General features: G+C 41.3%; 4 protein-coding genes across 4 annotated transcripts; 2 read left to right on the top strand and 2 right to left on the bottom strand.

Moving 5' to 3' along the window:
• Positions 1-15174: 15174 nt before the first annotated feature.
• Positions 15175-16119, top strand: LOC123609434 (putative olfactory receptor 2B8). The gene has a single exon (XM_045500500.1). It carries the CDS (start codon positions 15175-15177, stop codon positions 16117-16119), a length of 945 nt encoding a protein of 314 aa, XP_045356456.1.
• Positions 16120-24694: 8575 nt separating this feature from the next.
• On the bottom strand, positions 24695-25633 carry LOC123609442 (putative olfactory receptor 2B8). The gene has a single exon (XM_045500510.1). It carries the CDS (start codon positions 25631-25633, stop codon positions 24695-24697), a length of 939 nt encoding a protein of 312 aa, XP_045356466.1.
• Positions 25634-41210: 15577 nt separating this feature from the next.
• On the bottom strand, positions 41211-42178 carry LOC123609444 (putative olfactory receptor 2B8). The gene has a single exon (XM_045500512.1). It carries the CDS (start codon positions 42147-42149, stop codon positions 41211-41213), a length of 939 nt encoding a protein of 312 aa, XP_045356468.1. The 5' UTR covers positions 42150-42178.
• A 27673-nt stretch (positions 42179-69851) lies between these two features.
• On the top strand, positions 69852-70796 carry LOC123609435 (putative olfactory receptor 2B8). The gene has a single exon (XM_045500501.1). The coding sequence runs from the start codon at positions 69852-69854 to the stop codon at positions 70794-70796; it is 945 nt and encodes a 314-aa protein (XP_045356457.1).
• The last annotated feature ends 1293 nt before the right edge of the window (positions 70797-72089 follow it).

The following is a 72089-nucleotide window of genomic DNA, read 5'->3' as shown; positions in this document are numbered from 1 at the left end:
TGGCAGGAAATATTCAATGCGCTGAATAGGAAAAACATGCAGCCAAGAATCCTTTTACCAGCAAGACAGTCCATCACTCAGAATGGAAGGAGAGGTAAAGGCTTTCCCAGACAAACAAAAACTGAAGGAGTTCATGACCACTAAACAAACCTTGCAAGAGATCCTGAAGGGCATTCTGTGAGCGGAACACTGCAAAGACTACAAAGGACTAGAGACATCACCAGAAGCATGAAACCTGCAGATAACTCAATGACACTAAATCCATAGCTTTCAATAATAACTCTGAATGTACACAGACAAATGCCCCAATCAAAATGCATAGGATATCAGAATGGATAAAAAACGAGACCCATCTATATGTTGTCTACAAGAGGTCAATTTTAGACCTGAGGACACCTTCGGCTTGAAAGTCAGGGGATGGAGAACCACCTATCATGCTACTGGAAGTCAAAAGATTGCTGGAGTAGCCATCCTTACCTGACAAACTAGGTTTTAAACTAAAGACTGAAACAAGAGGTGAAGATGGGCATTATATCATAATTACGGGGTCTATCCAAAAAGAAGAGCTAACATTTGTAAATGTTTATGCCCCCAATGTGAGAGCACCCGAATATATAAACCCATTAATCATAAACATACATGATCTTATTGGTAAGAATATGGTAATTACAAGAAATTTTAACACTCCACTGACAACAATGGAGAGATCATGTAGGCAGAAACTCAATAAAGAAGCAATCAACGAAGAATTTAAAGACCCAATGGGCTGGACAGATATATTCAGAAATTTTCATCAAAGCAGGAAACACATTCTTCTTGAGTGCACATGGAACATTCTCCAAGATTGATCACATGCTGGCTCACAAAACAGCCCTCAATAAATATAAAAGAATTGAGATCATACCATAATCTCAAAGCTAGGAAACTTGAAATCAACCACAAGAAAAAATTTGGAAAGCCTCCAAATGTAGGGAGGTTAAAGAACATCCTACTAAAGAATGAATGGGTCAACCAGGCAACTAAGGAAGAAATTTAAAAAATACATGGGAGCAAATGAAAATGAAAACATGACAGTCGTACCTCTTTGGATGCAGCAAAGCCTGTCCTAGAGGAAAATTCATTGCAATCCAGGCCTATCTCAAGAAACTAGAAAAATCCCAAATATAAAACCTAACTGCACACCTACAGGAAGTAGAAACAGAAGAGCAAAGAAATCCCATTGCATGCAGACGAAGAGAAATAATAAAGATGAGAGCAGAAATAAACAATATGGAATCCAAATAAACACAGTAGAACAGATCAATGAGTCTAAGAGTTGTTTTGGAAGAAATAAACAAAATTGATAAGCCCCTAGCCAGAGTGCTCAAACTGAAAAGAGAGAGAACCCAAAGGGATAAAATCATGATTGAAAAAGGTAAGATCAAATCTAACACCACAGAAACGCAGACAATTATTAGAGAATACTATGAAAAGTATATGCCAAAAAATTGGACAACCTGGAAGAAATGGACAAATTCTTAAGCACCCAGACACTTCCAAAACTCCTACAGGAAGAAATAGAAAATTTGAACAGACCCATAATCAGTGAGGAAATTGATGCAGTTATCAAAAATCTCCCAACAAATAAGAGTCCTGGGCCAGATGGCTTTCCTGGGGAATTCTACCAGACATTTAAAGCATAGTTAATAACTATCCTTCTCAGGTGGTTCCAAAAAATAGAAATAGAAGGAAAGCTCCCAGACTGACTCTATGAAACCAGCATGACCTTGATTCCCAAACCAGACAGAGACCCCACTAAAAAGGAGAATTACAGGGATGCAAAAATTCTCAACAAGATACTAGCAAATCGAGTTCAACAGTATATTAAAAGAATTATTCACCATGATCAAGTGAGATTCATTCCAGGGCTGCAGGGCTGGTTCAATACTTGCAAGTCATTCGGCGTGATACATCAGATCAATAGAAGCAAGGATAAGAAACACATGATCCTGTCAAATGATGCAGAAAAACCATTTGACAAAATACAGCATTCTTTCTTCATAAATACCCTCAAGAAAGTGGGGATAGAAGGAGCATAACTTAACATCATAAAAGCCATAAATGAAAAGCCCACAGCTAATATCATCCTCAGTGGGGGAAAATGAGAGCTTTCCCCGTGAGATCAGGAACAATACAGGGATGTCCACTCTTTCCACTGTTGTTTAACATGGTGTTGTAAGTCCTAGCCTCAGGAATCAGACAACAAAAAGAAATAAAAGGCATCCAAATTAGCAAAGAAGATGTCAACCTGTCACTTTTCGCAGAGGACATGTTACTCTACATGGAAAACCTGAAAGACTCCATCAAAAACCTGCTAGAGCTGACCCATGAATTCAGCAAAATTTGAGGCTATAAAATCAATGTACAGATATCAGGTACATTTCTATGCACCAACAGTGAGGCAGCGGAAGGAGAAATCAAGAAATCAATCCCATTTACAATTGCAACAGGAACCATAAAATACCTTGGAATAAACTTAACCAAAGATGTAAAATACCTGTATGCTGAAAACTATAGAAAACGTATTTAAGAATATGAAGGATACATGAAGGAATGGAACAACATTCCACGCCCATGGATTGGAACAACAAATATTGTTAAAATGTCAGCACAACCCAAACCAATCTACACATTCAATGCAATCCCAATCAAAATTGCACTGGCATTCTTCTCAGGACAGGAACAAACAATCCTAAAATTTGTACGGAAACACGAAACACCCCGAATAGCCAAAGTTATGTTGAAAAAGAAAACCAACGGGGGAGGCATCACGATTCCTGACTTTAGCCTCTACTACAAAGCTGTAATCATCCAGACAGTAGGGTACTGGCACAAAAACAGACACATAGAACAGTGGCACAGAAGAGAGAACCCAGAATTGGACTCACAAATTTATGGCCAACTAATATCCACAAAGCAGGATAGAGCATCGTATGGAAAAAAGACAGCCTCTTTAGCAAATGGTGCTGGCAGAACTGGACAGCAACACGCAGAAGAATGAAACTAGAGCACTTTCTTACACCATCCAAAAAGTAAACTCAAAATGGATGAAAGACCTAACCGTGAGACAGGAAACAGTCAAAACCCTAGAGGAGAAAGTAGGCAACAACCTCTTTGACCTCAGCCACAGCAATTTCTTGCTCGACCTGTCTCCAAAAGCAAGGGAATTAAAAGCAAAAATGAACTACTGGGACCTCATGAAGATAAAAAGCTTCTGCACTGCAAAGAAAACAATCAACAAAACTACAAGACAAGCAACGGAATGGGAGAAGATGTTTGCAAACGACCTATCAGATAAACGGTTAATATCCAAAACCTATAAAGAACTTTCAACACTCAACACCCCAAACACAAATAATCCAGTGAAGACATGGGCAAAACACATGAATAGACACTTTGACAAAGACATCCAGATGCCAACAGACACATAACAAAAATGCTCAACATCACTCATCATCAGGGAAATACAAATCAAAACCACACTGAGATACCACCTCACACCAGTCAGAGTGGCTAAAATTAAGACCTCAGGCAAAAACAGGTGTTGGTGAGGATGTGGACAATGGGAACTCTTGCACTGTTGGTGGGAAAGCAAACTGGTGCAGCCACTCTGGAAAGCAGTGTGGAGATTTCTCAAAAAATAAAAAACAGAACTACCCTACGACCCAACCATAGCACTACCAGGTATTTCTCCAAAGAACACAGGAGTGCTGATGCAAAGGAACACATGCACCCACACGTTTATCTCAGTGCTTTCAACAAGAGCCAAATTATGGAAAGTGCCCAAATGTCCATCAACTGGTGAATGGATAAAGAAGATGTGATTTATATATACGATGGAATATACTTGGCAATGAGAAAGAATGAAATCTTGCCATTTGCAATAACATGGATGGAATTGGAGGGCATTACACTAAGTGAAAGAAGTCAGTCAGAGAAAGACATTAATTTTTTTTTAATTTTTTGGTAAGTTGATTTATTTATTTTCAGAGAGGGAGACCATGAGCATGGAATGGACAGAGAGAGGGAGAGAGAGGATCCCAAGCAGGATCTGTGCTGTCAGTACAGAGCCTGATATGGGGCATGAACCCACGAGCCATGGGATCATGACCGCAGCAGAAGCCAAGAGTCACTGAGCCACCCATGTGCCTCCAGATCTCATTCTTTTGTGAATCACAAGAATAAAAGGTACACTACAGAAATTATACTCACTGATATTGTAACCATGTTGTATGGTCACAGATGGCGGCTACAGTTGTGAGCACAGCACAGCAGACAGGGTAGCTGAATCAATGATGTACGCCTGAAACTAAGCACATTGCATATCAACTATATTTACATTAACAAACTCATTTTTAAGAAAGATGTCATTCCTTTTTACGGCTGAGTAATGTAGAACTAAGATTGTAACACAAGTGTCTGAATGTATCAGGATGGGTGTAAATGTCCTCACTTTTGAAACACAAATTTTATTTAAGGGGTTGTTAAAAGTCACAATAATAAGTAATGTGAAGGCTGTGTGTATGCTGCTATGCATTCATGGATCTTTGTACACGCACAAGCATTGTGGGGGTTGTGCATAGTTACAAGTGATTGTCACTTAGAAGTGAATTCAAAATCGTCTTGAGGTGCCTCAGTGGCTCAGTCTGTTAAACGTTGGAGTCTTGATTTGGGCTCAGGTCAGCATCTCACGGTTTGTGAGATTGAGCCTCGTGTTGGGCTCTGGGCTGACAGTGAGGAGCTTGCTTGGGATTGTCTCTCTCTGTCAACCTCTCTCTCTGCCCCTTCCCCGCTCATGTTCACTCTCTCAAGATAAATAAATAAACTTAAAAAAATTTAAAAGTGTCTTCTCACTATGATTCACCTTAAGAATAAGGGTTATACCCTGGGGAGACATTTAAATGCTACTTTTCCAATTAAAAACTTCAAGCAGACATTGCTAGACATAGCTTTGGAACAACACATAAGATAAAAGTTAACAAAAGCAAAATGAACTATTGAGACTTCATCAACATAAGAAGCTGCTGCACAGTGAAGGACACAATCAACACAACTCAGAGCAGCATATGAAATGGGAGAAGATATTTGCAAATGGCATTCAGATAAAGGGTTAGTATCCCAAACCCATAAAGAACTTATCAAAATCACTAGCGCCCCCCCCCACAAAACCCCGAATCCAGTGAAGAAATGGGCAGAAGACATGAATACTTTTCCAGAGAAGACATCCAGATGGCCAACAGACTCTTCAAAAAATAATCAGTATCATTCATCATCAGGGAAATGCAAATCAAAACCACAATGAGATACGACCTCACACCTGTCACAGTGTCTGAAATGAACAAGTCAGGAAACAACAGATGTTGGCGAGGATGCAGAGAAAGGGGAAGCCTTTTGCACTGCTGGTGGGAATGCAAACTGGTGCAGCCACTCTGGAAAACAGGATGGACTTTTCTCAAAAAATTAAATATAGAACTACCCTATGACCCAGCAATTGCACTACTGGTTATTTATTTAAAGAATACAAAAATGCTGACTCTAAGGGGCACATGAACCCCAATTTTGAAAGCAGTACTATCAATAATAGCCAAATTATGGAAAGAACACAATTGTCCATTGACTGATGAACAGAGAAAGAAGATGTGGTATATACACACACTGTGTCTGATAGCTTTTAAAAAAAAATTCTCAGGGTGCTTGTGTGGCATCAGCAGTTAAGCGTCCATCTCTTAATTTAGGCTCAGGTCATGATCTCACAGCTGAGTCCCATGTTGGGCTCTGTGTTGACAGTATGGAGTCTGCTTTGGATTCTCTCCCTCTCCCTCTTTCTCTCCCCCTCCCCTACTTGTGTTCTCGGTCTCTCTCCAAACAAATAAATAAACTTAAAAAAATATTCCCTTGTTGGAGTGCCTGGGTAGTTTACATGGTTGAGTGTACCACTCTTGATTTGAACTCAGGTCATGGGTCCCCAGGGTTCTTGGATCAAGCCCTGCATTGGGCTCCATTTTCATCATGGAACCTTCTTAAGATTCTCTCTCTCTCTTTCTCCTTCTGCCTTTCTCCCCCACTTGCACTCTGTCTCTGAAATATATATTGGGTGGTATGTAAAGTAAGAAATTTCTGGAACCTGCACATGGTTCCTGAAGCAGCGGTGGGCAGTGGAAAGACCTGTGGCTTGGGAAGGAAGAAGGGTTGTCCACGCTTGGCGTGGCTTTTCCAGTCCCTCTTCCTCTTCCTCCCCTGGCCTTCCGTGTTCTGACCTGGAATCCGGAGACCAGCCTCGGGCCTCCTAGATGTACAACCTCCTCACTGCAGGGACATGGGACTGAGCTGACCAAAGTCACGAAAGGTTTTCATCGCATATATTATATAAAAGGAGTCCGCTGTGTTTGGACGGCTGGCTCAGTGTCTCTGACAGGTGTGAAGTCTTGAAGAGTTACTGGCTTGATGGTGATCTTTCTGCATCCAGCAAGACAGGCCGTCTCCACAGTAACAGCGCTGGAATATCTCCAGCCCGTGGGAGCCTTTTCTCCTGTGCTTTGTGCACACTTGACCCTCTTTGAGGACAGGTTTACAGATCTTGGACCAGAAGTGTCGGGCACAACACAGCCCCGTGGCACAGTCTGACGATCGGAGACAGACGGAACCTTCTTGTCCTGGAAAGCGGGAGACAGCAGAAAAGGACATGGTCACTACTCAGCCTGCGTCATTTCACGGAGGAAATCCTGAGGACGCCTGGGAGGTGCTGACAAAGAAGGAAGGTGAACTGGCTTTACCTTTGGTATGATACAGTTTCGAGGGCAGCGTAGTTCTTCGGGAATACCCATCCAGGGTGCTGTGATCGTTACCAATGCTTTCGATAATGGTTTCCTCGATTTCTCCTCGGTGGAAAGGACTGTGATCAGAAGGCACACATATCCCTACGGGAGCAGGAGACCACAGTAACACAATTACAATTACACATTATACAATTAGCATAACATTATATAAGTTTCACAGATACAATATGATTCGATAATTGTGTAGATTGCAAAATGATCACCACAATAAACATAATTAACATCCATCACCATAAACACCTAATAAATTATTTTTGTGATGAAAAATTTTCAAATTACTCTCTTAGCAACTTTCACATAGGCAACACAATATTATTAACTCTTGTCACCACGATGTACATTATACCTTTATGACATTGATTTTGTAACTGGAAGTTGATAGGTTTTGACCCCTTTTACCCATGTTGCTCACCCCCACCCTCCTACCTGGCAAGGAGCAATCCATTAAATCTCTTCTCTGTATCTATCAGCAATGGTTTTTAAAACTTCCTTAGATATGTGAGAATATACACTATTTGTCTCTATTTCTCTGTTTGATTTATTTCACTTGGTGTAGTGCATTCAAGATTCACCGATCACGCAGCAGATGGCAAAATGTCCTTTTTTATGGCTAAATAATATCCCATTGTATATAGATACCACATCTTTGTTTCTTTTTAATTTAAATTTTAGTTAGTTAACTTACACTGCAATATTAGCTTCAGGAGTAGAATTCGGTGATTCATCACTTACATAGAACACCCAGTACTCATCAGAACAAATGCTCTCCTGATACCCATCATCTCTCTAGCCCATCCCCACCCACCTTCCCTCCATCAATGCTCAGTTTGTTCTCTATGGTTAAGAGTCTCTTGTGTTTGTCTCCCTTTATTCTCTTCCCACCCCTTCCCATATGTTCATCCGTTTTCTCTCTTAAATTCCACTTCTGAGTGAAATCATATGGTACTTCTCTTTTTCCGATTTATTTCACTGAGCATAATACATTCTAGCTCCATCCACACCATTGCAAATGGCAAGATATCATTATTTCTGATGGCTGAGTGATATTCCATTGTATATATATATATATACCACGTCTTCTTTATCCACTCACCTATCAATGGACACACCTGTTAGAATGGCTAGAATCAAAAAGACAAGAGATAAATAGTGGTGGCCAGGATGTGGAGAAAGGAACCCTTGGGCACTGTTGGTGGGAACATAAATTGGTGCAGCCCCTGTGGAAAACAGTAGGCTGGGTCCTCAAAGAATTTAAAACAGAACTACCATATAATCCAGCAATCCCACTCCTGGGCTTTTATCCAAAGGAAATGACTCATTATCTGAAAGAGATGTCTGCACTCCCAATTCATAGCAGTATTATTCACTATCCCAAAGTATGGAAACAACCTAAGTGTCCACCGGGGAATGAATGCATAAAGAAATTGTGGTGTGTATATACAATGGAATATCATTCAGCCTTTAACAAAGAGGAAATCCGGTCATTTATGACAACATGGATGTACCTGGAGGACATTAAGCTAAGAGAAATAAGCCAGACAGAGAAAGACAAATACCACGTGGTATCCTTCGCATGTAGGAGGGAAAAAGTACAACTCATAGAAACAGAATAATAAAAAAGTGTCTGCCAGGGGCTGGGGAATGGGAGGGGGGAATAAAGCGAAGTTGATAAAATGGTACAGACTTTCAGTTATAAGACCAAAAAGGTCTGGTGATCTAACATGTAGCATGGTGACTATCGTTGGTACCACTGTATTGTATAGAGAATAGAACTTAAATGTTCTCACACAGAAGCAAAAAGATAAACATAAAGATGGATGTGTTAATTAACTCAATGGGCAAATCCTTTCACAAGGTATATGTGTAACATGCCGTACACGTTAAAAATCTTAGTTTTATTTGTCAATTATGCCTCCTTAAAGGTGAGGGGGGAAAGACGAATGTTTTCGTTAACAAACAGCAGGTTTTAAACAGCACATTTGAGAACCATTATAGCAAAAGGTTATGTATTGGGGCTATGGAAATTTTTGCATAATAAAAACCACTTATTAAAAATAACACAGAAAAAGAATGTGATCCTTGAGCAACGTCTTGAATTAGTAATGGAACATGGTGTATGGGAAAATAGGACAAGAGAGTACCTTAAAATGGAGCAAAGCAATAGAATCATAAATGCATAATAGAACGCTTGCCCAAGCTGATATGGTGTATCCAGTGGTTAATACATTGTGAGTTTCTTCCCACAACTAGAGGGTCCATAGAATAAATACTACTTCATATGTTAAAGGTGTGCCTTTTATTTAATCTTGGAGTCAATGGTTGCCATAACGATTTTTAAGCAAGGAATGATGTGGTTGTGTTGCTTTGAGGAAAAATAATTCAGATAATGCTGTAGAAGCTTAGAGTTGGTTTGGTTCGAAGATCGCTTAAGAAATGAATTAAATGGTTTGGGCAAGGATACAAAGATCTTACTGACACATGGATAACAACTGACAAATGTGTGCTGAAGAGTGAATGTATTCTAAAAATATGTCAGAGAGAATGAACAAGGCTTAGGTTCAGTGTTAGGATGAAAATGGAGGGAAGAATCAAGAATACTTAAGGGGAGGGGTGCTTCAGTGGCTCAGTTGGTTAAGTGTCCGACTCTTTGTTTCGGCTCAGGTCATGATCCAATGGTTCATGAGATCAAGCCCTGCATTGGGTCCTGTGCTGACGGCATGGAGCCTACTTGGAATTCTCCTGCTCTCCCCCTCTTCCCCTTCCTAGCTAATGCTTTATCTCTTTCAATCAAAATAAATAACTTAATTAAAAAAATAATAGTTCAGGGGGTTCTCACTGAGGTTACTGAGAGTTTGGTATTGAGATTCTGAAATCCTAACCTGTAGAAAAGCATTGTTTTCAGTACATGAAACATCAGAAATTTTAGAGTTCACAAATAATTCACAAGTATATAGCCGAGATTCCATTTGCTTTACGATGGAACTCAAGAGGGGGTGTAAACTGTGGATGTGGATTGCAGATTTATTGACAAAGATTTCTAGATAGACGGTAGTTCAAGCCATGGAAATGGCAATGTATCTCAGGAACAGTGTAGAGACAGAAGAGAAGAAAGGATAGAACGTTAGGAAATCAAAACATTGAAGTTCGTGCCCAGGTAGAAAGAAATGAGAATCAAGGACCCACCAAATAACAGGAAAAGAGAGAGAAGCCAATGGACAGCACAGTTTCATGAAGGAGGGGATGTGCTTAACGCCATACTACACCAAGTAAGACAATGGTGAGCTTATCTGCTTGTGCAATGGAAGAACAGTAAAGGTTTTACAGAAAACCGTTTCAACAGAGTGGTAGGGGGAGAAGGAACAAAGAACATTTGGAAGTGATGACAGAAGGAGAAAGAGCATGAATACTTTGTGTCTGGTCACAAAAAGATGAAATTAATGGAAGAGGACAGCTAGAAGTAAATGGGGCAGAGAGACGGTCTTAAGTCCAATTTTATTTTTCTTATAGGATAGAGGAGCATATGTTTAGATGATGAACAAACAGATAGTGGGATATAAGAAGTTGAAGAACGAAGAGAGATCACAGGGTAAAAAGGTCTCATAAAGTTGGAAGGTAATAGAGTTGATTACACCATTGGAAAATAATTTTCTTCAGTGACTCAGTAACAAAGAAAGGATATGACTAACATGAGGGGGAAAGGCTCAGGAATTTCCTCTTCTAAGTAGGAAAAGATGACAGTTCTGAAAACAAGGGGGGGGGGGACTCTAAAGACTGGCCCTGGGGATATAATGTACAGTATGGGAGCTACAGTAAATAACACTATCTTGTATACTTGGAAATTGCTAAGAGAAGAGATCTTAGGAGTTCTCCTCACAAGAAAAAAAGGCCACTATGCGCAGGAACAGATGTTACCCAGACTTCTTGTGGTGATCATTCCACAACATATACCAGGATCGAATCATTACATTGTATGCCTCCAACTAAAAGTACGTTGTATGAAAATTGTACCTCGACTTGTACCTTGTACCTCAACTTGTACCTCAAAATTGTACCTAACAAAAAGTAGTCTAACCAATAGTATTAAATAGTATTGGTAAATGGAAGTTAAGAAGAGACAGTCGTTTCACTCCTAGTCAATTTGGTGGGAAAAGATTGACTACCTGCTCATCTCCAGAGCCTCCCTTCCTCTTTGGCTGCCTCTGGGGAGCCAAACCCTGTATACTTTGACTGAGGCTAATGAGTTACATTGGGCAGGACCCTCCTGGGGCCACTAAAAATACACACATCCTCAGTCCCTAGAGCACGTACTTTGACTGTGGTGGCTTACCAAAAAAACATCCCCCAGATATAATACTAGCCCTTTCATTCATGGGCAGATTCCATAGAGTTCACAGATTCCAAAGTGTGTTTAGCTGCAGGCCCCACCGTCCACGCTAAACTACACCTCCTCGCATGTGCCAAAACACTCTGCAATGAGTGAACAATCTTCCAGGTAAACCCTGGGGATGACAGAACCTATGCTAACAGTAATGATGGAGAGACGTGTTACTACCTTGAACAGAGGCTGAGCAGTGAGTAATTGTGTCTGCCCTTGCCTCTCAGATTCGCCATTTTCAAGGTATATCCTGTTGAAAGGTCGCCATATTGTAAATACACGAATCTGTCTTTATTCTAAGGGCTCTGTTCTACCTATTGTATCCCCTAACTCTTCCTACAGATCCATGATCACACACCACTGGGCAGTGTCTGAGTGTCCTAGCTTTCACGGGGACAGCGGTCATGTACTTTCATCTGCAGGACCTTCACTTCCCCATCCATATGCTAATCTCTTCACTTCATACAACTGTAGTGGTTCTTCAAAGACCAGTGGCTGCTTCCAAAAGTTAGGTGGATATCTGTAATCTTTGTTATTCTTCCTTGGAAAGAGAGGCCATGCTCTTACTCTAACACTCATTCAAATGTTACTAAGAAGATGTGAGATTCTTTCCTTTGCTGCTGATTCCTTACACCCAGGAAGTTGATGGTGCTGCCTGCAGAACTGGTGTCTGTGGGTGAGTTGCTCTTTCCTGACAATAAGTTCTAGATGGTAGAGCAATGTGACCTCCAGGTTAAGCTGATTACCACTTCACCGGAGAGTGAAAGACTGTAAGTGTTTTCTCTTCCAGCTCAAACCAAATGCTCGGTGGCAGATCCCACAAGCATGGAATCTGTGTTTATGTTTCAGATCTGTGAGTGTAACAAACAGGTCTATAGGACAATTGCCTTCATTGGATATTCATGCCAGATGCGGGAAGTCAGTTTTTCCTATTACTGTAGGCTTCTGCTCTAGGAATAAGAGAATACGAGAACTTGAAATCAGATAGAACTCATACCTGCATCTTGGTCTTACCACTGCATGCAGGTATTTATTTGTCATAAAGAACTGTTATCATTTCACAGGCATCTGTGCATTCTACTATTGCTATTGGGTTGAATTGTGACCTTTGCAAACCTCCCCACCAGGAAAGTGGTTGAAACCCTAAACCTCAGTTCAGATTAATATGGGACTTTATGTGAAAACAAGGTTCCTGCGAACATATTCAAGTTCAGATGAGATTACACTCATCAGGGCGTGCTCTAACACAAAGTGACTGGTATTTCTATAAGAAGGACAGAGTAGACAGGTGAGGAAGAAGCCATCTGCCTACAGAGGCAGTAGTTGAAATCCTGCAGCCACAACTCAACGAAACCCCAGAACTGCCAGCAAAAGAGCCACCAGAGACTAGAAAGGTCCAAAGATGTATATTCTCCCTGACAGGTTTCAGAAGCCCTGCCAGTATCTTCATGTTGGACTTGTGTCCTCCTGACATATGAGACAGTGCGTTCCTGCTGTCCTGAGGACGGACCTGGTTAGTGGAGCTTGGTTATAAAGACTAGGAAAATAATACAGCATATGGAAATTCATGTGAAAATGTCTATGTCAACTTAATTCTTCCCTTCTAGGCACAATGCATTTTACACACTTCCTAGCAGAATATATGTTTTCTTGGTTCTCACCACTTTCTCTGCATCACTGAGAAGAACAAAATTATTGAGAATCAAGTTCTTGGCTGAGTCATGAGCTGTTTTGTTGATCTCCCAGAAATAACAGCCTATTGTAAACCCTGTGGGAGCCTTCTTCTGGGCACCACGATGGCCTGCAGAAGCCCCTTCTCTCACCCTTACAGCACATGGAGAGAGGGAAGAAGCAGAGGTAAGCCCCAAAAACATGTGACAAACTCTACTGACTAGTGCCCTTTGTATGATTCTGAATATTTTGGACCAAGGCCTGATCATGTGGAAGATATAGACGTTAAGAGCCATGCTGTTACTACAGAAAAGCAAGGACTGAGGAGGCTTCTTCTTTTTTTTTTTTTTTTTTAATTTTTTTTTTCAACGTTTATTCATTTTTGGGACAGAGAGAGACAGAGCATGAAAGGGGGAGGGGCAGAGAGAGAGGGAGATGCAGAATCGGAAACAGGCTCCAGGCTCTGAGCCATCAGCCCAGAGCCTGATGCGGGGCTCGAACCCACGGACCGCGAGATCGTGACCTGGCTGAAGTCGGACGCCTAACCGACTGCGCCACCCAGGCGCCCCTGAGGAGGCTTCTTCAATATGGGACATGGATCTACTGGAACATAAACTTCCCAGGGTTCGACAAAGAGCTAAGAATATCTCCTATTTCTTATTGAAAGCTAGAAACATCATGTCGTTTATTTGAAGGGGACAGTTGGGGTGGGAGAGTAGTCTTGAGAATCTCAAAGCTTATTACTGGTACACTTATACTTATGATCCTGGTATTCTGTTTCTTACTTTACTGCATTTTTAAACCTATTTTCTCAAATTCATTTTACCCTTCAGCAACACAGCAACAACAGCCAAACAAACAGCGAAAGGATTTAGGAATAAAAGGATAAATGGACCAAGAATCCTAAAGGAAGCATAATAGAGAGGTGACCGAAGCTCCTCTTGGCTTGTCATTGATTTTGCTACTAGAAAAGTTACTTTTAAAAATATAGAGTTCCGCAAGGTTCCATACAACCTAGCTTTTGGGCAACAAATCCTAGAATTTGAATAATCAAGACTATCTACTTGTTGTTCAGGATTTCCTTTGCTTTGCTATTGTCTCTGAGTGTCTATAAACCCTAGACTCACATTCAATAGCCTGTTCAAGTTCATAACCTTCTTCCCTATTGTGATTCATTCAACAAAGACTGTTTGGGACTCTAGTACATGCCAGATTCTTTTCAATCTCTTCATGAGACATCACTCTTGTCCAGGTTGTATTTACTATTAAACTTGCCTCACATGGCATAGGGGGAAGGGAGGTTATTTCTAAGAGCAAGCCCAGTTATTTTGCTGGAAACAGAATGATTCACATGACTTTGGCCTTTATAGGAAGTACAGACTGAGATGCTGTAAAAAATATTTCTCCACTATACTAAAAAAGTTTGAAAGGGAGTTGTAATGTGAGACAAAAGAAAATGAAACATTGGATTGATGATTTCCTGACATTTTACTGAAATTGCTGTCAGTGATAATTAGTCAGGATTAGTCATCCTGCAAAGTGAACACTGGGCGTGATGAATTCTCCAGTCATTTCCAAGATGCTTTCCAATCAATAACCACGATTTCAGGCTCCATCCCCAGCGTTCATTAGTTTATGCATCAAAATGTATTGTTCCCCTTGTATAAAATTGGTAATGGTAAATTTCTCTATCTATGCACTTTCAGAAAACACATTTTTTCTCCACACAAATTAGAAGTACGGGAGCGCGACGCACGTATTTCAATTCTTGATGGCAAACACACATAGAGGGAAGGGACAGTGCAAATTTGCACCTTACCCAGAATGACTAGATTAATTTTTTTGACAAAACTACAGTTACCTTCAGTGTTCATGCATTCACGAAAAGACAGTGTCCCTGCTGGTCAAGAACCCAGGTTGTGGAGTCAGTCTGAAGCCTGGTGAGTGCCCCTGGGAAACTTCCTGAACCTCCTTCACACTCACTTCGCTCATCTAGTCAACAGAGATCAGGAACGTGCCAACCTCAGACAGTCATTGGGAGACAGTGCACCCACGTCTAGGGCAGTGCCTGAAACACAGAAGATGCTCCCGTTCAGGGGCTGTTTATCACCCCATCGCTCCCCAACAAGGAAGGGTGTGTGCAAACTCTCAGGCCTCCACCCAGACTCCACGCGCCCACTCTGGGAAAACAGGGCTGGACTGAAGCTGCAAGAGAAAACAGGGGAGTCCTGCTAACTGTGCAGACTGAGTGCCATGGAAAGAGCGAATGGCAGCACCTCCTCAGGATTCCTCCTCCTGGGCTTCTCCGACAGGCCTCAGCTGGAGACGCCTCTCTTTGTGGTCATCCTGATGGGCTACGTCCTGAGCTGTCTAGGCAATGGCACCATTATACTCCTGTCGCTGCGGGACCCTCGCCTGCACACCCCCATGTATTGCTTCCTCTCCAACCTCTCTTTCATGGACCTGTGTCTGACCACCTGCACCGTCCCTCAGACTCTGGCCAACCTCAAGGGGCGGGACAAGACTATCACCTATGGCGGCTGCGTGACCCAGCTCCTCATCGCCCTGGGGCTCGGGGGCGTGGAGTGTGTGCTCTTGTCGGTCATGGCCTATGACCGCTACGCCGCCGTGTGCCGCCCACTGCACTACCTGATCATCATGCACCCGCAGCTCTGCCTGCGCCTGGTGCTAACTGCTTGGCTCACAGGGTTCGGCAATTCGGTGCTACAGACGGCCCTGACCATGACCCTGCCCCTGTGCGGGAGAAACCAGGTGGACCATTTCTTCTGTGAAGTGCCCGTGATGCTCAAGCTGGCCTGCGCTGACACCTCCTTCAACGAGGCTGAACTCTTCGCGGTCAGTGTCTTCTTCCTCGTGGTGCCTCTGTCGCTCATCTTAGTGTCCTACGGCCACATCACCAGGGCCGTCCTGAAGATCAAGTCGGCCCGGGGCAGGCGGAAGGCCTTCGGAACCTGCGGTTCCCACCTGATGGTGGTGGTCATCTTCTTTGGCACACTCATCTCCATGTACCTCCAGCCTCCCTCCAGCTACTCGCAGGATGTCAACAAAAGCATTGCGCTCTTCTACACTCTGGTGACTCCCCTACTGAATCCCCTCATTTACACTCTGAGGAACAAGGAGGTCAAGGGGGCGCTGAGGAGACTGGTGAGAGGAACCACAGGCTCCAGAGGGAGCTAATACAGGGTTTGCAGATGCTGGGTGACTACAACCCGGTTGTCACTGAAGTCAACAAATCCTTATAAAGCACCTCCTCTGTCTAGGGTATTGTTCCACTGTCCTCGACTGTGGTCAGCAATCACAACACTCAGCCCTGTCTCCATGGAGCTCAACATTCTAGTGGGGAGAATATGGGTTCAGTAAAAGAATGTAAAAATAACTATGATGTATCCTCTATTGGAATGTATACAATAATGAGAATCAACAAATAATAGCTCCATACATCAGCATGAATGCCTCTTGCAAACACACTGCTGAGTGAAGGAAGCCAGCTACAAAACAGTTCATACTGTTCTAATTGAATGGTATAAAATTTACTTTTAATTCATGTGAAATTCAGAAGCAGGCACAATGAATCTGTGGTATTGGAAGCCAGAATGGTGGTTGCCCAGAAGAGTCACGATTGGAAGGAGATGTGGGGGAGGAGAATTCGGGGTTGTGCTTATATTCTGATCATGGATCTGAGTGCGGTTGATAGAAGGTGTACAACATGGGAAACGTCATCAGACTTTACCCTGAAGCTACCTCCACTCTCGTGTGCATCATGTACTTCGAATCACTTAATTTTAATGGGTTTGAAGCAAGCCCGATATGATCAGAATAGTATGATACTAAATAATCACATAAAGATTTGTGTTCCTTCCACACGTGATTGGCTTTGTATTGCAAATGAACTATGTTACTTCTTTCCGGTGTACTGAACCAGTAGAGTATATAGTGCTTATGATCTAAATAATATTTAGGGGCGCCTGGGTGGCGCAGTCGGTTAAGCGTCCGACTTCAGCCAGGTCACGATCTCGTGGTCCGTGAGTTCGAGCCCCGCGTCGGGCTCTGGGCTGATGGCTCAGAGCCTGGAGCCTGTTTCCGAGTCTGTGTCTCCCTCTCTCTCTGCCCCTCCCCCGTTCATACTCTGTCTCTCTCTGTCCCAAAAATAAATAAACGTTGAAAAAAAAATAAAATAAATAATATTTAGTCTAGTAGAATGAACCTTACCTAACTTTCCTTCAAAGACCTCAATCCAAGATCATTTGTACAGTGAGTTCTGGTTCTCTTCTTCCTTCTAAGTTGATTTGCAATTGTTTTATGGTGTCCATTTCATTTATTTAAGCTCAATCTTGGTTATTTCTTTCCTTCTGCTAACTTGGAGCTTATTTTGGTCTTTTCCTAGTTCTTGGAGGAGTAAAGCCAGGTTATTTGTTTAAGAATATTTTTCTTACTGTAGTCCTTTAAATGCTGTAAACGTTTCCTTTAGCATTGCTTTAGCAGCATCCCATAAATTTGGTAAGTGGTGTTTTCTTTTTGTTTTGCAAGATGTTTCTTTATTTCCCTTTGATGTCTTCTTTGACCCATTGTTTTGGGGGAGGTATATTATTTAATTTTTACATATTTGCAAAATTGAGCTTTCCTTTTTTTTTCTTGGCTTTCCTTTGTTGTCGATGTTCATTTTCATCGGAGTGTGATCAAAAAAGACACTTGCAAGAGGGCAATTTTCCCCAATTTGCAAAGTCTTGTTACATACATTATCTAATGGTCTATCTGGAGAATGCTCCTGGTGTGCTTGGTAAGAATATGCATTGTGTTGCTGTGGATGAAACTTCCATATATGTGTATGAAATGTTTTTAATTATGGCTCAAGTCCAATATTTCCTTGTTGGCTTTCAATCAGAATGATTTGTCCATTGTTAATATTAGAATATTGAAGTCCCTACTGTTATTATATTGTCTATTTCTCTCTTCATAACTGTTAGCATTTGCATAATTTATTTGGGTGCTCCCATGTTGATTCCCATATATTTACCCTTGTTATATCTTCTTGATGAATTGACCTCCTTGTATACTGAAGTTTTTATCACTTGTTTTCATTTTTAGCTTAAAGTCTATTTTGTCTGATACAAATATAGTTACCTCTTCCCTCATAAACATTTATAAAACAACTAGCACCGATCCTTCTCAAACTCTTCAAAGAAATCGAAGAGGCAAAACACTTCCAAACACATTTCACAAGATTAGCATTAACCTTATGTAAAACACAGATAAATCATAGAAAGAAAGAAAGAAGGAAACCTATAGACCAGTATCTCAGCAAAATACAGATGCAAAATTTTCAACAAAATATTGATAAATCGAATTCAGCAGCACATTGAAAGTTTCAAACACCATGATCAAGAGGGGTGTAGTAGGGATACAGGACAAAGAAACATACAAAAATCAATCAATGCAATACATCACATGAGTAGAGTGGAATAAAAAACATATGTTTTTCTCAATAGAAGCAGTAAGGCATTTGAGAAAACATGATATATTTTCATGGTAAACACTCTCAACAAATTAGTTGTAGATGGAATGTGCTTCAACATAAGAAAGGCCATATATGACAAACTCGTGGTAACATACTCAGTGGCATAGGTTGAAAGTTTTTCCTCTAAGATCAGAACAAGACAAGGATGCCCACCCTCATTACTCTTACAGAACATAGTATGGAAAGTCCAGTCATTTGCTGAAGAGATTCTCTTTTTTCAACTGGATATCTTTCCTGGTAGGTTGAAGATTAATAGACCATTGATTTGTGGGTCCATTTCTGCATTCTCTAGTCTGGTGCATTGATCTATACGTCTGTGTTGGTGCCAGTACCATACTGTCTTAATGATAACAGCGTTGTAATACAGCTTGAAGTTTGGAATCGTGCTGCCTCCAGCTATAGGTACCTCTTCCAACATTACTTTGGCTATTTGGCATCTTTTCTGGTTTCACACATTTTGGAATTGTTTGTTCTCACTCTGTGAAGAATGCTGGTGTAATTTTGATAGGGATAGCATTGAATGTGTAGATTGCTTTGGGTAGTATCTACAGTTTAACAATATTTGCTCTTGTAATCCACAAGTATGGAATGCTTTTCCATTTCTTTGTGTCTTCTTTAATTTCTTTCCTAAGCTTTCCATAGGTTTCAGTGGATTCAATAAAGCAGGAACGAATATCCAGTGGAAAAAAAGACAGTCTCTTCAGCACATGGTGTTGGGAGAACTGGACAGTGACATGCAGAAGAATGAACCTGGACCACTTTCTTACACCAGACACAAAAATAAACTCAAAATGGATGAAAGACCTAAATGTGAGACAGGAAACCATCAAAATGCTAGAGGAGAAAGCAGACAACAACCTCTTTAACCTAGGCTGCAGCAACTTCTTACTAGACATGTCTCCAGAAACAAGGGAAACAAAAGTAAACATGAACTATTGGGACCTCATCAAGATAAAAAGCCTCTGCACAGCGAAGGAAAAAAAATCAACAAATCTAAAAGGCAACCATTGGAATGGGTGGAGGTATTTGCAAACAACATATGAGATAAAGGGCTAGTATCCAAAATCTATAAAAAACTTATCAAACTCAACACCTAAAATCAAGTCATCCAGTTAAGAAATGGGCAAAAGACATGAACAGACACTTCTCAAAAACAGACATCCAGATGGCTAAAAGACACATATAATATGCTCATCGTCAGGGAAATACAAATGAAAACCACAATGAGATACCACCTCACACCTGTCAGAGTGGCTAAAATTAACAAGACAGGAAACAACAGATGTTGGCAAGGATGTGGAGAAAAGGGAATCTCTTGTACTGCTGGTGGGAATGCAAACTGGTGTAGCTACTCTGAAAAACACTGTGGAGATTTGTCAAAAAATTAGAAATAGAATTACCCTATGACCCAGTAATAGCACTAGTAGGAATTTATCCCCAGGATGCAAGAGTGTTAATTTTAGGGGCATACGTACCCCAATGTTTATAGCAGTGCTATCAACAATAGCCAAATTATGGAAACAGCCCAAATGGCCATAAACATTTGCATGAATAAAGAAGATGAATGAATGGATAAAGACTGTGCTTACACCTGTCAGAATGGCTAACATTAACAACTCAGGCAACAACAGATGTTGGCCAGGAGGCGGAGAAAGAGGATCTCTTTTGCATTGTTGGTGGCAATGCAAGCTGGTACAGCCACTCTGGAAAACAGTAAGGAGGTTCCTCAAAAAACTAAAAATAGAACCACCCTACAACCCAGCAATTGAGCTACTAGGCATTTATGCACGGGATACAGGTGTGCTGTTTTGAAGGGACACATGCACCCCCATGTTAATAGCAGCACTATCTACAATAGCCAAAGTATGGAAAGATCCCTAATGTCCATTGATGGATGAATGGATAAAGAAGATGTGGTATATATATACAATGGAGTATTCCTTCACAATCAAAAGGAATGAAATCTTGCTGTTTGTAACTACGTGGATGGAACTGGAGGGTATTATGCTAAGTGAAATTAATCAGGCAGAGAAAGACAAAAATCATATGACTTCACTCATATTAGGAATTTAAGAGACAAAACAGATGAACATAAGGGAAAGGAAACAAAAATAGTATAAGCAGGGAGGGGGAGAAAACAGAAGAGACTCATAAATATGGAGAACAAACTGAGGGTTGCTAGAGGGGTTGTTGGTGGGGGAATGGGCTAAATGGGTAAGGGGTATTAAGGAATCCACTGAAATCATTGTTTCACTATATGCTACCCAGTTTGGATGTAAAGTTAAAAAAAGTTAAATTAAATTGAAAAAAAAAGCAACTGTGATACACACACACACACACACACACACACACACACACAATGGAACAGTACTCAGCAATAAAAAGAATTAAGTCTTGCCATTTCCAAAAACGTGAAAAGATTTTTTTCATCCCACATTCACAATAGCATCAAAAATGATAAAATACGTAGGATTAAATTTAACCAAGGAGGCAAAATAACTCTACACTTAAAACTACATAAGTTGATGAAACAAATAGAAGAGAATTAAGATATCCCTGTATTCATGAATTGGGCATTGAGGAGGGCACTTGTTGGGATGAGCACTGGGTGTTGCGTGTAAGCGATGAATCATGGGAATCTACCCCTGAAACCAAGAGCACGCTGTACACACTGTACGTTAGCCAACTTGAAAATAAATTATATTTTAAAATACTAATACTGAACAATTTTCACAGCATTCAAAATCATCTCTAGATTCATTGCAATCCCTATCAAAATTTCAGCGGCATATTTCACAGATAGAGTAAAAACCAATCCTGAAATCTGTATGGAGCCACAAAATCCCAATTGGCAAAGCCACTCCAACAAATAAGAACAAAGCTAGAGGCAGCCGACTTTCTGATTCAAACCATATTATAAATATCTAGGAATCAAACAGCATGTTACTAGCTCAAGAAGTGGACACATACACCAATTAAGAGCACAGAAATAAACCCATCCACGTACAGACTACTAATATTTGAAAAAGGAGTCAGGAATATTCATGAGGAAACACGAGGAAACATGAGGTCTCTTTAATAAATCGTCACGAGAAGGTGGGTAAATACATTCTGAGAAATGAAATTGGAGCCCTATAGCACAACGCTCAAGAAATTAACTTGAAGTGGATTAACATGTAAACTAAGACCTGAAATTGTAAAGCTCCTAGGAGACAACGTAGAGAAAACAATTCTTGACTTGGACACATTGCCAGTTACCAAATGAGGCTGTTCTAGTGTTGTCCTAGCCACCAACACAGCTACTCTCTATGATCCAAATTTCAGTGTAAAGACTGGAAGACTATGACTTCTAAATTTTTTAGCTCATTGTGTCTATAGGGGTATAGTTTGTACCATGGAGCCCTTGAATGGTACCAGATTCTACCCACAGCCATTGCTCCCCCCACCTCCTGGAAAGAGTTTGTTTTTTCTCCATCCAATGTGACCTGCAGGGATAAACTGTTACCACATACCCTAGGGTGTGTTTGTATGTCAGAACATATTGGAAATACATCATGTATGAGCCTGGCACTTCTAAGTGGGATAAGCTAAGGGAAACATATTTTCTTGTAGTAATCATCTTCACAAGAGGGTTCAGAGATTGGCCTACAGGACATTGCCTATGGAGCACATTTTGTGCACGAGCATGTCTGTGGGTGTGTGTGTCTAATAATATATGAATATATATGCTGCTTCCACCTAAATGCAAATGAAAATGTAACACGTTGTGGCAGACTATGAGGAGAATCACTCTGTGGGAATAGAGATGGTTTTTCTAAGAGGGGCATTGAAACCTGGGAGAGATTGATTTCAAGCTAGAAAGAACACATTGTTAGCCAACATGTTTCCTTTAAATACATTAAAACTGAGTTCTCGCTTGAGATAAGTTACTAAAGAAGCTCTCCAAAGAGAATCTTGCAAAACTGTTTCACGTTTCCAAGTGCTTGAAATGGGGACTTACAAATGTGAGAAAGCATTATGTGTGACCTGCTACCACAGATTCGGGGGGACGGAGCCCTGTCAAAGGCTTTGACCACTGATCAAGACAGGCCATTGATCATGGAGGTCCCAAATAACCCAATCAGTAGAAACGTCCATGATGCTTCTCTGAGACTCAACACACAAGTACCACAACTGAACAGCCTCATCCTGAAAAGAGGTTGAAACCATTCTCAGAAATGGTTCACGAATCAGAAGAACTTACACTTCCTAGAGATCTCGTAGATTTCATTCCCTCCAGTGGTTAAAATAAATCCACCCAACAATGTAAATCAATAGAATTAAATTTTATAAACGGAGCAAGTGTGGGAACCCAGAGAGGCCCCCCAACGTGGACCTCAACAGCATATTGATCACTTTGAATAGAAGCTACTAGGGAAAGAGCAGGTGTGAGGACATCACACCCTCCTCTGTCGCCCTGGAAGCAGGAAATATCTCCCGAATGAAAGTCCCCTCCCAGGTCTAAGAAGGAAAAATGACCACTTGTCACCACAGGTGGGGACCTTAGAGCTGAGAAGGCTGTAGAAATAAACCTGCTACTTTTTACTAACCCACTACCTCAGCCCACATTCCACTTCGCATTCCCTGCTAACTGCAGCTCCAAACCCCAGTTTTCTTTCTCCTGTCAATTCCACGCTCATCTGTTGTCTCTCTATAAACGGGGCAAAAACCACCTACTTTGCTCATTTCTTTGGGTCTCAATGTCCAGATTGGGCCTCCGTGTGTAGATAATAAAACTTTGGGTGTTTTCTCCAGTTACTCTGTCTCATGTCAACTTAATTCCAAAACAGCGGGGAAAGAAGGAAATGTCTCCTCCCAGAAGCCAGTGTCCTGTGTCTAAGGCCACCTAGGGGAGCCCTTCCCTGGATGCCACTGATCTCCAGTCATTCATCCTCTCCTTTCTGCATCTACACGCAGCCCCCCTTTCCCCTGCAAACCACGAGTCCACACACGGTGGTTCCCAGTCTGCACCATCAGGGCTCAAACATGCCACACCACCACTGCGGTGAAAGAAGGCTCTCACCCGTATCACAAAACAAGCATCCAAAAAGCAGTCACCTGTGAAGGGTGGAGTTGGCAGGGGTCTGTGACCTGTTCCTGCCTCCTCTGTGAGCCTGGTCAGAGCAGGACTCTGGCCAACAGTAGCTGCGAAATGTGCAGACTAGGAGGTACAGGAGGGACTTACAGGAGTCACTTACAGTGACTGCACTCTGATGGCTGATCCAGGAGTGAGTTTAGCAGGATGCAGAGGGCGTGTTCAGAGTCCAGCCACCCTACACCGCACACCCTGCCATTATGCTAACGTGTGACAGTCCTAAGGCCACGACAGGGCTATGAAGGTAGGGACGCATGTAACTGAGAATCTCCCTTCCCTTCTCTGGGCTCACTGGTGCCACAGGGGAGGGCCTGGGGGATGGGTTAAAAAGGTGAGGGAGATTAAACAGAGTACATGTGATGGTGGAAATGTGGAATCACTATATTGTACACCGGAAAGAATGTAAAACTGTAGGTTAACTCTAATGGAAGACCATAAAAATTTAATTAAACTCTAAACAAATAAAAGTGAATTCTAAAGAAAAAATTTTTTTGAAAAACAAAGAAGTGTGTTTCAAAATGAAAACAGTATCACAATGGCCACATGATACCATGGCCTGATATCTGAACAGCGTTACCAGGATGGATGTTAGCAACTTTTGTCCGATCTAAAGTTTGTTTTTCCTACACTTGCCCTCCTACTTCTGGGAAAAAGTTGTGATCCAGTCAGGCCAAAGCCATTGTCATAGAGCCGTGAGCTACTTGAGAGAATCAGCAATAGCCTCCAGCTTTTGTGAGAATATGTTACAGTATTAATATTTATTACAAAGTTCTAGTGGTTTTTATTCTTATTTTCCTATGTATTATGATGTCTTGTAACCGTCCTTTGCAATTAGCAATGGAATAGTGTTCTCTAAAAGGGGGTGAAATGAGAAAATCCTGTGAAACTTTTTACAATATTAATATGATGCAGATGGTTTACAAACACTAACTCGGCATCTCTGGAGGCTGCAATGCGTCTATGAACTTAGAGTTTGAACACTCACTTGCATGAAAGAATGAATTAAGGAAGCTCCCTTCAGAGTTGTCAGGGGAAATGTTGAGGACACAGAAATCTTAAAGATTCTGGCATTCGAAGACTTCCATGAGAGGGTCTTTCCCCAGTCATCTGGAGTCATAGCCCCTACACAACACCTTCCTCATTGCCCCCATCACATCCTTGTTCCGCAGGGTATATATGAAGGGGTTGGCCATGGGGGTGACGATGGTGTAGAAGAGAGAAATGAACTTGCCCTGATCCTGGGAGTAGTTGTTGCTGGGCTGGACGTAAGCATAGATGGCCGAGCCATAGAACAGGGAGACCACCGTGAGGTGGGACCCACATGTCCCAAAAGCTTTCCTCTGGCCTGTGGGTGACTTTATTCTTAACACTGCCCTGACTATCTGACCATAGGAGAACGTGATTAATGCCACAGGTATGAGGAGAATGATCACAATGGCAAAGAATATCTCATTCTCATTCCCAGTGGTGTCAACACAGGCAAGCTTGAGCAGTGGGGTGACCTCACAAAAGTAGTGGTGTATTTTATTTCTACCACAAAGTGGTACAAGAAAGATGAGCACCGTCTGCAAGGAGGAGTTGGCAAAGCCAATGAACCACGATGCAGAAGCCATCAGGGCACAGAGATGGGGGTGCATGATCACTGTGTAGTGCAGGGGCCTGCAGACGGCTGTGTAGCGGTCAAATGCCATCACCCCCAACAGAATGCATTCTGTGCCTCCCAACCCTAGAGTGACGAACAGCTGAGCTACACAGGCAGCAAAGGAGATAGACTTGTCTGTTCCCCTGAGATGAACCAGCAGCTGAGGAACAGTGCTGGTCGTGTAACACAGGTCCAGAAAGCTTAGGTTGGACAGGAAAAAGTACATGGGAGTCTGCAGGTGTGGGTCCAGGCGGGACAACGCAATGATGCTTGTGTTTCCCAGCAGGGTGAGCAGATAGAAGATCAGAAGAACCACAAAGAGGACTCGCTCCAGCTGAGGCCGGTCAGAGAAACCCAGCAGGATAAAGCCCGTGAAAGAACTTCCATTTTTCGGGTCCATTTTTTCTTACTATGTGTTTCCTGTCAAGACCAAGCATTTAGCAATTTATCCAATAAATCTCAAAAAAAACCCCCCCACCAAATACAGTTTGTGGTTGGTGGAATGATCATATGAAAAGATATAGCCATGGGATTTTATGAAAACTATTTGAATAAATGATGCACCCATGAAATTGCCATAGTTTTATGAATTATTTCCACATTTTCATAAAAAGTGAATCATTAGTTTTTTAGATAAAAAAATCAAATAATAGACCTGTTTTTGCCTCAGTCATAGGCAATATGGCCTTTCAGTCTGTGCTTACTAGTACTGTAAAATGTACATACATCTCACTAAATGTAAATGGAGTGAATTCTCCAATGAAAAGACATAGGGTATCAGAATGGATAAGAAAACATGTCCCATCAATATGCTGCTTACAAAGACTCATTTTACACCCAAAGACACCTACGCATTGAAAGCAAGGGGATGGAGAACCATCTATCATGCTAATGCATGTCAAAAGAAAGCTGGAGTAGCCATACTTGTATCAGACAAACTAGATTTTAAAAGAAAGACTGTCACAAGGGATGAAAGAAGGGCATTATATCATAATTAAGGGGTCTATCCATCATGAAGACATAAGGATTGTGAATATTTATGCCCCCAACGTGAGACACCCAAATATATGAATCACTTAATCACAAACACAAAGAAACTCATTGATAATAATGCCATAATACTAGGGGACTTTAACACCGCAATTACAACCATAGACAGATCATCTAAGCATAACATCAACAAGGAAACAATGGCTTTGAATGACACACTGGACCAGATGGAGTTAACAGATACATTCAGAACATTTCATCCTAAAGCAGCCGAATATGCATTCTTCTCCAGTGCACATGAATCGTTCCCTAGAATGGATCACATACTGGGTCACATTAGCCCTCAACAAGCACAAAAATAACAAGGTCATACCATACGTATTTTCAAAGTACAATGTTAGAAACTCGAAACCAACCAGAAGGAAACATTTGAAAGACCATGAATACTTGGGTTTAAAGAACATCCTACTAAAGAATGAAAGGGGTAACCAAGAATTTAAGGAGGAAATTAAAAAGTATATGGAAGACAATGAAAGTGAAAGCATGACTGTTCAATTCTCTGGGATGCTGCAAGGGTGGTCATAAGAGGGAGGTATTTAGCAATCTAGGCCTTCCTAAAGAAGGAAGAAAGGCCTCAAATACACAACCTAACCTTATACCTAAGGGAATTGGAAGAAGAACAGAAAATAAAGCCCCAAACCAGCAAATGACAGGAAATAATAAAGATGAGGGCAGAAATCAATGATATCAAAATAAGAAAACCAGTAGAACAGATCAATGAGACCAGGAACTTGCTTTGTGAAAGAATTAATGAAGTCAATAAGTCCCTAGACAGACTGAGGAAAAGAAAAAGGAAAGGACTCAACTAAATCATGAATGAAAGAGGAGAGGTCACAGCCAACACAGCATAAATACAAACAGTAATAAGAGAAAATTATAAGTAATTATACCCCCAATAAAATGGGCAATCTGGAAGACATGGACAAATTCCTAGAAACCTATCAACTACCAAAACTGAACCAGGAGGAAAGAGAAAATGTGAACACACCTATAATCTGTAAAACAGTTGAATCAGTAGTCAAAAATCTCCCCAAATAAGAGTCTAGGGCTGGATGGCTTTCCTGGGGAATCGTAGCAAACATTTAAGGAAGAGCTAACACCTATTCGTTTGAAGCTGCTCCAAAAAATAGAAATGGAAGGACAACTTCCAAACTCATTCTGTGAGGTCAGCAGTACCTTGATTCCAAAACCAGACAAAGGCCCCACTAAAAAGGGGAATTACAGACCAATTTCCCTAATGAACATGGATGCAAAAATTCTCAAAAAGATACTAGCAAACTGGATCCAACATTACATTAAAAGTATTCTGCACCATGATCACGTGGGATTTATACCTGGGATGCAGGGCTGGTTCAATGTCCACAAATCAATCAGTGTGATACATACATTAATACAAGAAAGGATAAGAACCCCACGATCCTCTCAATAGATGGAGAAAAAGCATTTGACAATGTAGAGCACCCTTTCTTGTAAAAACCTTCAAGAAAGTAAGGATAGAAGGAATAGACCTCAAGATCATAGAGGCCATATCCAAAAACCCCACAGTTAATATCATCTCCAATGGGGAAACACTGAGGGCTTTCCCCCTAAGGTCAGGAACATGATGGGGATGTCCACTCTCTCCACTCTTATTCAGCATAGTGTTGGAAGTCCTAGGCTCAGCAATCAGAGAACAAAAAGAATAAAGGGCAATCAAATAGGCAAGGAAGAAGTCAAGCATTTACTCTGTGCAGACGACATGACAGTGTACATGGAAAACCCAACAGATTCCACCAAAAACATGCTACAACTGATAGGTGAGTTCAGCAAAGTCACAGGATATAAAATCAATGTACAGAAATTGGTCGCATTTCTATACACCAATAATGAAGGAGCAGAAACAAATAAAGAAGTAGATGCCATTGCAATTGCACCAAACCCCTTACAATACCTAGGAATAAACCTAACCAAAGAGGTGAAAGATCTATATGCTGAAAACTGCAGGAAGCTTATGAACAAAATTGAAGAAGACACAAAGAAATGGAAAAATATTCTAGGCTCCTGGATAGGAAGAACAAATATCGTGAAAATGTCAATACTACCCAACGCAATCTATGCATTTCTTGCAAACCCTACCAAAATAACAGCAGCATTCCTCACAGAGCATGAACAAACAATTCTAAAATTTGTATAGAACCACAAACACCCTGAATTGCCAAAGTCATGTTAAAAAAAAACCCAAAAGTGGAAGCATCACAATTCTGGACCTTGAGCTATATTACCAAACTGTATTCAACAAGACAGTATGGCACTGGCATGAATACAAACACATATATCCACGGAACAGAAGAGAGAACCCAGAAAGAGACCCACAAACCATTAGGTATGGCCACCTAATCTTTGACAAAGCGGGAAAGAAGATGCAATAGAATAAAGACAGTCTCTTCAGCAAATGGTGTTGGGAAAACTACACAGCGACATGCAGAAAAATGAAACTGGACCACTTTCTTACACCATGCACAAAAATGAACTCTAAATGGATGAAAGACCTACACTTAAGACAGGAAACCATCAAAACCCTCGAGGAGAAAGCAGGCAAAACCTCTCTGATCTTGGCCACAGCAACTTCTTTCTGGACATGTCTCCAGAGGCAAGGGAAACCAAAGCAAAAGTGAACTATTGGGACCTCATCAAGACAGAAGGTCCTGCACAACAAAGGAAACAATCAGCAAAACTAAAAGCCAACTGAAGGAATGGGAGAAGAATTGGCAAATGACAGATCAGATAAAGGGTTAGTATCCAAAATCTATAAAGAACGTAGGAAACTCAACACTCCAAAATCAAATGATCCAGTGAAGAAACGGGCAGAAGACAGGAACAGACGCTTTTCCAAGGAAGACATCCATATGGCTCAGAGACACATGAAAAGATGCTCAACATCACACATCATCAGGGAAGTACAAATCGAAACCACAACGAGATACATCTCACGACCGTGAGAATGGTTAAAATTCACAACTCAACGGGGTGCCTGGGTGGCGCAGTCGGTTAAACGTCCGACTTCAGCCAGGTCACGATCTTGCGGTCCGTGAGTTCGAGCCCCGCGTCAGGCTCTGGGCTGATGACTCAGAGCCTGGAGCCTGTTTCCGATTCTGTGTCTCCCTCTCTCTCTGCCCCTCCCCCGTTCATGCTCTGTCTCTCTCTGTCCCAAAAATAAATAAACGTTGAAAAAAAAAATTAAAAAAAAAAAAATTCACAACTCAGGCAACAACAGATGTTGGCGAGGATGTGGAGGAAGAGGAACTCTTTTGCACCGCTGGAGGAAATGCAAACTGTTTGCAGCCACTCTGGAAAACAATTGGAGATTCCTCAAAAAATTAAAAACAGAATTACCTTATGAGGGCATTTATCCAAATGCTCTCCAAAAGTGCTGATTCCAAGGGGCACATACCCCAATGTGTATAGCAGCACTATCGACAATAACCAAAGTGTAGAGAGAGCCCAAATGTCCACCAACTGATGAATGGATAAAGGAGATGTGGGATATATATATACAATGGAATATTACTCGGAGATCAACAAGAATGAAATCTTGCCATATGCAAGAACACGGACAGAAATAGAAGGCGTTATGCTAAGCACAATAAGTTGGTCAAAGAAAAATACTATGATTTCATTCATATGTGGAATTTAAGGAACACAACGGATGAACATAGGGGAAGGGAAGGAAAACTAAGATAAAAACAGAGAGGGAGGAAAACCATACGTGACTTAAAATACAGAGAGCAACCTGAGGGTTGCCGGAATGGGAGGTGGGCAGGGGATGGCTAGACGGGTGATGGGCATAAAGGAGGGGACTTGTTGGGATGAGCGCTGGGTTATAAGTTATAAGTAGGTGATGAATCATGAAATTCTATTCCTGAAATCAAACTAGAAGACGTAGTGTTTAGAGGAAATGGGGATGAGGGAAAAGAGGTAGAGCCATCAGAAACAAGAGCAGAGAGGGAGACACGTTCTTAGAAATACGTACCTCATGATTCCACACCACTGGGTTTGCACACATCTGACGTGTTTTAAAATATAGTACAACAGAACCTCCAAAATGCATTCAGATATAAGGATTTATGACCTAGAATACACTTATTCGAAGAATTCAGTTACATTCAAAATCTCACTACTAGTTCTGCAAATAAACATTTCGGCAACATTGCCTCTGTAACTAAAGGATTGTATTTGTGAAAGCTACACCAGGTTTTTCTTCTTCTTCCTTGTTGTTGCTGTTGCTGTTATGGTAGTAAAACAAGTAAAAACTCAATCAGAGACACGTTGAAAACACAACTGTTGAATGACACTGCTTCCCTTTTGACCCACAGATGCTTAAAAGTATCAGTTTAATGGGGACATTTTGAATGCCCCTAAGACTTTTGAAGTCTAGCACAAAAGCATTCCTAATACAGTGGATTAAAACGGTATTTGAGACAGTCTCAATGTGCAACAACCTCTCACATTGGATGCCAGTTCTCTCACTTATTAGTGTCAAATAGCATTTTGTGAGATGTCACTTCAATTGTGTTCTTTTTTGATGGTAATTAGTATACAGAATGGCATTTTTTTTTGTTTTGTATATTCTGTTTATTTTTATTTTATCGAATAACATTTTCTCTCTCTATACAACCTGAATATCCCCTAACTCACACCTGGTCAGAAGAGGGAATAGAAACAAACCATGTTTCCATCTCATGAACACCAGTAAGAATAAAATAATGAGGGGCGCCTGGGTGGCTCAGCCAGTTAGGCATCCAACTCTTGATTTGGGCTCAGGTCATGATCTCACAGTTTGTGAGTTTGAGCCCCACATTGGGTTCTGCACACAGTGCGGAGCCTGCTTGGGATTCTGTCTTCCTCTCTCTCTCTGCCCTTCCCCCAGTCACCCACTCTCTCTCAAAAATAAATAAACAAACATTACAAAAAGATACATACCTGAAAAAAGTATATATATATATATATATATATATATATATATATATATATATATACACAAACACACACACACACACAGAGAGACAGAGAGACAGAGAGAAAATGTTATTAGGTAAAATAAAAATAAACAAAATATACAAAACAAAAAAATTGTCATTGTACATACTAATTACCATCAAAAAGAACAGAATTGAAATGACATCTCACAAAACACAATTTTACAATAATAAAGAGAACTGCCTCCACTGTGAGAGGGTAAATGCTTAGTACTGACACACCTAAGGTGATAGACTAGTAGTTTCCAATTACTAGATTGGGTCCATGCTGACATACATCTCTCAAAGTTTTAGTGGAAGAATACATATGTCCACACAATGAGATGCTAAGTATGCAAACTACACATTTTAAAGACAAAAGATAGCAAGATGCTGTCTCTATTTAAGACATTTCAAATGTATAACATTCACTGATATGTTTCACATACACACGCTGCCCTATCCGGTTTCTGAATGAATCCTGAAAAAGTGGGGGCAAGAATTCTGCAGCCTCAGCACTATAACTGGATCGCTGTTGCTTTCATGATGCTTCTGTCTCACGGGTCTGAGCTGACCTCAGACATATGAGAACAGGCTGCCAATGACGATGGAGGACGAGCAAATGAGGGGAATGCAGCCATCACTACATAGGAAATGACAGATGTGATGAACACGGACAGGGCCGTAGGGCAGGTTCTATGGAAGAAGACGATGAAGTAGGATTTCCAGGGCGTGTAGTTTATTCAGGGAATGCTCTCAGGATAAACGGGGTGAGGGAAGGAAAACAGCAGAGGATGTTGCTAAGCAAGGATGTGGTCTCCAGTGGAACAGAGCAGGAGCCTGATCCCATGAGATGCTGGACAAGACTCTCCAGTAGAAGCATCCATCTGTTCTGGTAGAAATTCTCTGTCCTCACTGTCCAATACTATGCACAGTTTCCACCTGTCATACCTGAGCATTTAAAACATTCTAGCTAAACAAGTGGATTTTTTTTTATCTTTTTAGTGGGAAACACCTTTGCTTGTTCTTTTTGTTTAGACTAAGTTACAGAAAAGAGGACCTAAAGTGAATGTCCATACGCCGTCGCCTAGATTCCAGACTTATCAGCATTTTGTCACACTTGGCTTAATTTTTTGCCTCGTGTCCTCCCGCTTTTGTTTGCTGGAGTTCTTCAGTGGAAATCCTAAAAACAAATTTGCATCCAAATACATTTCACTAGCAATATGTAAAATATGGACATTTCCTGAATCATAATTTTATCGCACCTAAAAAAATTAATAGGTCCCTGCTATCACCTACCACCCTACTGCACTCACATTTCCTGTACTGAGCCAGGAATGTCTTTTTCAGTTGTTCAACAAGTCAGGCTCCAAAAAATGATCCCCACGTTGACTGTATCTATTTTCTTCAAAAATATAAAGATTTTCGATGGAAGAGAAAAAAACAAGGGGAAATGACCTCAATAACCAGTGGAAATGAGAGGCTAAGGTGTCAAGTTCTATTCAAAATAGGAAAAGATATGAAAGGTAACTTTGGAGCATAGGCACACATGTATATAATTTCATCTTCATGAAAATAAGTGTTACTACATTTTGCAAATTAGTTTAAGTCCACCATAGAAAATGAACAGAACCTGGGTCCTTCTGGTGAAGTCAGCGTAGCATCCCAGACTTTAGACATGCACTCTTTGAGCCTCTTTCATTAACAGTCTCGTGTTTTCCACCCAGTATTTGCTTTGAAAATACTAGAACTCCTGGAACACAGTTAGGTCTCAGTAAATGTCACCTATACTGGTACAAAAATGTTGACTACAAATAGATATGCCATCACGCCCTAATCATTTTTACTACCTGGTGATTCCTCTTGTGTTTTCTGACTCGGCGTCTAACTGCAATGTCTGTTATTAATAAGCCTTTCCAATTGTCTACAACGCTACAAGTGGCATGCTATAAAATACAACGCAGAATAACAAAGAATTTAGGATGAGGTGAACTCTGTGTGGAGGGTTTCTAAGAAGGCAGGTGCGTTGAGGGCCGCCAGTGGCTGGCCGCGTTCGGGGGAGGGAAAAATACACTCAAACCCTGAGACGCTAAAGGCTTTCTCTGATGTCCCCCGCATCCCTTTCAATTGTGCCCTTCGGTAAAACTAAGGTCACAGCTTGCTGCTGTCTGCTACATAACCCACACGAGGCAGGAACAGCACCGTATGTTAACAGCACGGCTCTGAGCCAGCAGAGGCGAAGCTGAGCGGTTCTGTTTTGGTGAATCCTCTGCAAACTCCATCAGCGCTTTCGGGCCAACGGAATCTCCCTCACACCGAGCAACCCCCTGCGACACTCCTGGAGAGAAGCATCACTAGCTCTGGTTTCTAGATAGTTGTTGAAACGAAACAAAGCCTTCTTGTGCGATGAAGGAATAAACTCAGGGGAGAGAAGGAATTCGCTTTCCTGGCACATGAATACAGGAGCCTACCCACCTTCCATTCTCTAAAACAAACAATGAAGATGGCTCTGGGAGTTTTCACTCACAACCTTGACCTGTACACATTCTGAGAGGCTTCGAATCGGTCCTATGCAGAAATGAGGCTCAAGAGGTCTAGTAAAAGTGTGACATTTCTGAGTCATGTTATGAAATGAGAGTTCACCCAGCTCACGGTCCAGGAAAATGCCAACATCTCTGGGTGTCACGTCTCACAGTCCCAGGCTGGCACTGGGACCCTCCTGCGTGCAGCACCCCACCAGGCTGACCGAGACCTCCTGCCCTTCGTGGGAGGAGAGTCTGTGCCATCCCTGGGAGCCCGTTCAGACTTGTGTCACTTCTACCTCCCAGAGATGCTATGATAGAACCATGGAAAACCCAGGACAAGAGTGTTGGCTGCAAATATTTTTGGAAAAAAAGGAACATTTTATTTTCTCTCTGAAAGAAATCTCACCTGGTTCTTGTCCTCGGAGACAATCAACAGAGGGTGGGCTGTCTCAGGGTTCAGAGAGTGTCTACTCGAAATTTTTAGACACTTTTCTGCCAAGCAGGATTCAGGGGAGGAAACCTGTAGCCTCCTCCTGTTCATTCAAAACAGACGTCATTAGTGTTGAATGGGTGACAGCCGGTCCCGTTCAGACAGCACACTGTGCTCTGCTACTTGACTCAGCAGACCAGTGGATGTGCAGATGTCCTTTGAAAATGCTGGTAGGTTTGCACCACGTTTCCACTGAATGTCCTTCTCTTCCTGGGCTAAACTCGGAAGAACTGCTTCTTGGCCACATTCTAGAAGTTGCTTCCGGCCCTCAAATTCAGAGGGTAATTCCAGCCTTCCTTTGCACCTTCCTTCTCCGCTCTGAGGGTGTTTTGCTTTGAATGCTTATTAATCTCTGACATATCAGCCACCTGCTTTTCAGGGACCCGAGAGCTTTGGCCTGCGGCGAGGGGCAGTCTGCCCCGGGGCCTCACCAGCATGCATGCGGGTCACCTCCGGGTCCTCCTCATGGAGCAGGGTCAGGACCTGGTTGTGCTTCTCACACAAAGGGCTCTGCCCGCCCCTTCTCCTTGCTCCTGGTGGATGGGAAGGAGCTGGGCAGTGTCCGTCACCCTTCCCGGCTGACCCTGGACAGGGGTGACGGCAGAGGGGCGACGGGACGTGTCCTGTAGGTGAGCCCAGGATGGCCGGCTGCAGCCGCCACGCAGGCTGAGCGCACACGCGGGCTGCCAGGGTCCCGGCTCGCCCAGCACACGGGGCACTTGGCTTCTGCCTGGGGTCCTGCCGGGCTGGGCCCAGCGGGCTTCCTGCAGGAGGCTGGGCTCCCCAGGGACAGGTGCATACACCCTCACATCTCAGTCCTCACCCTGCTGGCGCCTCCTAGAATCCTGGGATTCTTTGGGCCTTTGGATTGCAGCTGCCAGGAGGCGCCCTTCCTGGGCCCAGGCCATGGCTCAGCTGGACAGATGCTCCCGCCTGGACCAGCGGCCTCTGCCGACGCCCACCTATCCGTGCAGGCAGCAGAAAGCTGGGTTTAGAGTTTATCTAATTTTGATGAGTTTAAATTGACAAAGCTTCCTGTGGGCACTTTCTACTCTCTTGGACACCACTGCTCTGGAACATGAACTGCATCAGACTCAGGCCTGCTTTGTCATTGGCACCTCTTGTACATCCCACAGTCTGTCACTGGCTGTGAGCTACCCCCAGTGGGTTCCCTTGACCACCTGGCAATGTGGCTTCCTTACAGATGATGGCAACTCTGTCACGAAGGGAACGGCTGTAAACCACACTCATACCAACTAGGGTTTGGATTGGAGCCCCAGCAGGTAAAGAGCGTGTGGGCAGGTCACAAACAGTGTTCATACAAGAGTCCATTCATGATTGTGTGCAACGATAGAAGGACGGGACCTAGTGTACCTTACACAACACCTCAGTGCAATCACACACGCACACACACAACACACATGCACATGCACACACGCACATGCACACACATACAGATATACAAACATCTTGTCATTTCCCTAATTCATCAATTAAGTAAACACTCAGGTTTCCTACTGCTTTTCTCATTATCATATTGCTATTTGTACTCACTTGAAGGATCATCATTTCTTATTAACAATAAATTCAAATAAAGGTGCACTGACACAATATGCATTACATGTGTCTCCCCTCTTGTAATTTTCAGCACAGTATTTGTAAAACGCCATACCTATTTTAGAGCTTTTGTTAAGTCCCCTGAGACAAAGTGAGCAAGTAGGCTAAATATTGACACTGTGTTCTAAGCAGAGAGCACAAATACAATCTAATTTCACAGATAATAAGGAAACAAAGGAGGGACTTGAAGCAGATATTCTAATATTTTTACACATATGCATAGTCTACTGTTCTAATACTGAAGGGCATATTTTATTACTGCTAAATATGAATATTTATTTTCCACTTGTGCATATAGAGGAATAATGAATGTACTACAATAGAATGGATGTGTAGAAATGACGTGTTGACATCTATACTGACAAGTAAATTCAGTTCTTCTATTTGGTGAATATCCACAGTCTGTTATTGTAGACAATAAACCATATATGCAATCAATACAGATTTGTTTCTTTCAAGAACAATTTCAACTGGAAATGAATTAACTTGCCAATTCCTAGAGCAACACAGAGACCAAGTTATATTTCACTCACCTTTATTCGCCTTCCCTGTGGATTCAGAGCTATTTCCCTACCTCCACTGCAAGTTACTGCCTAAATACAGCTCTGGGGATACGAACGCAGACATGTAGAATGAGTGCCTGCAGGAAACGCAAAGGTTGACTCTACCAGCACTGGGGCATCCATACGTTTTTCTGAAGCAGAAGGACACTTTCTCAGGTGACTTCACAGGTCCTCATGTGACACCAGAGATCTGCACGTTGGCTCTCGGAGGTAGAAGATGAAGGCAGTCACAGACTTTCAGTATGGTTTCCTGAGAACGGTGACCTGCCTGTGTATCTGGGAGACCCTTTCAACCAGGTGAGAGGGAGCTATGACTGAGCTGTGGCTGGGCTGGCACACAGAACCAAGTCCCTTCCCCTGCTGACGTCCCTGGGGAACGGATGCCCCACGCTCTTAATGAGCCCTTGTCACTGAGCTGCCCAGACGTGGCGATCCTCAGGGACAATGACTGTGGAGGACAATGCCAGACAGACCTAATCTGTCTCTTCTATTAGTTCACGCATCTCTTAGAGGACAAGTAACTCCCTAGACCGCCCCAGATACCTTAGCTCCCATCTGTGAATGAACCACATGTTTTATAGAGCCCTGGAGATTTTTTCCTCATAACTGACCAAAATATTTACATATAAATATGTAAGGGAGAATCCATTCCCTTACTTAATTTTAATTTTAAATAAGTGAATAAATTCTTCATTCAATCTCATTCATAATGACCTTATATTGGATCACAGAGCTAATAATGAAGCACATTCTAATCTTTAGCATGAGTAGAAAGGAGGGCAACCAAATTCTACCAAACTTCCAATATAGTTATGGGGAAAAAGTCTTAAATCCTCTAAAACACTGTTCAGTTTGTACCCGAGGGTTTTAACGATTAACTGAAATAAATTTTTACAGAATCTATTTTTTTAAATACAACGTACATGGGTTTTTTGAAACTCAGCTAGTCTCTGCAATCAAATTCCAAATCTTTTTAAAATAAATATATAGGGGCGCCTGGGTGGCGCAGTCGGTTAAGCGTCCGACTTCAGCCAGGTCACGATCTCGCGGTCCGTGAGTTCGAGCCCCGCGTCAGGCTCTGGGCTGATGGCTCAGAGCCTGGAGCCTGTTTCCGATTCTGTGTCTCCCTCTCTCTCTGCCCCTCCCCCGTTCATGCAGTGTCTCTCTCTGTCCCAAAAATAAATAAATGTAAAAAAAATAATAATAAAAAAAAATAAAATAAATATATATATTTTAATTTACGTCCACATTGTGAGCCTATAGTGCAACAATGATTTCAGGAATCGAACCCAGTGATTCATCCCCTACACATGACTCCCAGTGCTCCTCACAAGTGTCTTCCTTAATGCCCCTTGCCCATTTAGCCCATCCCCCCTCCCACAGCCTTTCAGCAACCTCAGTTTGTTCTCTGTATTTACCAGTCTCTTATGTTTTGCCCTCCTCCCTGTTTTTACATTACTTTTGCTTCCCTTCCTTTATGTTCATCTGTTTTGTATCTTAAACTCCTCATATCAGGGAAGTCATTTTGTCTTTCTCTGACTTATTTCACTTAGCATAATACCCTCATCCATGTTGCTGCACATGGCAAGATTTCATTCTTTTTGACTGTTGAGTAATACTCCATTGTATATATCTTCTTTATCTATTCATCTGTTGATGGATATTTGGGCTCTTTCTATAATTTGGCTATTGGTGATGGTGCTGCAATAAACATTGGGGTGCATGTGCCCCTTTAACACACTACACCTGTGTCCCTTGGATAAATACCTAGTAGTGCAATTGTGGTATTTTAGGGCAGTTCTATTTTTAACTTTTTGTGGACCCTCCATACTATTTTCCAGAGAGGCTGCACCAGTTTGCATTCCCACCAGCAGTGCATGAGGGTTCCTCTTTCTCCAAATCCTTGCCAACATCTGTTGTTGCCTGAGATGTTGACTTTAGCCATTCTCGCAGTCATGAGGGGATATCTCATTGTGGTTTTACTTTCTATTTCCTTGATGATGGGTGATATTGAGCAGTTTTTCATGTGTCTGTGGGCCATTTGGATGTCTTCTTTGGAAAAGTGTCTATTTATGTCTTTTTCCCATTTCTTCACTGGGTTATTTGTTTTTTTGGGTGTTACGTTTGATAAGTTCTTTATAGGTTTTGGATACTATCCCATTATCTGATAGGTCATTTGCAAAAATATTCTCCCATTCCATTGGTTGCCTTTTAGTTTTGCTGATTTTTTCCTTCACTGTGCAGAAGCTTTTTATCTGGAGTTCATTATGAATCAATAGTTCATTTTTGCTTCTATTTCCCTTGCCTCCGGAGATGGCTCAGGTCTTTATTTCAAGGTCCATGAGTCTGATCCCTGTGTCAGGATCTTTGCTGACAGCTCAGCTCCTGCAGCCTGTTTCAGGGTCATATCATACTCTCTCTCTCTGCCTCATCTCTCTCTTTAATAAATAAGTATTTAAAAACCTTTTTAAAAAGAAAAAATAAGGAAACTAAGGCAAAAGAGCATGATCCAAGAATGAGAGAACTGATATTGGCGAGAGTACAAAGAGGAACCTTCCTGCACTGCTGGTGCGAATGCAAACTGGTGCGGTCACTCTGGAAAACGGTATGTAGGTTCCTGAAAAAATTAAAAACAGAAATACCCTATGACCCAGCAGTAGTGCTACCAGGTATTTATCCCAAGGATACAGAAGTGCTGATTCAAAGGGGCACATGCACCCCAATGTGGATAGCAGCACCATCGACAAAGCCAAAGTATGGAAAGAGTGCAGATGTCCACTGAGAGACGAATGGGCAAAGAAGATGTGGAACATATATACGATGGAGTATTACTCAGCATTGAAAAATGAATTGCAAGTTGCCATTTGCAATAACGTGGATTGAACAAGAGTATGTTATGCTAGGCGAAATTAGTCAAAGAAAAACATATATCATATGACGTCACTCATATGTTGAATTTAAGACAGAAAACAGGTGACCATAAGGTAGGGAAGGAAAATAATATGAAAATGGGTACGAGGACATAACATAAGAGACTGTTAAATACATAGAACAAACTGAGGTTTTCAGGGGTTTTGGGGAGGGGAATAGGCTAATTGGGCTAGGGTCTTTAAGGAGGACACTTGTCGGCATGAGCATTGGGTATTCCATGTGTGGGATGAATCACTGGATTCTACTCCCGAAATCATTATAGCACCATACGTTAAGTAACTTGGATGCATAAAAAAAAAAATTAATACATTGAAAAATAAAAGAAAGACTACAATGTCACATTCACTTGTTATGGGATGTTTCTATTTCTTACTCATCACTCAGAATTGTATAACAGTTATTTCATAATGAGATGGCTACTTGTAAAGATAAGACATATGGAGATTTTTTTACAATTAACATACAATCCTATTGTGTTTAAGTTTCCTGCTGGGGAATCTGAGCAATCTGCACAGAACATGGGATTTTCTGGGAAGTAGTATTCATTTCCCATATTTCCATAGTATGTCGCCGCATTCAAATATATGGGGCCCTTGGAGGATGTGAGATATAAAAGCCTTGATCACTTGAAGCCTGGATAAAAGAATTTGAAAATGGTATGAAAAGAGGATCTAAATATCTTTTACCCTTTAAAACGTTTCCTGTGTTACTATAGGTAAAATATGTAGCATATGAAATAGGACTTGGGTCATGTATTGTTCCTCCATGATAATGTCCCCACAAGTCATTTCTAATGAACAGGTTGGCTCACGAACTGAATCTCACCAACGTGCACACCGCACATTGGTGCTTCTCTGACTTTGCACATAATGACACGTGAGCACCACCTGGCATGTTACCAGCTCAAGTTCTCAGTGTCACTGGCAGGTACGCATCCCACCCTCCCCCTCTGAGACATGAAGGCCACATTAAACCATTGTCATTCCTGTGAGGTCACACGAGGGCCTGACATCTGAATGGCTTTATCAGGATTGATGTTAGTAGGTTTTTCTTTGACCTAAAAGTTTTTTTACACTGTTGCCCCACCTACTTGTGTGAAAGAGCTCAGTCAACTTATGGACCTTCAATCAGAGCCATGATCAAAATACAAGAAAAAGGGATATGCCTCCAGCAATTGCTAGAAAATACTAAAATATTAATATTTCTGGTGTGCTGGGGTGGCTCAGTCAGTTAGGCATCCAAATCTTGATTTTGGCTGGGGTCATGATCTCATAGTTTGTGAGTTCCAACCCTTAATGGGACTCTGTGCCGGCCGCGCAGATCCACCTTGGGATTGTCCCTCTCTTTGGCTCTCTCTGCCTCTCGTTCACTTCTGTTCTCTGTCTCTGTCTCTGTCTCTGTCTCTCTCTCTCTCAAAATAAATATACAAGCATTAAAACAAATTTAATATATTAATGTTTCTGATACTGTATCGGTGGAACATATTCTGATTGGCTGTGTTTTTATCATATGTGTGTAGATGTCTGTTTGCAATTAGGAAAGAAATAGTGCTCCCAAAAGGGAGTGAAATAACAAAATCTTGTGGAGGTTTTTGAAAAAATAATATGACGCAGATGCTCTAAATCAGAATCTCTGGAGGCTGCAATGAATCCATGAACTCAGAGTTTGAACACTCACTTGCACGAAAGAAGGAGATAAGAAAATCCCTTTGAGAGTTGTCAGAAAAAATGTTGGATGACACGTGCAGGACACAAAAGCAGAAAGACTCTGAACTCAAATTCTTCCATCAGAGGGTCTTGCCCCCCAGTCATCTGGAGTCATAGCCCCCACAGAATACCTTCCTCATTGCTCCTGTCACATCCTTGTTTCGCAGGGTATATATGAAGGGGTTGACCATGGGGGTGACAATGGTGTAGAAGAGAGAAATGAACTTGCCCTGATCCTGGGAGTAGTTGTTGCTGGGCTGGAGGTAAGCATAGATCGCCGTGCCGTAGAAAAGGGAAACCACCGTGAGGTGGGACCCACATGTCCCAAAGGCTTTCCTCTGTCCTGCAGCTGACTTTATTCTTAACACTGCCGTGACGATTCGACCATAGGAGAATGTGATTAATGCCACAGGTATGAGAAGAATGATCACACTGACAAAGAAGAGCTCAGACTCATTCACAGTGGTGTCAACACAGGCAAGCTTGAGCAGTGGGGGAACCTCACAAAGGAAGTGGTCTATTTTATTTCTCCCACAAAGTGGTACAAGGAAGGTGAGCACCGTCTGCAACGAGGAGTTGGCAAAACCAATGAACCACGATGCAGAAGCCATCAGGGCACAGAAGCGGGGGTGCATGATCACTGTGTAGTGCAGGGGCCTGCAGACGGCTGCGTAGCGGTCAATTGCCATCACCCCCAACAGAATGCATTCTGTGCCTCCCAACCATAGAGAGACGAAGAGCTGAGCTACACAGGCACCAAAGGAGATAGACTTGTCTGGTCCCCTGAGATGAACCAGCAGCTGAGGAACAATGCTGGTCGTGTAACACAGGTCCAGAAAGCTTAGGTTGGACAGGAAAAAGTACATGGGAGTCTGCAGGTGTGGGTCCAGGCGGGACAACGCAATGATGCTTGTGTTTCCCAGCAGGGTGAGCAGATAGAAGGTGAGAAGAACCACAAAGAGGACTCGCTCCAGCTGAGGCCGGTCAGAGAAACCCAGCAGGATAAAGCCCGTGAAAGAACTTCCATTTTTCGGGTCCATCCTTTCTTACCACATGTTTCCTGTCAAGATCAAGCATTTAGTAATTTTTAAGAGAAATCTTCAAAAAAATCAAAAGTTGGCAGGAGGTGTGTTTATCATGTTTAAGACCAGTCATGGCATTTTATAAGTAACTATTTGAATAAATGGTGTACTCATTACATTGATCAATTAGTTCCACTTTCGTTCCACATTACCATAAAAAGTAAATTGTTAATGAGGAGAGGAGCCAAGATGGCGGAACAGCATGGAAGTATTTTGTGTGTCTCATATCCATGAAATACAGCCAGACCAACACTAAGCCATCCTACACTCCTAGAAAACTGACTGGAGGATTAACACAACAATCTGCACAACCTGAAGCACAGAATTCAGCAGGTACGTGGCACGGAGAAGTGAACTTGGGGAACGAGAAGGCGCAGGAAGGGAGGTGCTTTTGCGAGCAGAGAGAGGATGGAGACTGCGGGGGGTGGGGGCGGAGAATACAGGAAAAGCACCCCTCCCCAAAAGCGGCTGGAGGAAAGTGGAAAATTGGAAGCAACCGCAGGGACTAAAGTAAAAAGGGAGAAAGGAGAAAGGAGAGGGTTTAAATTCCATTAAGACTTGAAACAAGGGGAGCGCAAAGGCTGCAACTCTGCAGCTCGATACGTGGCAGTGCTCTGGTGGGAAAGGTGAATCCCCAGGAACAGAGTGGGGTCTGGGAGGTTCTCAGGCCACACGGGGAAAAGTGGTTCCACTGCTGGAAGGACATTTGGTAGCGACTGTTGAAGCCACCTGGTCCCAGCAGACCCCGGAAGGCAGCCAACTTCACTGGTTCTGGGGCAAGGTTGTTGACGGTAAAGCCTGGTGCCAGATGTGTGTTGTGATTTTCCATCGTCCCTGAAACGCTGAGGCGCCACTGTCTTGCAATCTTTCTTTGGAGCGGGCTGGCACCTGGCCACAGTCTCGGGGCATCAGCAACAGCAGAGTCCAGTGGGCGTTCCTGGGTGCAGCTGACATTCGGCCATTGCTCATTCAGCCATTACTCAGTGAGACCCTCTCGCAGAGGGGCTGAATGGGTCAAGGCCGCAGTCCTTTGGAAGTAAGGGGCCAGGGAAAACAGCCGCATCTGAGACAAAACTCGGGAGAGAGGTGCTGCCTGGGGCCTGGTCATGGAGAGTGAGAAAGTGGGGAGTGGACAGAGCTGAAGACAGAGGACCGGTGCGTGATTGCTGCTCTGGGAGAACAGACTGGGTAGCTGGGTGGCGCCATTTTCACCATTCCTGCCCATGCGCATATGCACCTATGAGCGCTGCAACAATCCACACCAGTAGTCTAGCAGCGCCATCTAGTGGAGAGCGGAGCTGTTACACCAAGCCCTGCGCAACTGAGCGAACTTTGCTCTTCAAGAACAAAACCTCACCACCAGCTTAATTTAAGGACTGTAAAGAGCTACATGGACTGACCTGTAGGGGAAAACGAAGTGGTTTCAGTCCTGCTTCAATCTCTTAGCAGGTCCATCTGTTCAATTTTCTTTCTTTCTTTTTTATCCTCTTTTACACTTCTTTTTCTTGAATACAGAAAGAGAAAACATTCATTTTTATTTTCAATTTTTATTAAAAATATTTTTCTTTCATTGTCATTACTATATTTTTTACTTTTGTCTAAGTTTTTTCAAATTTTACCTTACTTCCACCATTTTATTTTAGACTACTTCAGTGTATTCACCTTTTCAAATTTTCAAATGATCTCCTTATTTTCTTTTTCCTTTTTTCCCTTTTTCGTTTCTTTTTCTTGAATGCAGAAAGAGAAAAACTTCATTGTTACTTTCAATTTCTATTAAAAATATTTTTCTTTCATTTTTTTTACCATATGTGTGCTTTTATGTAAATTTTTCAAATTCTATTTTACTTCCATCATTTTATTTAGTCTAATACAGTGTATTCACTGCTTCAAATTTTCAAACAATTTCTTTTTTTTCCTGTTTCTTTTTTCTCTCTTTCATTTCGTTTCTTTTTCTTGAATATAGAAAAAGAAACATTCATTTTCATTTTTAATTTTTATTAAAAATATTTTTCTTTATTTTTTTCTACTATATTATTTACTTTGGGTATATTTTTTCAAATTCTATTTTATGCCCATCATCTCATTTAAGTCTACTTCAGTGTATTCATTTTTACAAATTCTTAAACGATTTCTTCCCCCCCCCTTTTTTTCTCTCTAATCTGTCAAACCACTTTCAACACCCCGACCAAAACACACCTAGGATCTAGCATCATTTATTCAATTTGTGTGTGTTTTTAATTTTTTAATTTTAATAGTTTTTAAATTTTAATTTTTTAATTTTAATTTTTCTACTTCATTAATTCCTGTTCTCCCTTTAAAATGACAAAATAAAGGTATACACCCCAAAAGAAACAGCACGAAGAAACGACAGGCAGGGATTTAACCAACACAGATACAAGCAAGTTGTCTGAACCAGAATTTAGAATCACAATAACAAGAAAACTAGCTGGAGTAAAAAATAGATTAGAATCCCTTTCTGCACAAACTGGGGGTTGATCGGGGGTGGGAGGGAGGGGAGGGTGGGTGATGGCTATTGATGAGGGCACCTTTTGGAATGAGCACTAGATGTTGTATGGAAACCAATTTGACAATAAACTTCATATATTGAAAAAAAATAGAATCCCTTTCTGCAGAGATAAAAGGGAGTAAAATATAGCCAGAATGAAATTAAAAATGCTATAAGTGAGCTGCAATTAGAGATGGATGCAGCAGCAGCAAGGATGGGTGAGGCAGAACAGAGAGTCAGCAATACAGAGGACAACGTATAGAGAATAATGAAGCAGATAAAAAGAGGGAGATTAAGGTAAAAGAGCATGATTAAGAATTAGACAAATCAGTGACCATTCAAAGGAACATCAGAATGATAGGGGTCCCAGAAGAGGACGAGAGAGAAATAGGGGTCGAAAGGTGATGTGAGCAAATAATAGTGGAAAACTTTCCTAACCTGGGGAAAGACACAGACATCAAAATCCAGGAAGCACAGAGGACCCCCATTAGATTCAACCAAAACCAACCTCAACAAGGCATATCATAGTCAAATTCACAAATAACTCAGGCAAGGAGAGAATCATGAAAGCAGCAAGGGAAAAAAGTCCCTAACCTACAAGGGAAGACAGATCAGGTTTGCAGCAGACCTACCCACAGAAACTCAGCAGACCGGAAAGGAGTGTAGGATATATTCAGTGTGCAGAGTCAGAAAACTATGCAGCCAAGAATTCTTTATCCAGCAAGGCTGTCATTGAAAATAGAAGGAGAGATTAAAAGTTTCCCAGACAAACAAAAATTAAAGGAGTTTGTGACCACTAAACCAGCCCTGCAAGAAATTTTAAGGGGGACTCTCTGAGGCAAGAAACAATGAAAAATATAAATAGATAAATAAATACCCAAAGCAACAAAGATTAGAAAGGAGCAGAGAACACCGCCAGAAACTCCAACTCTACCAGCATCATAATGGCAATACATTCGTATCTTTCAGTACTCACTCTAAATGTCAATGGACTCAATGCTCCAATCAAAACACATAGGGTAACAGAATGGATAAGAAAACAAGACCCAGCTATATCCTGTTTACAAGAGACACACATTAGACCTAAAGACACCTTCAGATTGAAAATAAGGGGATGGAGAACCATCTATCATGCTAATGGTCAACAAAAGAAAGCCGGAGTAGCCATACTTATATCAGACAATCTAGATTTTAAAATAAAGACTCTATCAGGAGATGCAGAAGGGCATTATATTGTAATCATGGGGTCTATCCACCAAGAAGAACTAACAATTGTAAATATTTATGTGCCAAATGTGTGAGCACCCAACTATATAGATCAATTAATCACAAACATAAAGAAACTCACCGATAGTAATACCATAATAGGAGGAGACTTCAACGCTCCACTCACAACAATGGACAGATCATCTAAACAGAATACCAACAAGAAAACAATGTCTTTGAATGACACACTGGACCAGTTGGACTTAACAGATATATTCAGAACATTTCATCCTAAAGCAGCAGAATATACATTCTTCTTCAGTGCACATGGAACATTCTCCAGAATAGACCACATAGATCACTTTCTGCAGATGACGTGACACTCGATATGGAAAACCCAAAAGATGCCACCAAAAAACTGCTAGAATTGATTCATGAATTCAGCAGTTGCAGGATATAAAATCAACACACAGAAATCGGTTGCATTCCTAAACACCAACAATGAAGTGACACAAAGAGAAATCAAGGAATCTATCCCATTTACAGTTTCACAAAAAAAACCATAAAATACCTAGGAATAAGTCTAACCAAAGAAGTGAAAAATCTATACACTGAAAACTATAGAAAGCTTATGAAAGAAATTGAAAAAGACAGAGAATAAAAATGGAAAAAGATTCCATGCTCCTGGATAGGAAGAACAAATATTGTTAAAACGTCGATACTACCCAAAGCAATCTACATATTCAATGCGATCCCTATCAAAATAGCACCAGCATTCTTCACAGAGCTGGAACAAATAATCCTAAAATTTGTATGGAACCAGGAAAGACCCCAAATAGCCAAAGTGATCTTGAAAAAGAAAACCAAAGCAGGACGCATCACAATCCCAGACTTCAAGCTCTACTAGAAAGTTGTAATCATCAAGACAGTATGGTACTGGCACAAGAACAGACACTCAGATCAGTGGAACAGAATAGAGAACTCAGAAATGGATCCACTAACGTATGGCCAACTAATCTTTGACAAAGCAGGAAAGACTATCCAATGGAATAAAGACAGTCTCTTCAGCAAGTGGTGCTGGGAAAACTGGACAGCGACATGCAGAAGAATGAACCTGGACCACTTTCTTACCCCAGACACAAAAATAAACTCAAAATGGATGAAAGACCTCAATGTAAGACAGGAAGCCAGCAAAATCCTTGAGGAGAAAGGAGACAAAAACCTCTTTGATCTTGGCCACAGCAACTTCTCACTCAACACATCTCTGGAGGCAATGGAAACAAAAGCAAAAATGAACTACTGGGACCTCATCAAAATAAAAAGCTTCTGTACAGCGAAGAAAACAAACAGCAAAACTAAAAGGCAACAGGCTGAATGGGAGAAGATATTTGCAAAAGGCATATCAGCTAAAGGGTTAGTATCCAAAATCTACAAAGAATTTATCAAAGTCAGCACCCAAAAAACAAATGATCCAGTGAAGAAATGGGTGAAAGACATGAATAGACACTTCTCCAAAGAAGACATCCAGATGGCCAACCAACACATGAAAAAGATGCTCAACATCACTCATCATCAAGGAAATACAAATCAAAACCACAATGAGATACCACCTGACACCTGTCAGAATGGCTAACATTAACAATTCAGGCAATAACAGATGTTGGCCAGAATGTGGAGAAAGAGGATCTCTTTTGCTTTGTTGGTGGAAGTGCAAGCTGGTGCAGCCACTCTGGAAAACAGTATGGAGGTTCCTCAAAAAACTAAAAATAGCACTACCCTACGACCCAGCAATTGTGCTACTAGGCATTTATCCATGGGATACAGGTGTGCTGTTTTAAAGGGACATATGCACCCCCATGGTTATAGCAGCACTCTCAACAATAGCCAAAGTACGGAAAGAGCCCTAATGTCTATCGATGGATGAATAGATAAAGAAGATGTGGTATATATATACACAATGGCGTATTATTTGGCGATCAAAAACAATGAAATCTTGCCATTTGCAACTACATGGATGGAACTGGAGGGTATTATGCTAAGTAAACTTAGTAAGAGAAATACAAAAATCATAAGACTTCACTCATATGAGGGCTTAGAGACAAAACAGATGAACATAAGGGAAGGGAAACAAAAATAAAAACAGGGAGGGAGACAAAACAGAAGAGACTCATAAATATGAGAACAAACTGAGGGTTACTGGAGGGGTTGTGGGAGGCGAGGTGAGCTAAATGGGTAAGGGACTCTAAGAAATCTACTCCTGAAATCATTGTTGCACTATATGCTAACTAATTTGGATGTAAATTTAAAAATATAAAAAATAAAATTAAAAAAAGAAGAAAGACTCAAAAAAGTAAATAATTAATATGTAATGTCAGCAAAATCAAATAATGGGCCTTGTGTTTCCATCAGTGATAGGAATATAAGTTCTTTCAGTCTGTGCTTACTAGGACTTAAAGTACTATAAAATGTATGTATGTTCCAGACTTAAGTTATGTAAAAATGTATAAGGGAAGACAGGAAGAGCTATCAGAAAGAATCAGAAAGAAATGCAGAGAGGAGAGATGTTATTATAAATATGTGTCTAATGATTCTACACAACTGGATTTGCACACACCACGTGTGCATTAAAACAGAATATGATGACACCTGGGTGGCTCAGTGGGTTAAGCATCTGACTCTTGATTTCAGCGGGGACCATGATCTCATGTTTTGAGGGTTCAAGCCCTGTGTTGGACTCTTCGCTGACAGCCCTGACCCTGCTGGGGATTCTGTCTCTCTCCCTCTCTGTCTGCATCTCCCTGCTCCCTCACTCTCTCTCTTTCTTAAAATAAACAAATAAACATTAAAAAGTACATACCTCTCTCTCTCTCTATATATATATATATGTATATATATATATGTGTATATATATACACGTATATACGTGTATATATATATGTGTGTATGTATATATATATATACATACACGTATATACGTGTGTATATATATATATATATACATACACGTATATATATATATATATACATACACGTATATACGTGTGTATATATATATATATATATATATACACGTATATGTAAAGACTACACACTGTGGAAAAAGCATCCTGATATAGGAAATTATGAACAAGACAGTACTTACACGAAGAATTCAATTACATTCAAAATCTCACCACTATTTCTGCATAAACATTTTGGCAGTATTGACTCTCTAACTAAGGTATTATATTTGGGAAAGACAAAGTTTCTTTTCTTTTGTTTTTCTTTTCTTTTTTTTTTTTTTTTTTGGTATGGTAGTAAAGCAATTAAAAAAATCAGAGAGAACACCAAAAACCACCATTCAATTACAGTGCTCAACTTTTCCCTGAAAAATGCCTCTAATTACCATACCAATTTAACAGGAACTCGGAAAATTCATTGGCCATGCAGAGCCAGCTGGAATCAGAACTCTAAAATCCATTGACCAACGCTTTCCTCTTCCTTCTGCAGATTTCCATTGCACATATTACCAATTAGCGTTCGTAAAATTCCTCAAAGAGGTAGAATTATTCCTCATCGACATCCTAAGCAGAATAAACATTTTAGAAAGTTATCCAACCATGTAATTATGTACAACCTGACATGTTTTACATCACTCCCTAGGATAAAATAGAGAGATAAAGACACAGAGATAAAGACAGATACATTCTAAATCAATGACGGGTCAAAGAGCTATAATGCAAAACTTAAAGTAGTATAAGGAAAGACATAAAGAAAGTAATATTTTGGTATTATACAAAATCAGACATCTGTCCACATTACGTCAATGATCACCTTTCTAGGAGCTACCCTGCAGAGTTAGTGACACTGGACCAAACACATTGCCAGTTTCGAGGCTGGGTGATGACCATTTTCATCCAATGCTTACTGTAACTGAAGAAGATGAATAGTTATACACTGACCTAAGAGGCATCAGAAAATGAGTCCTTTGGTTGTATCATATTCAAATGGTTGGGCGTACTGTGCATTTTTAATTCTTCTAACACTTTAAAATCTGAATCAGGTTTGGGGGAGGACCCATTGATGTGTGAAAGAAACAGGTACAAAACGGGCAGAAAACATTCATAATATTTGGAGGGAGGATTTGGTATTTGACACTATATTATACCTCCTTTAATTTCGTATAAACATAGGATCAGTGGTCTCCACACAAAAAATCTATGCAGAAAACTTTTCTTAATAGTAATAATTATACAGTTATTTGTGACAGTCTAAATGTGCAAAAACAAGACGTGTCCTCCGACTCATACCTGCTCAGAATAGCAAATAAAAACAAACTGTCTTGAGTCTCATAGACACATGCACACATATTGATACATTTACTTCAAATAAATTTCCCACAAACTTTTTAATGTACCTAATAAAGGAAGCATTACCAAAGTGAAGAAGGGCAAAAATAAAATGTAAACTCATCCCAAGAAAACACCGATATACTACTGCACCTTTAGAATAAAATCATGATATATGTTAACAATATTATGTCAATCAGGACCAAGAAGACAGTTGAGAGAAGATAAAATCCTGGAGAGATGAACTTGTACATATGATTTGCCGCTTTCCAGGATTGTGTGTGTGTGTATGTGTGTGTGTGTGTGTGTGTGTGCATGTGTAAAGGATACATAACGGCTATCTATCTGACAGGTACAAAAATGATTATGATTTTCAGTTTAAAAATAAAATATCAGACAAAGGAGATGCGCACTGAAGCAGACACAAGAATGTCCTCATCCCTGTGGTACAATTGCTCCCAGTGTCGAGCAGAGAGCACGCGGGAAGGGAACTACAGCACTCATATCATAGTCTACAATTTTCTTCTATTGTTTTTCTCATTACAATTCAGGAAAATTATTATCCTTTAGTGACACCAGACATGGGAAAGATCAGGCTGTGAAATGCGTTCTCCTATTGATTCTCACGAGTATGTTCTGTTGATCTGGGTCACTCTGTTCCTTCCTCTTCCCCTTCTCCACATCCACCCCTCTTAAAGCTTGTGCACCACACAGAGCAATCTTCCAAGAGAAAGGACATGTGTCCCCTGCAGTTAATGGGAAATTGCATTTCATTTCCTTCTTACCATATTTAAAGACTGGCGGAATTAGACTAAGAACCATCATCTATGTTTGGTACCATCAAATGACTGATTGCAGTAAGAGGGATGTCTTCATCTGGAAAACTACGTAATTGAAACTGGCTGGAAATATTGAACACGTCCTTCCTGGGCACAGGAGCAAAGTATGGGTCCCTAGCAACTATCGTGATATGACACAGTACAGGAAAGTCCAGTGATAGATTAAACCTATATTATGACTTTGCATATGAGAGATAAATACTTGGAAAAAGCACAGAGCATATATGAAGAGAAAGAAATGTTATTATTGAAAATAAAATTACACAGAAATACAAAACAAAGACATTGCCATTCTATGTAATAATTCACATCAATAAAGTATATATTTCAAATGACATGTCAGAAGAATGCAATGTTGCAATAGTAATTAAGAGAACTGAATCAAATGTGAGAGGTTAAATACTTAGTACTGACACACATAAGGTGATAGGGTAGGAATTTCCAATTACCATAATAGCTCAATGCTGACATACAATTCTAAGTTTTAGTGGAAAAAAACACATAGTTTCACAAAACTGGATACTAGTCTATGCACACTACACATCTTAAAGAAAAAGATCTCAAGCTAATGTCTCTAAGACATTTCAAATATATAACATTCACTGATATATTTGGCATACACACGCTGCCCTATCCGGTTCCTGAATGAATCCTGAAAAAGTGGGGGCAAGATTTCCACAGCCTCAGGGCTATGACTGAATCGCTGTTGTTTTCTTGATACTTCTATCTCATGGGTCTGAGCTGACCTCAGACATATGAGAAGAGCCCTCGGATGATGATGGGGGATGAGCAAATGAGGGGAATGCAGCCATCACTACATAGGAAATGACACATGTGATGAACATCGACTGGGCTGTAGGGCAGGTTCTATGGAAGACGATGAAGTAGGATTTCCACTGCGTGTTGTTTATTCAGGGAATGCTCTCGGAAAAATGGGGTGAGGGAAGGAAAACAGCAGAGAATGTTGCTAAGCAAGGATGTGGTCTCCAGTGAAACAGAGCAGGAGATTGATCCCGTGAGAAGGTGGCCAGAACACTCCAGAAGAACCACCCACCTGTGATGGTAGAAATTCTCTGTCCTCACTGTCCAATTCTATGCCCACCCTCTACCTGTCATACCTGAGCACTGAAAATGTCCTAAATAAGAAATTGAATTTTACATTTTACTTAATTTTAATGAATTTAAATGTAAGCAGCTTATGTGTTACTTACTAAAGTATTGGACAGCACAGCTCTAGAGCATGGATTGCATCAGATTCAGTCCTGCCTTGGCGTTGGCACCTTTTGTACATCCCATAAGTCTGTCACTGGCTGTAAGCTGCCCCCACCATGTCTCCCAGAGCCCTTGGCAATGTGGCTCCCTCTCAGCTGAGGGAAATTCTCTTAAGAAGAGAATGGCTCTGAACCTTGGAGCCCACACTCATACCAAGTAGGGTTTGGATAGGAGCCCCAGCAGGTAGTTTTTGGGCAGGTCACGAACAGTGTTCATACAAGAGTCCATTCATGATCGCTTGCAAGGATAGAAGTATGGAAACTAGTGTACTTTACACATCACCTCAGTGCAATCACACACACACACGCACACACACATACACACCACGTCATTTCTTTAATTCATCAATATGTAAACGTTTAGGTTTGATACTTTTCTTCTTCAAATTAGTATTTTTACAGTTTACTTAGAGAGAAAGAGAGAGAGGGAGTGCAAGCGGGGGAGGGGCAGAGAGAGGAATATAATCTCAAGCAGGCACTGCACTCTCAGCACAGAGACAGATGCGGGTCTCGAACCCACAAGCCATGAGATCATGGCCTGGCTGAAATCAAGAGTCAGACGCTTAACTGATTGAGCCACCAGGCTGCCCATTTAACTCGGTATTAGAACTCATTTGAAGGATCACCACTTCTTGTTAAAATAAAGTCAAAATAATTTTTATTAACAGAATATACACAAAATGGAACTTCCCTATTGTAAATGTCAACATAGATTTTTAAAGTTCCATGAAAATTTTGTATATTTGGGGAAAATAAATATTTAATAAAGATAGCCACTAACAATAAATTTTAACCATAGGGAAGAAATATTATCTAAATTCACACACAATAAGGAAACAAAGGGAAAGTATGAAAGCATATGGTGTCATATTCTGATATTCTAAAACTGAAGGCCATATGTTATTCCCAGAAACAAGGCATATTTAATTATTTTCCACATGTTCACAGAGCGGTGCGATGCATATACTACACAGAACCAAAGGTCTAGGAATTACCTGGGGGCATCAGTAGAGAACAATTACCCTCAGTTCTTATATTTCATGAACTTTCAAGGTTTGTTACTTTACACAATTTACCATGTAAGCATACAAATAAACCACCTTGTTTGTGAACAATCGCAACTGAAAATAAACTAATCTATTCCCAGAGCAACACAGAGACTTAGTGCCATTTTACTCACCTTTATTCACCTTCTCAGTGGGATCTAAGCCACTTTCCTACCTCATTCCAAGATACTGCCTAATTACAGCTCTGGGGATAGGAGCAGGGACATGTAGGATCAGTGTCTCCAGGAAATACAAAGGCTGACTCTACCAGAACTGGGTCATCCATGCATTTTTCTTAAGCAAAAGGACACTTTCTCAGGATGACTTCACAGATCCTCATGTCGCACCAGAGATCTGCCCTTTGCCTCTCAGAGGTAGAAGATGAAGGCAGTCACAAACTCTCAGTATTGTTTCCTGTGTATGGTGACCTGCTGGTGTGACAGTGAGACACTTATGAATAGTCGAGAAGGTGCCGTGACTCTGAGCTGTGGCTGGGCTGGCACACAGAACCAAGTCCCTTCCCCTGCTGACGTCTCTGGGGAACGGATGCCCCACACTCTTAATGAGCCCTTGTCATTAAGCTTTCCAGACATGGCAATCCTCAGGGACAATGACTATGGAGGACAATGACAGAGGAGATGTAATCTGTCTCTTCTAAAATTCACAGATCTGACAGAGGACAAGTAACCCCCTAGACCACCCCAGCTACACTAGCTTTCATCTGTGCTTACCTAGAGGTTTTACAAAGCAGTTAAGATTTTCTTCACATTTGCCCATATATTCACATATACATCTATAACGAGGAACCATTCAGTTATTAATTTTAAATGTGAATGAATTCTGGCTGGGGGATGCGGCACTGACACGGACTGGGCTGTTGAGCAGGATTCTTCCAGACATCAGGGTTAGAATCCCAGTGGAGCACCTGGGAGGTGCCTATTGAGCAGAGTGGGACACGCTGGGGCACGCGCACCCCTGCGACACTGCGAGGATGGCCTGAACAGAGTGGCTTGTGACACCCAGTCTGGGAAGCAGAGACTGGGGTGGCACCATTGTTCTCCCCATCACCATACGCCCGGGCTTCAGGGATGGGACAGCAGGGCCACAGAGGAGGTGGGTCCCCCACACCAAACCCTGACCGCACCCCACCTGCTAACTGCAGATCCACAGGAGCGGCATTGACACTGACCGAACCAGACGTCCCCTCCCCCCGGTCAGCGCTGTCACTGGCTCCAAGGCGCCATTAGATATCGGTCCAGCCCATTTATATTTTCTGATTTGATTGTTGGAAAATTCTTATTATACATATATTATTTTTTTCCTTTTCTTCCTCTTCTTTCTTCCCTTCTCGATCCTAGTTATTACTTCCTTTAAGCAGACATTTTTAATCTATTCTGTCTATACCTCTTGTGTATCGCCTTTTTATTTTCCTCTCTCTCTGGATTAAGCTATGTAGTTTCTCTGATTCTCTCCTGGGTCAATTTTTCCCCATTTTTTCCGTTACTTTTTCCCCTCTCCTGTCATTTCTCTCTTCGTGTGGGATAAGGTTTCTTCCACCACCACTCCCGCCCTTTTAATATTTTTCCAGGGTTACTTTAATGAACACATCAAACCACACCTGGTGGAAGGTCCAAACCACCACTACAAGTAGGGACATAAAGAAACAAGACTCACACAACAGAGAGCAAGCAACACACTCAAAAAGACCCCATGAAGTGCCAGGCCATGGACAGCATTATGACCCCTTTTTATTATAGTAGTGCTCGCTGGTGCAGGACACATAACAAATTGTTAAAATACATAAAGGACAGAAAACTAGCCAAAATGACAAAAAGGAAGAATTCTCCTCAAAAGAAATTCCAGGGAAAATGACACCTAGAGAATTGCTCACAACAGATATAAACAATATATCTGATCAAGAGTTTAACATAATAATCGTAAGAGTAATCTCCAGGCTTGAAAAGCATAGGAGAGAGCAGAGAATCTATTGCTGCAGACATCAAGGAACTAAGAAATAGTTATGATGAATCAAGAAATGCTGTGAATGACATGTAAAATAAACTAGAGGCAGTGACAGCAAGGAAGGAGGAAGCAGAGGGGAAAATTAGTGAAACAGAAGTTAAAGGAATGGAAAAAGAGGAAGTTGTGAAAGAGAGAAATAAGAAAATAAGAGCCCATGAGGGGTTCATTAGAAATATGAGATCCAAAGAAACGTAGTAATAGTCCATATAATCAGAGTTCCAGAGGAAGAGGAAGAGATTGAGAAAGGGGCAGAAAGCTTACCTGAACAAATTATAGCTGAGAACTTCCCTCATCTACAGAAGGAAGCAGACATCCACATCCAGGAGGCACAGGGAACTCCCTTCAGATTCAACAGGAGTGGGCCTTCTCCATGGCATATCATTGTGAAAATGGCAAAACACAAAGATAAAGAGAGACTTCTGAAAGCAGCTCGGGACAAACAGGCCTTAGCCCACAAGGGTAGACACATAAGGGTAGTACACACCTGTCCACTGAAACTTGGCAGGCCAGAAGGGAGTGGCAGGAAGTATTCAATGCGCTGAATAGGAAAAACATGCAGCCAAGAATCCTTTTTCCAGCAAGACAGTCCATCACTCAGAATGGAAGGAGAGGTAAAGGCTTTCCCAGAAAAACAAAAACTGAAGGAGTTCATGACCACTAAACAAACCCTGCAAGAGATCCTGAAGGGCATTCTGTGAGTGGAACTCTGCAAAGACTACAAAGGACTAGAGACATCTCCAGAAACATGAAACCTGCAGATAACACAATGACACTAAATCCATAGCTTTCAATAATAACTCTGAATGTACACAGACTAAATGCCCCAATCAAAATACATACGATATCAGAATGGATAAAAAACGAGACCCATCTATATGTTGTCTACAAGAGGTCAATTTTAGACCTGAGGACACCTTCAGCTTGAAAGCCAGGGGATGGAGAACCATCTATTATGCTACTGGAAGTCAAAAGAATGCTGGAGTAGCCATCCTTATATCAGACAAACTAGGTTTTAAACTAAAGACTGAAACAAGAGGTGAAGATGGGCATTATATCATAATTACGGGGTCTATCCAAAAAGAAGAGCTAACATTTGTAAATGTTTATGCCCCCAAAATGAAAGAAACCGAATGTATAAGCCCATTAGTGATAAAATTCAATGAACTGATTGGTAAGAATATGGTAATTACAGGAAATTTTAACACTCCACTGACAACAATGGAGAAATCATGTAGGCAGAAACTCAAGAAAGAAACAATCAACAAAGAAGTTAAAGGCCCGATAGACTGGACAGATATATTCAGAAGTTTTCATCCAAAAGCAGCAGAACACACATTCTTGGTGAGTACATATGGATAATTTTCCAAGATAGATCACATGCTGGCTCACAAAACAGCCCTCAATAAATATAAAAGAATTGAGATCATACCATAATCTCAAAGCTAGGAAACGTGAAATAAACCACAAGAAAAAATTTGGAAAGCCTCCAAATGTAGGGAGGTTAAAGCACATCCTACTAAAGAATGAATGGGTCAACCAAGCAACTAAAGAAGAAATTTAAAAAATGCGTGGAAGCAAATGAAAATGAAAACATGACAGTCCAACCCATTTGGAATGCAGCAAAGGCTGTCCTAGAGGAATAGTCATTGCAATCCAGGCCTATCTCAAGAAACAAGAAAAATCCCAAATATAAAAGCCAACTGCACACCTAAGGAAGTAGAAACAGAAGAGAAAAGAAATCCCAAAGCTTTCAGAAGAAGAGAAATAATAAAGATGAGAGTAGAAATAAACAACATGGAATCCAAATAAACACAGTAGAACAGATCAATGAGTCTAAGAGTTATTTTGGAAGAAATAAACAAAATTGATAAACCCCTAGCCAGAGTGCTCAAACTGAAAAGAGAGAGAACCCAAAGAGATAAAATCATGATGGAAAGAGGGGAGATCACAACTATCACCACAGAAATACAGACAATTATTAGAGAATACTATGAAAAAGTATATGCCAACAAATTGGACAACCTGGGAGAAATGGACCAACACACTACCAAAACTCATACGGGAAGAAATAGAAAATTTGAACAGACCCATAATCAGTGAGGAAATTGACGCAGTTATCAAAAATCTCCCAACAAATAAGAGTCCTGGGCCAGATGGCTTTCCTGGGGAATTCTACCAGACATTTAAAGCATAGTTAATAACTATCCTTCTCAGGTGGTTCCAAAAAAATAGAAATGGAAGGAAAGCTCCCAGACAGACTCTATGAAACCAGCATGACCTTGATTCCCAAACCAGACAGAGACCCCACTAAAAAGGAGAATTACAGGGATGCAAAAATTCTCAACAAGATACTAGCAAATCGAGTTCAACAGTATATTAAAAGAATTATTCACCATGATCAAGTGGGATTCATTCCTGGGCTGCAGGGCTGGTTCAATACTTGCAAGTCATTCGGCGTGATACATCAGATCAATAGAAGCAAGGATAAGAAACACATGATCCTGTCAAATGATGCAGAAAAACCATTTGACAAAATACAGCATTCTTTCTTCGTAAATACCCTCAAGAGAGTGGGGATAGAAGGAGCATAACTTAACATCATAAAAGCCATCTATGAAAAGCCCACAGCTAATATCATCCTCAGTGGGGGAAAATGAGAGCTTTCCCCGTGAGATCAGGAACAATACAGGGATGTCCACTCTTTCCACTGTTGTTTAACATGGTGTTGGAAGTCCTAGCCTCAGGAATCAGACAACAAAAAGAAATAAAAGGCATCCAAATTAGCAAAGAAGATGTCAACCTGTCACTTTTCACAGAGGACATGTTACTCTACATGGAAAACCTGAAAGACTCCATCAAAAACCTGCTAGAGCTGACCCATGAATTCAGCAAAATTTGAGGCTATAAAATCAATGTACAGATATCAGGTACATTTCTATGCACCAATAATGAGGCAGCAGGAAGAGAAATCAAGAGGTCAATCCCATTTACAATTGCATCAGGAACCATAAAATACCTAGGAATAAACTTAACCAAAGATGTAAAATACCTGTATGCTGAAAACTATAGAAAACGTATGAAAGAATATGAAGGATACATGAAGGAATGGAACAACATTCCACGCCCATGGATTGGAACAACAAATATTGTTAAAATGTCAGCACAACCCAAACCAATCTACACATTCAATGCAATCCCAATCAAAATTGCACCGGCATTCTTCTCACGACAGGAACAAACAATCCTAAAATTTGTATGGAAACACGAAACACCCCGAATAGCCAAAGCTATGTTGAAAAAGAAAACCAACGGGGGAGGCATCACGATTCCTGACTTTACCTCTACTACAAAGCTGTAATCATCCAGACAGTAGGGTACTGGCACAAAAACAGACACATAGAACAGTGGCACAGAAGAGAGAACCCAGAATTGGACTCACAAATCTATGGCCAACTAATATCCACAAAGCAGGATAGAGCATCATATGGAAAAAAGACAGCCTCTTTAGCAAATGGTGCTGGCAGAACTGGACTGCAACACGCAGAAGAATGAAACTAGAGCACTTTCTTACACCATCCAAAAAGTAAACTCAAAATGGATGAAAGACCTAACCGTGAGACAGGAAACAATCAAAACCCTAGAGGAGAAAGTAGGCAACAACCTCTTTGACCTCAGCCACAGCAATTTCTTGCTCGACCTGTCTCCAAAAGCAAGGGAATTAAAAGCAAAAATGAACTACTGGGACCTCATGAAGATAAAAAGCTTCTGCACTGCAAAGAAAACAATCAACAAAACTACAAGACAAGCAACGGAATGGGAGAAGGTGTTTGCAAATGACCTATCAGATAAACGGTTAGTATCCAAAACCTATAAAGAACTTTCAACACTCAACATCCCAAACACAAATAAGGCAGTGAAGACATGGGCAAAACACATGAATAGACACTTTGACAAAGACATCCAGATGCCAACAGACGCATAACAAAAATGCTCAACGTCACTCATCATCAAGGAAATACAAATCAAAACCATACTTAGATACCACCTCACACCAGTCAGAGTGGCTAAATTTAAGACCTCAGGCAAAAACAGGTGTTGGTGAGGATGTGGACAAATGGGAACTCTTTTGCACTGTTGGTGGGAACACAAACTCGTGCAGCCACTCTGGAAAGCAGTGTAGAGATATCTCAAAAAGTTAAAAATAGAACTACCCTACGACCCAAGCGTAGCACTACCAGGTATTTCTCCAAAGAACACAGGAGTGCTGATGCATAGGAACACATGCACCCACATGTTTATCGCAGTGCTTTCAACAAGAGCCAAATTATGGAAAGTGCCCAAATGTCGATCAACTGGTGAATGGATAAAGAAGATGTTATTTATATATACGATGGAATATACTTGGCAATGAGAAAGAATTTAATCTTGCCATTTGCAACAACGTGGATGGAATTGGAGGGCATTACGCTAAGTGAACGAAGTCAGTCAGAGAAAGACATTAATTTTTTTTAATTTTTTGGTAAGTTGATTTATTTATTTTCAGAGAGGGAGACCATGAGCATGGAATGGACAAAGACAGGGAGAGAGAGGATCCCAAGCAGGATCTGTGCTGTCAGCACAGAGCCTGATGTGGGGCATGAACCCACGAGTCATGGGATCATGACCGCAGCAGAAGCCAAGAGTCGGATGCTCAACCAACTGAGCCACCCATGTGCCTCCAGATCTCATTCTTTTGTGAATCACAGGAATAAAAGGTACACTACAGAAATTATAGTCAATGATATTGTAATCATGTTGTATGGTCACAGATGGCGGCTACAGTTCTGACCACAGCACAGCATATAGGGAGGCTGGATCAATGTTGTACACCTGAAACTAATGTCACATCGCGTGTCCAACTATATTTAGATTAACAAATTCATTTTTAAGAAAGATGTCATTCCTTTTTAGGGCTCAGTAATGCAGAACTAAGATTGTAACACAAGTGTCTGAATGTATCAGGATGGGTGTAAATGTCCTCACTTTTGAAATACAAATTTTATTTAAGGGGTTGTTAAAAGTCACAATAATAACTAATATGAAGGCTGTGTGTATGCTGTTGTGTGTTCATGGATCTTTGTACACGCACAAGCATTGTGGGGGTTGTGCACAGTTACAAGTGATTGTCACTTAGACGTAAATTCAAAATCGTCTTGAGGTGCCTGAGTGGCTCAGTCAGTTAAACGTTGGGGTCTTGATTTGGGCTCAGGTCAGCATCTCACGGTTTGTGAGATTGAGCCTCGTGTTGGGCTCTGGGCTGACAGTGAGGAGTTTGCTGGGATTGTCTCTCTCTGTCAACCTCTCTGCCACCTTCCGTGCTCATGTTCACTCTCTCTCTCAAGATAAATAAATAAACTTTAAAAAAATTCAAAAGTGTCTTTTCACTACGATTCACTTTAAGAATAAGGGTTATACCCTGGTGGGACGTTTAAATAGCACTTTTCCAATTAAAAACTTCAAGTAGACATTGCTAGACATCGCTTTGGAACAACACATAAAATGAACGTTAACAAAAGCACACATGAACTATTGAGACATCTTCAACATAAGAAGCTGGTGCACAGTGAAGGACACAATCAACACAACTCAGAGCAGCATATGAAATGGGAGAAGGTATTTGCAAATGGTATTGAGATAAAGGGTTAGTATCCCAAACCCATGAAGAACTTATGAAACTCATTAGCACCCCCCCACACAAAACCCCAAATAATCCAGTGAAGAAATGGGCAGAAGACATGAATAGATACTTTTCCAAAGAAGACATCCAGATGGCCAACAGACTCTTCAAAAAATAATCAACACCATTCATCATCAGGGAAATGCAAATCAAAACCACAATGAGATATGACCTCACACCTGTCACAGTGTCTGAAATGAACAAGTCAGGAAACAACAGATGTTGGTGAGGATGCAGAGAAAGGGGAAGCCTTTTGCACTGCTGGTGGGAATGCAAACTGGTGCAGCCACTCTGGAAAACAGGATGGACTTTCCTCAAAAAATTAAATATAGAACTACCCTATGACCCAGCAATTGCACTACTGATTATTTTCTAAAGAATACAAAACTGCTGACTCAAAGGGGGCACGTGCACCCCAATGCTTAAAGCAGTACTATCAATAATAGCCAAATCATGGAAAGAACCCAAGTATCAATTGACTGATGAACAGAGAAAGAAGATGTGGTATATACACACACTGTGTCTGACAGCTTTTTAAAAAATAATTCTCAGGGTGCCTGGGTGGCGTCACCAGTTAAGTGTCCACCTCTTAATTTAGACTCAGGTCATGATCTCACAGCTGAGTCCCTTGTTGGACTCTGTGTTGACAGCATGGAGTCTGCTTAGGATTCTCTCTCTCTCCTCTCTCTCTGCCGCTCCCCTACTTGTGCTCTCTGCCTCTCTCCAAACAAATAAATAAACTTAAAAAAAATATTCTCTTCTTGGAGCACCAGGGTGGTTCAGATGGTTGAGTGTCCCACTCTTGTTTTCAACTCAGGACATGGGTTTCCCAGGGTTGTTGGATCAAGCCCTGCATTAGGCTCCATTTTCATCATGGAACCTTCTTAAAATTCTCCCTCTCTCTTTCTCCTTCTGCCCTTCTCCCCTACTTGCACTCTGTCTCTTTCTAAAATAAAAATAAATAATTAAATAAATAAAATAAATTAAAAAAAATAATTTTCTTGCTTTGAATTGAGATACAATTAGCATAACATTATATTAGTTTCAGGGATACAATATGATTCGATAATTGTGTAGATTGCAAAATGATCACCACAATAAACATAATTAACATCCATCACCATAAACACCTAATAAATTATTTTTATGATGAGAAATTTTCACATTACTCTTTTAGCGACTTTCATATAGGCAATACAATATTACTAACTCTTGTCACCACGATGTACATTATACCTTTATGACATTGATTTTGTAACTGGAAGTTGATAGGTTTTGACCCCTTTTACCCATGATGCTCACCCCCACCCTCCTACCTGGCAAGGAGCAATCCATTAAATCTCTTCTCTGTATCTATCAGCAATGGCTTTTAAAACTTCCTTAGATATGTGAGAATATACACTATTTGTCTCTATTTCTCTGTTTGATTTATTTCACTTGGTGTAGTGCATTCAAGATTCACCGATCACGCAGCAGATGGCAAAATGTCCTTTTTTATGGCTAAATAATATCCCATTGTATATAGATACCACATCTTTGTTTCTTTTTAATTTAAATTTTAGTTAGTTAACTTACACTGCAATATTAGCTTCAGGAGTAGAATTCGGTGATTCATCACTTACATAGAACACCCAGTACTCATCAGAACAAATGCTCTCCTGATACCCATCATCTCTCTAGCCCCTCCCCATCCACCTTCCCTCCATCAATGCTCAGTTTGTTCTCTATGGTGAAGAGTCTCTTGTGGTTTGTCTCCCTTTATTCTCTTCCCCCACCCCTTCCCATATGTTCATCCATTTTCTCCCTTAAATTCCACTTCTGAGTGAAATCACATGGTACTTCTCTTTTTCCGATTTATTTCACTGAGCATAATACATTCTAGCTCCATCCACACCATTGCAAATGGCAAGATATCATTATTTTTTTTTTTTTTAATTTTTTTTTCAACATTTATTTATTTTTGGGACAGAGAGAGACAGAGTATGAACGGGGGAGGGGCAGAGAGAGAGGGAGACACAGAATCGGAAACAGGCTCCAGGCTCTGAGCCATCAGCCCAGAGCCCGACGCGGGGCTCGAACTCACGGACCGCGAGATCGTGACCTGGCTGAAGTCGGACGCTTAACCGACTGCGCCACCCAGGCGCCCCAAGATATCATTATTTTTGATGGCTGAGTGATATTCCATTATATATATATATATATATATATATATATATATATATATATATATATATACCACGTCTTCTTTATCCACTCACCTATCAATGGACACACCTGTTACAATGGCTAGAATCAAAAAGACAAGAGACAAATAGTGGTGGCCAGGATGTGGAGAAAGGAACCCTTGGGCACTGTTGGTGGGAACATAAATTGGTGCAGCCCCTGTGGAAACAGTAGGCTGGGTCCTCAAAGAATTTAAAACAGAACTACCATATAATCCAGCAATCCCACTCCTGGGCTTTTATCCAAAGGAAATGACCCATTATCGGAAAGAGATGTCTGCACTCCCATATTCATAGCAGTATTATTCACTATCCCAAAGTATGGAAACAACCTAAGTGTCCACCGGGGAATGAATGCATAAAGAAATTGTGGTGTGTATATACAATGGAATATCATTCGCCTTTAACAAAGAGGAAATCCGGTCATTTATGACAACATGGATGTACCTGGAGGACATTAAGCTAAGAGAAATAAGCCAGACAGAGAAAGACAAATACCACGTGGTATCCTTCGCATGTAGGAGGGAAAAAGTACAACTCATAGAAACAGAATAATAAAAAAGTGTCTGTCAGGGGCTGGGGAATGGGAGGGGGGAATAAAGCGAAGTTGATAAAATGGTACAGACTTTCAGTTATAAGACGAAAAAGGTCTGGTGATCTAACATGTAGCATGGTGACTATCGTTGGTACCACTGTATTGTATAGAGAATAGAACTTAAATGTTCTCACACAGAAGCAAAAAGATAAACATAAAGATGGATGTGTTAATTAACTCAGTGGGCAAATCCTTTCACAAGGTATATGTGTAACATGCCGTACACGTTAAAAATCTTAGTTTTATTTGTCAATTATGCCTCCTTAAAGGTGAGGGGGGAAAGACAAATGTTTTTGGTAACAAACAGCAGGTTTTAAACAGCACATTTAAGAACCATTATAGCAAAAGTTTATGTATTAGGGCTATGAAAATTTTTACATAATAAAAACCACTTATTAAAAATAACACAGAAAAAGAATGTGATCCTTGAGCAACGTCTTGAATTAGTAATGGAACATGGTGTATGGGAAAATAGGACAAGAGAGTACCTTCAAATGAAGCAAAGCAATAGAATCATAAATGCATAATAGAACGCTGGCCCCAAGCTGATATGGTGTAACCGGTGGTTAACACATTGTGAGTTTCTTCCCACAACTAGAGGGTCCATAGAATAAATACTACTTCATATGTTAAAGGTGTGCCTTTTATTTAATCTTGGAGTCAATGGTTGCCATAACGATTTTTAAGCAAGGAATGATGTGGTTGTGTTGTTTGAGGAAAAATAATTCAGATAATGATGTAGAAGCTTAGAGTTGGTTTGGTTCAAAGATCGCTTAAGAAATAAATTAAATGGTTTGGGCAAGGATACAAAGATCTTACTGACACATGGATAACAACTGACAAATGTGTGCTGGAGAGTGAATGTATTCTGAAATATGTCAGAGAGAATGAACAAGGCTTAGGTTCAGTGTTAGGATGAAAATGGAGGGAAGAATCAAGAATACTTAAGGGTAGGGGTGCTTCAGTGGCTCAGGTGGTTAAGTGTCCGACTCTTTGTTTCGGCTCAGGTCATGATCCCATGGTTTATGAGATCAAGCCCTGCATTGGGTTCTGTGCTGATGGCATGGAGCCTGCTTGGAATTCTCTACGCCCCCCAGTTCCCCTTCCTGGCTAATGCTTTATCTCTTTCTATCAAAACAAATAAATTAATTAAAAATAATAGTTCAGGGGGCTCTCACTGAGGTTACTGAGGGTTTTGTATTGAGATTCTGAAATCCTAACCTGTAGAATAGCAGTTGTTTTCAGAACATGAAACATTAGAAATTTTAGAGTTCACAAATAATCCACAAGTATATAGCCAAGATTCCATTTGCTTTACGATGGAACTCAAGAGGGGGTGTAAACTGTGGATGTGGATTGCAGATTTATTGACAAAGATTTCTAGATAGACGGTAGTTCAAGCCATGGAAATGGCAATGTATCTCAGGAACAGTGTAGAGACAGAAGAGAAGCAAGGATAGAACGTTAGGAAATTAAAACATTGAAGTTTGTGCCCAGGGAGAAAGTAATGAGAATCAAGGGCCCACAAAATAACAGGAAAAGAGAGAGAAGCCAATGGACAGCACAGTTTCATGAAGGAGGGGGATGTGGTTAATGCCATATTACACCAAGTAAGGCAACGGTGAGCTTATCTGCTTTGTGCAATGGAAGAACAGTAAAGGTTTTACAGAAAACCGTTTCAACAGAGTGGTAGGGGGAGAAGGAACAAAGAACATTTGGAAGTGATGATAGAAGGAGAAAAAGCATCAATACTCTGTGTCCGGTCACAAAAAGATGAAATTGATGGAAGAGGACAATTAGAAGAAAATGGGGTGGAGAGAGGGTTTTAAGTCCAATTTTATTTTTCTTATAGGATAGAGGAGCATATGTTTAGATGATGAACAAACAGATAGTGGGATATAAGAGTTGAAGAACGAAGAGAGATAACAGGGTATAAAGTTCTCATAAAGACTACCTGAAACATGTTAGCCAATAATATGAAATAGCATTGGTAAATGGAAGTTAGGAAGAGACAGTCGTTTCACTCCTAGTCAATTTGGTGGGACAAGATTGACTACCTGCTCATCTCCAGAGCCTCCCTTCCTCTTTGGCTGCCTCTGGGGAGCCAAACTCTGTATACTTTGACTGAGGCTAATGAGTTACACTGGGCAGGACCCTCCTGGGGCCACTAAAAATACACACATCCTCAGTCCCTAGAGCACGTACTTTGACTGTGGTGGCTTACCAAAAAAACATCCCCCAGATATAATATTAGCCCTTTCATTCATGGGCAGATTCCAAAGTGTGTTTAGCTGCAGGCCCCACCGTCCATGCTAAACTACACCTCCTCGCATGTGCCAAAACACTCTGCAATGAGTGGACAATCTTCCAGGTAAACCCTGGGATGAGAGAACCTATGCTAACAGTAATGATGGAGAGACGTGTTACTACCTTGAACAGAGGCTGAGCAGTGAGTAATTGTGTCTGCACTTGCCTCTCAGAGTCACCATTTTCAAGGTATGTCCTGTTGAAAGGTCGCCATATTGTACATACACGAATCTGTCTTTATTCTAAGGGCTCTGTCCTACCTATTGTATCCCCTAACACTTCCTACAGATCCATGACCACACACCACTGGGCAGTGTCTGAGTGTCCTAGCTTTCACGGGGACAGCGGTCATGTACTTTCATCTGCAGGACCTTCACTTTCCCATCCATATGCTAATCTCTTCACTTCATACAACTGTAGTGGTTCTTCAAAGACCAGTGGCTGCTTCCAAAAGTTAGGTGGATATCTGCAATCTTTGTTATTCTTCCTTGGAAAGAGAGGCCATGCTCTTACTCTAACACTCATTCAAATGTTACTAAGAAGATGTGAGATTCTTTCCTTTGCTGCTGATTCCTTACACCCAGGAAGTTGATGGTGCTGCCTGCAGAACTGGTGTCTGTGGGTGAGTTGCTCTTTCCTGACAATAAGTTCTAGATGGTAGAGCAATGTGACCTCCAGGTTAAGCTGATTACCACTTCACCGGAGAGTGAAAGACTGTAAGTGTTTTCTCTTCCAGCTCAAACCAAATGCTCGGTGGCAGATCCCACAAGCATGGAATCTGTGTTTATGTTTCAGATCTGTGAGTGTAACAAACAGGTCTATAGGACAATTGCCTTCATTGGATATTCATGCCAGATGCGGGAAGTCAGTGTTTCCTATTACTGTAGGCTTCTGCTCTAGGAATAAGAGAATACGAGAACTTGAAATTAGATAGAACTCATACCTGCATCTTGGTCTTACCACTGCATGCAGGTATTTATTTATAATAAAGAACTGTTATCATTTCACAGGCATACGTGCATTCTACTATTGCTATTGGGTTGAATTATGACCCCTGCAAACCTCTCCCACCAGAAAAGTGGTTGAAACCCTAAACCTCAGTTCAGATTAATATGGCACTTTATGTGAAAACAAGGTTCCTGCAAACATATTCACGTTCAGATGAGGTTACACTCATCAGGGCGTGCTCTAACACAAAGTGACTGGTATTTCTATAAGAAGGACAGAGTAGACAGGTGAGGAAGAAGCCATCTGCCTACAGAGGCATTAGTTGAAATCTGCAGCCACAACTCAACGAAACCCTCAAACTGCCAGCAAACAAGCCACCAGAGACTAGAAAGTCCAAAGATGTATATTCTCCCTGACAGGTTTCAGAAGCCCTGCCAGTATCTTCATGTTGGACTTGTGTCCTCCTGACATATGAAACAGTGCATTCCTGCTGTCCTGAGGACGGACCTGGTTAGTGGAGCTTGGTTATCAAGACTAGGAAAATAATACAGCTTATGGAAATTCATGTGAAAATGTCTATGTCAACTTAATTCTTCCCTTCTAGGCACAATGCATTTTACATGCTTCTTAGCAGAATCTATGGTTTCTTGCTTCCAGTCACTTTCTCTGCACTGAGAAGAACAAAATTATTGAGAATCAAGTTCTTGGCTGAGTGATGAGCTGTTTTGTTGGCTTCCCAGAAATAACAGCCTATTGTAAACCCTGTGGGAGCCTTCTTCTGGGCACCACGATGGCCTGCAGAAGCCCCTTCTCTCACCCTTACAGCACATGGAGAGAGGGAAGAAGCAGAGGTAAGTCCCAATAACATGTGACAAATGGTACTAATGCCCTTTGTATGATTCTGCATATTGTGGACCAAGGCCTGATCATAGACAATAAGAACCATGCTGTTGCTACAGACAAGCAAGGACTGAGGAGGCTTCTTCAATATGGGACAATGGATCTTTTGGAACATAAACCTCCCAGGGTTCAACAAAGAGCTAAAATCATCATATCTCCTATTTCTTATTGAAAGCTAGAAACATCATGTCGTTTATTTGAAGGGGACAGTTGGGGTGGGAGAGTAGTCTTGAGAATCTCAAAGCTTATTAGTGGTAGACTTATACTTATGATCCTGGTATTCTGTTTCTTACTTTACTGCATTTTTAAACTTATTTTCTCAAATTCATTTTACCCTTCAGCAACACAGCAACAACAGCCAAACAAACAGCGAAAGGATTTAGGAATAAAAGGATAAATGGACCAAGAATCCTAAGGGAAGCATAATAGAGAGGTGACCGAAGCTCCTCTTGGCTTGTCATTGATTTTGCTACTAGAAAAGTTACTTTTAAAAATATAGAGTTCTGCAAGGTTCCATACAACCTAGCTTTTGGGCAACAAATCCTAGAATTTGAATAATCAAGACTATCTACTTGTTCAGGATTTCCTTTGCTTTGCTATTGTCTCTGAGTGTCTATAAACCCTAGACTCACATTCAATAGCCTGTTCAAGTTCATAATCTTCTTCCCTATTGTGATTCATTCAACAAAGACTGTTTGGGACTCTAGTACATGCCAGATTCTTTTCAATCTCTTCATGAGACATTACTCTTGTCCAGGTTGTATTTACTATTAAACTTGCCTCACATGGCATAGGGGGAAGGGAGGTTATTTCTAAGAGCAAGCCCAGTTATTTTGCTGGAAAGAGAATGATTCACATGACGTTGGCCTTTATAGGAGGTACAGACTGAGATGCTGTAAAAAATATTTCCCCACTACACTAAAAAAGTTTGAAAGGGAGTTGTAATGTGAGACAAAAGAAAATGAAACATTGGATTGATGATTTCCTGACATTTTACTGAAATTGCTGTCAGTGATAATTAGTCAGGCTTAGTCATCCTGCAAAGTGAACACTGGGCGTGATGAATTCTTCAGTCATTTCCAAGATGCTTCCCAATCAATAACCACGATTTCAGGCTCCATCCCCAGCATTCATTAGTTTATGCATCAAAGTGTATTGTTCCCCTTGTATAAAATTGGTAATAGTAAATTTCTCTATGCACTTTCAGAAAACACATTTTTTCTCCCCACAAATTAGAAGTAGGGGAGCGCGACGCACGTATTTCAATTCTTGATGGCAAACACACATAGAGGGAAGGGACAGTGCAAATTTGCACCTTACTCAGAACGACTAGATTAATTTTTTTTGAGAAACTACAGTTACCTTCAGTGTTCATACATTCACGAAAAGACAGTGTCCCTGCTGGTCAAAAGCCCAGGTTGTGGAGTCAGTCTGAAGCCTGGTGAGTGCCCCTGGGAAACTTCCTGAACCTCCTTCACACTCACTTCGCTCATCTAGTCAACAGAGATCAGGAACGTGCCAACCTCAGACAGTCATTGGGAGAAAGTGCACCCACGTCTAGGGCAGTGCCTGAAACACAGAAGATGCTCCCGTTCAGGGGCTGTTTATCACCCCATCGCTCCCCAACAAGGAAGGGTGTGTGCAAACTCTCAGGCCTCCACCCAGACTCCACGCGCCCACTCTGGGAAAACAGGGCTGGACTGAAGCTGCAAGAGAAAACAGGGGAGTCCTGCTAACTGTGCAGACTGAGTGCCATGGAAAGAGCGAATGGCAGCACCTCCTCAGGATTCCTCCTCCTGGGCTTCTCCGACAGGCCTCAGCTGGAGACGCCTCTCTTTGTGGTCATCCTGATGGGCTACGTCCTGAGCTGTCTAGGCAATGGCACCATTATACTCCTGTCGCTGCGGGACCCTCGCCTGCACACCCCCATGTATTGCTTCCTCTCCAACCTCTCTTTCATGGACCTGTGTCTGACCACCTGCACCGTCCCTCAGACTCTGGCCAACCTCAAGGGGCGGGACAAGACCATCACCTATGGCGGCTGCGTGACCCAGCTCCTCATCGCCCTGGGGCTCGGGGGCGTGGAGTGTGTGCTCTTGTCGGTCATGGCCTATGACCGCTACGCCGCCGTGTGCCGCCCACTGCACTACCTGATCATCATGCACCCGCAGCTCTGCCTGCGCCTGGTGCTAACTGCTTGGCTCACAGGGTTCGGCAGCTCAGTGCTACAGACGGCCCTGACCATGACCCTGCCCCTGTGCGGGAGAAACCAGGTGGACCATTTCTTCTGTGAAGTGCCGGTGATGCTCAAGCTGGCCTGCGCCGACACCTCCATCATCGAAGCTGAAGTCTTCGCGGTCAGTGTCTTCTTCCTCGTGGTGCCTCTGTCGCTCATCTTAGTGTCCTACGGCCACATCACCAGGGCCGTCCTGAAGATCAAGTCGGCCCAGGGCAGGCGGAAGGCCTTCGGAACCTGCGGTTCCCACCTGATGGTGGTGGTCATCTTCTTTGGCACACTTATCTCCATGTACCTCCAGCCTCCCTCCAGCTACTCGCAGGATGTCAACAAAAGCATTGCGCTCTTCTACACTCTGGTGACTCCCCTACTGAATCCCCTCATTTACACTCTGAGGAACAAGGAGGTCAAGGGGGCGCTGAGGAGACTGGTGAGAGGAACCACAGGCTCCAGAGGGAGCTAATACAGGGTTTGCAGATGCTGGGTGACTACAACCCGGTTGTCACTGAGGTCAACAAATCCTTATAAAGCACCTCTTCTGTCTAGGGTATTGTTCCACTGTCCTCGACTGTATCAGCAATCACAACACTCAGCCCTGTCTCTATGGAGCTCAACATTCTAGTGGGGAGAATATGGGTTCAGTAAAAGAATGTAAACATAACTATGATGTATCCTCTATTGGAATGTATACAATAATGAGAATCAACAAATAATAGCTACATACATCAGCATGAATGCCTCTTGCAAACACACTGCTGAGTGAAGGAAGCCAGCTACAAAACAGTTCATACTGTTTGAATTGAATGGTATAAAATTTACTTTTAATTCATGTGAAATTCAGAAGCAGGCACAATGAATCTGTGGTATTGGAAGCCAGAATGGTGGTTGCCCAGAAGAGTCACGACTGGAAGGAGAAGTGGGGGAGGAGAATTCGGGGTTCTGCTTATATTCTGATCATGGATCTGAGCGCGGTTGATAGAAGGTGTACAACATGGGAAATGTCATCAGACTTTACCCTGAAGCTACTTCCACTCTCGTGTGCATGATGTACTTCGAATCACTTAATTTTAATGGGTTTGAAGCAAGCCCGATATGATCAGAATAGTATGATACTAAATAATCACATAAAGATTTGTGTTCCATTCACACATGATTGGCTTTGTATTGCAAATGAGCTATGTTACTTCTTTCCGGTGTACTGAACCAGTAGAGTATATAGTGCTTATGATCTAAATAATATTTAGTCTAGTAGAATGAACCTTACCTAACTTTCCTTTGAAGACCTCAATCCAAGATCATTTGTTCAGTGAGTTCTGGTTTTCCTCATCCTTCTAAGTTGATTTGCAATTGTTTTATGGTGTCCATTTCATTTATTTCGGCTCAATCTTGGTTATTTCTTTCCTTCTGCTAACTTGGAGCTTATTTTGGTCTTTTCCTAGTTCTTGGAGGAGTAAAGCTAGGTCATTTATTTAAGAATATTTTGTCTTACTGTAGTCCTTTAAATGCTGTAAACATTTCCTTTAGCATTGCTTTAGCAGCATCGCATAAATTTGGTAAATAGTGTTTTCTTTTAGTTTTTTCAAGATGTTTCTTGATTTCCCTTTGATGTCTTCTTTGACCCATTGATTTGGGGGAGGTATATTATTTAATTTTTACATCTTTGCAAAATTGAGCTTTCGTTTTTTTTTTCTTGGCTTTCCTTTGTTGTCGATGTTCATTTTCATCGGAGTGTGATCAAAAAAGACACTTGCAAGAG

This window comes from Leopardus geoffroyi, chromosome B2 (assembly GCF_018350155.1).
Source record: "Leopardus geoffroyi isolate Oge1 chromosome B2, O.geoffroyi_Oge1_pat1.0, whole genome shotgun sequence".
Classification (NCBI taxonomy): Eukaryota; Metazoa; Chordata; class Mammalia; order Carnivora; family Felidae; genus Leopardus; species Leopardus geoffroyi.
This window is presented reverse-complemented; position numbering and strand designations above follow the sequence as displayed.

What these genes read in the sequence shown, in the direction of transcription:
- LOC123609434 (XM_045500500.1), top strand. Translation starts at nt 15,175, where the DNA reads ATGGAAAGAGCGAATGGCAGCACCTCCTCAGGATTCCTCCTCCTGGGC.
- LOC123609435 (XM_045500501.1), top strand. Translation starts at nt 69,852, where the DNA reads ATGGAAAGAGCGAATGGCAGCACCTCCTCAGGATTCCTCCTCCTGGGC.
- LOC123609442 (XM_045500510.1), bottom strand. Translation starts at nt 25,633, where the DNA reads ATGGACCCGAAAAATGGAAGTTCTTTCACGGGCTTTATCCTGCTGGGT.
- LOC123609444 (XM_045500512.1), bottom strand. Translation starts at nt 42,149, where the DNA reads ATGGACCCGAAAAATGGAAGTTCTTTCACGGGCTTTATCCTGCTGGGT.